Source organism: Narcine bancroftii, chromosome 11 (genome assembly GCF_036971445.1).
Source record: "Narcine bancroftii isolate sNarBan1 chromosome 11, sNarBan1.hap1, whole genome shotgun sequence".
NCBI classification, from domain to species: Eukaryota; Metazoa; Chordata; class Chondrichthyes; order Torpediniformes; family Narcinidae; genus Narcine; species Narcine bancroftii.
In genome coordinates, this window is record NC_091479.1 from 37,227,754 (window position 1) to 37,299,842 (window position 72,089).

Below are 72,089 nucleotides of genomic sequence, written 5' to 3' on the forward strand. Positions count from 1 at the left end.
CCGTACATCACCGATAAACATTCTCCCCACTGTGAAGCTGGTGTCAGAGTATCTGCGTACGTCTATCGTACATCACCATTAAACATTCTCCCAACAGTGAAAACAGTGTCACTTTCTCTGCCACGGTTTATCATACAGAACTGTTAAACGTTCTCCCCACCGTCAATCCCGTCAGTGTCGTAGCATCTGCCTCAGTTTCTCGTACATCATCAGTAAACCTTTTCCCCACTGTGAGGCCGATTTTACTGTACCTACCACAGTTTATCGTACATCACCATTAAACCTTCTCCGCGCTGTGCACCTAGAGCCATGGTATCTACCTCAATTCACCGTATATCATCGTTAAATCTTCTTCCCACTGTGAATACAGTGTCACAGTATTTGCCTCAGTCTACTGTACATCACCGTTAAACTTTATCCCCAATGTAAACCATTTGTTAAAGTTTCTGCGAGCATTTATCATACATTACAGTTAAACCTTCTCTCCATTGTGAACACTGTATCATAGCTTCTGCCTCAGTCTACCATACATCACTTTTAAAACTTATCCCCACTGTGCACCTGGTGACACAGTATCTATCTCAATTTACCATACATCAGCGTTGAACCTTATCCCCCAATGTGAACAATTTGTCAAAGTTTATGCCAGCGTTTATTGTACATCACAGTTAAACCTTCTCCCCACTGTGAACACTGTGTCATAGTATCTTACACAGTTTATTGGACATGAGTACTAAACATTCTCACTACTGTGAAACAGGTATCACTGTATCTGCAACAATGAATCGTGTATCACTGTTTACCCTCCTACCCACTGTGAACCTGGTGTCAAATTATCTGTCTCAGTCTATCGTACATCACCGTTGATTTATCTCTCAACTGTGAATCCATTGTCACAGTATTTGCCACATTATATCATACATCACTGTTAAACCTTCTCCCTAATGTGAACCCACTGTCACAGAAACTACCTAATTCTACCGTACATTAATGTTAAACCATCTACCTACTGTGAAACCGGTATCACTGTATCTGCAACATTGAATTGTGTATCACCGTTAAACCTCTTTCCCACTGTGAACCTGGTGTCACAGTATCTGCCCCAGTTTATCTTACATCACTGATAAACCTTCTTCCGACTGTGAACCCGGTGTCACAATGTCGACCTCAGTTTACCATATATCACCAATAATTCCTCTCCCCACTGTTTACCCAGTTTCACAGTATCTATCTCAGTCAACCATACATCAGCGTTAAACCTTCTCCCCACTGTGAACCCGGTGAAATAGTATCTGCCTCAGTCTCCCGAAAATCACCATTAAAATTTCTCCCCACTGTTAAATCTGTGTCTCTGTATCTGCACCAATGTATCACGTGTCACCTTTACACCTCCTCCACACTGTGAACCCGGTGTCACAGTACCTGCCACAGTTCATTGAACCTCACTATTAAACCATCTCACTAATGTGCACCCGGTTTCACAGTATCCATCACATTCCACCGTACATCTCTGTTAAACCTTCTCACTACTGTGAACTTGTTGTCACAATATCTGCCATGTCTATCGTACATTAAGTTAAATGTTCTCCCCAATGTGAACCATTTGTCACTGCTTCTGCCATAGTTTATCGTACATCACAGTTAAACCTTTTCACTGCTGTAAACCCATTGTCTCAGTATCTATCTCATTATCATTAAACCTTCTCCCGACAGTTTATCGTACATTAGTGTTAAACCTTCTCCCTGCCGTTAACCCAGTGTCACAATGTTTGTGACAGTTTTTCGTACATCTCCGTGAAACATTCTCCCCACTGTGAAGCTGTGGTCAGATTACCTGCCTCAGTCTGCCAGATACAACACCGATTGCACTCAGCCAAAGGTGCTGTAGTTGAGTTCAGGTGGCCAGAGGTGTCTGCTCAAGAAGGCCAGGGGCTGCCATTGCCCTTCAATGAATTGCTCCATTGCGCCCCCTACTGCTGTGCTGGAAGCATCTACTGTGAGAGTGGTGGGTGCATCTGGCCTGGCGTGTACCAGAAGGATGGTGTTGGCCAGTGCGTCCTTGGCCCTCTGGAACACCTCCAAATCCTCATTGTCCCAGGTAATGTCTTTACCTTTCTCCGCATGATGTGGGCCACTACTGGTATGAATTGGTTATAAAAATTAATTGTACTGGTGAATTTATGGTGTGTTTGGGTAAGCACTGAACAGCCTCTACATTTTCAAGCAGGGGCTTAGTTCCGTGCCTGTTGATTTGATGCCCCAGGAAGTCAAACGTTTCCAGCCTGAACTGGCAATAAGTAAGGTTTATAGTAAGTCCAAATTCCTGCAGCCGGGTGCACAGTCGCCTTAGGTGGTCTCTGTTTAGCTTCATTGCCACCAACTTGATATCTTGTGGTTACTGCCACCCTCTGCTGTTGGAGAATATATTCCTTGGTCTCAGCCCCTCAATGTGACTAAGAGCCCCTTAAATGCCCCAAATGTTTTGGCCTTCACTCCTGGCAAGGCATTCCTGGCACCCACAATTCTGGGTAAAAGAAAATACCCCTGATATCTCCCCTAAATCTTCCTCCCTTTGCTTTAGACAGATGTCTTCTAGTGTTTGCTACTCCCATGTGCGTTTCAGGCAAACTGAAGGGCATCTTTCACCGAGTTTCTGGTTTTCCAGCAGTTCTGGATGTCTGTCTCTGGATGCTCAGCTCCGTGGACCACCCCGCAGTATCCCATCTAGTCCTAGAGTCTCTGTGTCAGACATTCTCTGCTGACCACTGCCTGATGGCTTTGTGGTCAAATGTGTTTGTCTATGAAACCGTTCCCAGGAAGGTAAAGGGGCAAAGTCTTGCTGACTGGAACATTGTGCAGCACCAGGGCCAGGCCAATCTTTCGCAACATCTGAGCCAGGTAGAACCTCAGCACATAGCGGCATTTGGTGCCCTTGCACTTTGGTTCCATGGACAGCCACACACAATGATGGCCATGCTGGTTACACCCTTGTCCCCATTGATTGAACATACATGGTCCTTCTCCAGACTCTATCCATTTTGGACCCCCACATGAATAGGAAATCTGTTTTGGGAATTGCCAGGGTGGAGGTGTGGAGACGGGCCACACCTGCCCCACGTGCAGCAGGACTGAGAGTTCCTTGCACCTTGCAACTGATGATCCGATTGACAGAGTTGGGCATCTCTGTGGTTCTCCTTGTCTCCTGGAGCTGGGGGTCTCTGTACTGCTCCCCATCTCCTTGAGTTGGTGCTTTGTTCTCCACCAGCCCCACAAGACAACCAAGACCCTTGGATGGAGAGCAGAGGTGCAGAGAGATCAGTGAGAACATGGGTAGTTTCAACAGGGTGGGGTCCATCCAGGTGCCTGATAACAGGTGGAAACCAAGGGGGAAGGAGAATGCAGGACATTCATTAGCAAGACATTGCGAGAGAGTGGATTCCTCGAACTCTTGAGGGGGGAAGGTGTTGATTGATCCATCGGTTTAGGTGGGGCAGGGTATAGACATGGCAGCTGACTGGAATTGTCAGCGGGATACTGAGACTTGGGAGAGGAGGGGAAGTAGGGTGCAGGAGTGTTCTGACGAGAGAGTGCTGAGGGAGAGGCAACATTGGTGGAACCTCAAGGTAAGGGACCCCTGATTATTTGCAGGGATGGCATTTGTAAATAGGTTTCGAGCACAGAGCCTCTTTGTCCCCCTGCCATCAGGAAGGAGATATGGAGGAATAGAAGCAGGACAGCCAGTTAGCTTCTTCGCACAGGCCTTGAGATTGACAAGGCAACATGAGCTGTCTGGGAGCAAAGAATGAAAAGGGGGAGAGGAATATGGACTGATTACAACAGCTCAGCCAGCAAAAGAGAGGGGCCGAAGGTCCTGTTTCTGTGTTGTCTATCTGGACCAGCCTTTTGAGTTCAAGCTTAAAAAAACCCAACCATTTTTAAATTTAATAATAACGGTACAGAATGAATCAAGAGACAAGATGTCTGTCCAGCAGCGAGCATCGAAGGCACTTCCTGAAACCGAGGCTCTGAAACTACAGGGAGGTTCTGGCCGGAATGAGGCCCCACTTCTGCTAGAAGGAGGAGAGGAGAAGCAGGGATAATGTAGGGGAAGGGGTGGGGAAGGGAGGGTGTAGAGATACCTTCCTCCATTCACCTCCCCTTTCCTCCACCCCGTTCCCTGTCCTGGTTAAACTTGTACCTCTCACTTTGTTCGTTTTAGATTGGTCACAGTGTTCGAGCTACCATAAGAAAATAGATACCCACACCGAGAGCAGTTCAGTTTAAACAAATGTTTATTACAAATTCAAAAGCTGATTTCAAACTAAATTATGCAAGCCCTTCCCAATTATACTTATCAACGCCTGGACTGGTCCCAACTGCCGAAGCAAGGCAATGACTGCACACTTGTAATAGGTTGTCGGTGCGCTGGTTGCAGCTTCTCCACCTCCCTCGACCAGGACGTTAGCTGGACTCTAGAAGTTCTTCTTGCTGAAAGATGTTGCCACCACTCGGAGAGTCTCAAACTTCAGCAGCGGGACCATGGCTTATATTACCCAAAAACTGCTTACCCAAGCATGTATTCCCAGCGCAGTAAGAAAGATAAGCGAGCAAGCTAGCATGTTAGGCTTCTAAGAAATAACGTAATTTTCAGCTTATCACTTTGAATACAATGGTTATTTTGCATCAAGGCTAGGCCTCTGACAGTCTGTGACGAAAACAAGCAGGAAGATTAAATGTTCTTGGTACACAGATGTCCTTTTGTCAGATAACTGCATCTCTGGCCCCTTGGTGGAATTTAGCTTATGTCTGCTGATTGTAAAAAACAAGCAGGTTCTCAGCCTTGCAGAAGCAAAGGTTGCAAAGGTAAAAAAAAAAAAACACGGTTTAAATCTTCTATTACATTCCCTTCCCCATTCCCCTTCCCCTTTCCTTCCCCCGCTCGCCTCCCGGTTCCCCTCCCCCTTCCCATTCCCCTACTCCTAACTCTAACCCCTAACAAACCCTAACCTTAACACTACCGATACCCCCTATCACTACTCCACATCCCCTAACTCTACCCCTACCCCGTCCCCTAACTCTATCTCTACCCCTACGACGTCCCCTAACCCCAACCCTAATTCTGCCCACCTTCCTCTAACCCAAACACTCACCGCACCTCTATCTCCTACTCCTAACCCCTTCCCCTAAACCTAATACAAACCCACTTCCCCGAACTCTCCTAACCCTAAACCTAGACCTAATCCTAGCCCATGTCTCCTAACCCTAACCATGATGTTACCTCAATCCCGGCCCTAACCCTTACTCTCACCCAACCCAAGCCTAAACCCTACCCCTATCCTCTACACCTCTCTCCTTCCCCAAACCATACCCCTTACCCCTATCCCATACCCACACCCCCAAGCCTACCCCTTACTCACCCCGCTTCCATTACCCTCTTTCTCCTACCCCCCTTCCCCTACCACTCCTTCCCCCGGTTAGGGTAGGAAGGGGAAAGGGGGGGAAGGGGAGGTGAAGGGAGGAGGGCTGAGGGAAGGGGAATGTAAGCAGGAGGGGGTTGGGATGGAGGAGGTGCAGGGGAGAAAGGGGGTGTGGGTAAAGGGACATAGAAAATGCAGGGAATGGGGTTGGCAGGGCCAGAGGGAGAAGAAGGGGAGAGATTCAGGCCATCATGATGTTGTCCATCCTCTGTTCAGCTGGGATGCGAGGTTCTTCTGGACTTGTGTCTTGTCTCTGAGATCACTCCTTCTCCTGGGAAGAGAAATACGAGTGATAGAGATGTGGTCTCCGAGGCCTGATCATAATGATTTTGGAGGGTCCCAATTCTTCCCCCATCACCCCCCTCCCTACCCCTTCACACTAGGGCCTTTCCACTTCCTCTGCTTTACCTGAGGAAGTGTGTTTTTGAGAAAAGCACAATCTATCTGTGCAGAGCTCAGAGCACCGTGTCCCCATCAGGCAACACCCTGGTTCACCACTACATGACAGCAAGATGCTGGACAAATCATGGATGGATCAGTCGAGTCCCTTCAGCTGACCCATCTGAACCTACCCCACAACAATATTACCCTTCCCTTCCTCACACCAGTACCCTCTGTTTTTCTTTTATTCCTGTCCCCATATTAAAATCTTTTTTATGCCTTTTTTGGACCAGCCTCCTTTAAATCAAATATTATAACAATTAATATCAAATCACAACGTTACAGTGTTTACAAATATATGTTGATAACATATAAAAAAGAAAAGAAAGGAAAAGAAACTAAGATACGACTGTAGCGGCGGCAACTCTGTTACTGAATGACCTCACAAACAGACGGGTTGAGTTTAGTGAGCAAAAACTCCTTTATTCAGGTCTTATGCTCCGAGCCCGGACCTGGCTGAGAAGCACACCGGGGGCCCTGATGTCACTGGGGGGTCACGTGGGCCGCAGGTTGCGGGCTTCTGAGTCTGGTGCCGAGGTCGGCGAGAAACCCCCGACAGCGCCATTTTGGCTGGCTGCCCCGCCACGTGCGTGACATGAGGGGCTAGATCGCCTGCCTCATGGCTTGCCGCCACACACCCCCCCAGAACCGGCGTCAATGGCCTTTTTTGCCGGGCAGCCTCGCTTCTTGGTTTGAGCCGCAACCACTGCCTCGTTGGGATCGAGGTGTGCTTTCTTTAATCTGTCCACAGTAAACAGTTCCCTCTTACCACTGATGTCTGGTGTGAAGGTGGATCCCGAATGCTGGATGACTCTGTACAGCCCTTCATATAGTCTTTGAGGGAGTGCTGTGGAAGGGCCTCATCTGATAAAAAACATACTCTGTGGAATACAGCTCACTGGGGATTTAAGAGGCCTGTGTGCTATGTCTGGGCGGTGGTGGGGGTGTGAAGGAGTCCAACTGGGCCCGCAGGCAGAGAAGTAAACCGTGCGGTGACTGTTGCAGGTTGTGAGGTGCATTGATAAACTCACCAGGCAGGGCTAGTGGTTTACCGTAGACCAGATCAGCAGATGACATTTGCAGGTCTTCTTTGGGTGTCGAGCGGATTCCCAGGAGTACCCAAGGCAGCTCATCCACCTTGTTGGGGCCGGTGAGGCAGGCCATAAGTGCCGACTTAAGGTGGCGATGCAATCGTTCGACCAGTCCATTGGCAAGTGGGTGATAGGCCATTGTGTGATGCAGCTCAATTCCCAGTCTGTTGGTGAGCTGTGCCCAGAGTGAGGTGGGCCGGGATGCCGAACCAGGTAACCCAACCTGCTTGGGAACAGGAGTCCGTGGAGACATCTGGCATCGGGATCACCTCAGGTCAACGAGTGGTGCAGTCTACCAATGTGAAAGGATAACAGTTACTTCGGGAAACGGGCGCAGAGGGTAGACATGTGGTTCCACCCTTCCCCAGTTAGACTATTAAATGCTCAATTTTAAAAGTTGTAAAATTGATTAAAAATACTGTTTATAGACTTTGGAATAGTCGAGGATCGAAATAGCTGCAAATTTTAAAAAAAGTGAAAACTCAGTTACAGAAGAAATTACCTTACAAAAGTGTTGAAGAATCGAGGCCTAGTTCAAGTTGAAGCAATGGAGTCGTTGACTGGAGTCCCCAAGCCTCAGAAGACTCCTGCCCGGCTTAGTATTACAGCAGCGCCATCTTGTGCAATCGCAAGATGGTGCAGGCTCAGCGATGAGTTTGGCTGGTTTCAACTCATACGCTCGTTAACTCGGGGGCGAGGACGGGCCAACTGCGTGCCTGCAGCATTGCCTGGTGGTCCGGGGGTGCGCAGTGTAGCGTCGGAAGATACACGTGTGCGGTGGGTGGCCCGACCAGGCATGCGCCATGCGTCGAGGGTCCACGAACCTTTGGAGAAGGTGTGGGCTATGGGGGAGCCCGAGTGATGGCCAGCTGACGAGGTAGGCATGCTGTTGTCGGGTGTCCAGACCTGCAGCTGCACTGGAAGAGAACCTACTGCTTTGGAGGAAGAAGAGAGCTCAACTTCATTTGAATTTGAAGAACTGGGGACTGAGGCAAAAGACGGTCGGCCTCAAAGGGAGGTGATGGATCCTGGACTGGATTCTGTGTTTCCAATTCTTGAAGAGATTGCTTAGCTCATGGAAGATATGGCAAATATATCAATGCAGATGACTCATCAGATGACTCAAGGATTTTTGGAAATGAAAACTCAGATGAACACTGTGTGTGAAGAAAGAACTTTTCTGAAGCAAGATATTAATGTAGTTAAGAGTGATGTTACGAGATGGACACGATCAGTGGATACTGTGCAAAATCATTTTAAAAAGATTGAGGAGGCTTTCTTGAATGCAAGAGTCAAGTGGAGAGTAATAGAGAAAAAATGGAAATAGTGGAAGATCCTTTTGTAGATTGGGGGATTCAGAAGAAGGAATTATTGAAGAAGTTGGGCTCATTAGAAAACCAAAGTCGTAGAAATAATGTTATGATAGTAGGTCTTCCGGAAGATATGGAAGGTTTGGATCCGGTGAAGGTTTTGAAGAAATGGATCCCAAAAGTGTAGGGCAGGTAATTCATTCCAGATGGACTGGAATTAGATCGAGCAAACAGAGCGTTAAGGAAGAAACCGTTTCCAGGCCAATTACCACGAGCAGTTTTGATTCGCTGTTTTAAATATCAAGACAGAGAGGTGATCCTCCAATTGGTGGTGCAGAAAACACGGCAAAATCAGGCTCCACTGATGGTTCAAAATAATAGGTTTTTTTTAAAATGCAGATCTGAGTCAAGAAATTATCAGAAGATGCTGAGAATTTAATTCGGCTTAAGAAGTATTGTGGCGAAAGGGATATAAATTTGCTTTTCATTATGCAGCAGTATTGAAAGATTTTTATGGGAATTTTTAATCTCAGTTTTTTGAAAATGACCATGATGCTTTAATATTTGCTAATTCATTGCCAGATGTACGAGGAAATGGGCGATCATCACCATTGTCACCGAAGGGAAGGGTCAATGGGAATGGAAATGGGAAGATTGGAAAATATGGAAAGAATGGGAAAAAAGTTGAATTGAAGCAAAGTCTTCGCAATATTGAAGATCCGGAACAATCATTGGGACTGGAATCACTGGGTTGAATGTTTTTGTTTCAGGACTTTGTGAAAGTCTGACTGGGGGTGGGTGACACTGAGTCCTTTAGTCACCTGCCACTTGTGGACTTTACCACCCCCAGATTTTTAGGGGGCTACTACTTTTGAGTAGATTGTTTTGGGATTGATTTTTCTCTTTTTTTTTGGAACTTTTAAAATAGGTGGGGATTCGAATACAGCGAGACTTAGAAGGGGAGCATTATTTTATAGTAGGATTCACATTTGTGAGAAGGTTTAACAGTGATATACTATGAACTGTGTCAGATACTGTGACACCAGGGTCACAGAGGGATCAGATTTAACGGTGATGTACAGTATGTTGAGGGAGATAATGTGACACCAGATGCACAGTGGGGATAAGTTTTAATGGTGATGTACTGTAGACTGAGGCAGATACAGTGACACCAGGTTCAGAATTGTAGAGGGTTTAACGATGATGTACGGTAGACTGAGACAGATACTGTGACAATGGGTTCACAGCAGTGAGAATGTTGAATAGTAATGTCCGATAAACTGTGTCAGATACAGAAGTTTAACAGTCATGTACGGTAGACTGAGGTAGATATTGTGACACCAGGTTCACATGGGAATAAGGTTTAACGATGATGTATGGTATGTTGAGATAGATAATGTGACACCAGGTGCACAGTGGGGATAAGGTTTAATGGTGATGTACTGTAGACTGAGGCAGATACAGTGACAGCAGGTTCACAGCGGGGATGAGGTTTTATGGTGATGTAAGGTAGACTTTGGCAGATACTGTGACACCGAGTTTACAGAAGTAAGAAGGTTTAACTGTGATGTACAATAAACTGTGTCAGTTAACGAGACACCAGATTCACAGTGGGAATCAGGTTTAACAGTGATGTATGGAAGGCTGTGGCAGAAACTTCGACACATGGTTCACAATGGGGAGAGGTTGATCACTAATGTACGATAAACCATGGAAGATACTGTGACAGCAGGTTCACAGTGGGGATAATGTTTTAAGGTGATGTACGGTAGACTGAGGCAGAAACTGTGAGACAGGATTCACATTTGTGAGAAGTTTAACAGTGATGTACTATAATCTCTGTCAGATACTGTGACGCCAGGTGCACAGTGGGTATAAGGTTTAACGATGATGTACGGTAGACTGAGTCAGATACTGTTACTCCGGGTTTTCAGTAGTGAGAAGGTATAAAAGTTATGTTCAATAAACTGTGGCAGATACTGTGAAAGCAGGTTTACTATGGGAATAAGGTTTAACGTTGATAAAAAAAAATAAAATGTGGCAGATAAAGTGACAGAAGTTTCACTGTAAGAAGAAGGTTTAACGGTGATGTAAAATAAAATGTGACAGATAAAGTGACACCAGGTTCACATTGGGGAGAGGTTTAATGGTGATGTACGGAAAACTGAGGCAGATACTGTGACACCGAATTCACAATGGGGATAAGGTTTATCAGTGATGTATGCTAAACTGTAGAAGATACTGTAATCGCAGGTTCACAGTGGGGAGCAGGTTTAGCGGTGATGTACGATAAACTGTGGAAGATACTGTGACCCCAGGTTCACAGGGGGAATAAGGTTTATCAGTGTTGTACAATAAACTCTGTTAGATACTGTGACCCCAGGTTCAGAGTGGGAAGAATATTGAAGATGATGTACGGTTAACTTTGACAGATATGCTTACGCTGGATTCACTGTAGTGAGAAGGTTTAACAGTGATGTACAATAAATTTTGGCATATACTTTGACATTGTGATGGTACAGATCTATCACCAATGTATATAGTGTATATAGTTACAGTATCTAGACTGTATTTACAGCGATTGGCTGAGAGCTTAGCCACGCCTACTGTCTGGGCCTTAAAGGGTTCTGTCCCTAGCCAGGTTGGATCATTCTGGACTGGTCGGCCACCTGTGAAGAGCTCCTGTCTTTTGCTAATAAAAGCCTTGGTTTGTATCAACAAGTCTTTGATTCTTTTGACGAGCTCTACAATTTTATTAGCAAAAAGAAAAAATATTTTTTTTTGAACAGGATAGAGCGTTTGACTCGGCAAGAAGAACTTGACATCGACCCACAGTCAGGTACAGCCTTCAAAGCCTTTAAGTTCTGGCTAATGAACTTTGAAAACTTCCTGAGATTCATTCGGGTGGAGGAGGATAACCAGCATCTAACATCATTGCTGTCTATGGTGTCCTTGAGAGTCTACGAGAACATCCAGGATGAGACCACTTACACCACAGCCATAAAGGTACTGAAAGAACTGTATGATCAACCGGTGAACAGAGTTCATGCCCGGCTCATGCTTGCGTCGAGGAAGCAACAGCCCAGCGAGTCCAGCAGGGCATATTTACAAGTATTAAAGGGATTGGGCAAGGACTGTAACTGTGTGGACAAAACTGCTGCCGAGATCACTAGCGACCTTGTCCGGGATGCCTATGTGGCCGGGCTCCGATCGAACGAAGTGAGGCTGTGCTTGCTCGAACAAGGGGTAGAAAACTAGAGGACATGGTCTGGATTTCGATCACAATGGAGGATGCAGCCTTAACGCCCAATGAGCTCTCTAGGGACTGGACCACACGTTCTGATGTCGGTAGAGTGCCCTTCTACCTACCACCCCCCGAGATACTGATGGCCTATCGGCTGCTACTACACTGCCCCCTGCGAACCCAAAATGTTATTTCTGCGGGAGGGACAAGCACAGCAGGTCCCAGTCCCCAACAAGAAAAGCCAGGTCCCAGAAGTGCCTTAAAAAGGGCCACTTTGCTGCAGTCTGTAGGTCTAAAATGGCCGCCAGCAAACACAGTGCCTCATGTGAAGCCCAACCACCACTATCCCATTCAAACTCTTCTTCCCCAGAGCTCTCGTCCAATGAGAGCGAGGGTTCCCTGCACGGCAACACCTAACGTCACGGAAATGCCAAACCCGGAAGGGGCAGCCCACCCTCGCAACCATGGTGTTGGCCCGCCTCTCGCCCCCGTGCGGAACACTCGACCCAGCCACGGTCCCGACTGTGGCAACCGCTGCTGCTGCTGTCGCCACAGACACCCCCGGGGCCGACGCTACTGCTGCCCGCTCCCCGTCTGCCGCTGCCGACGCCGCTGCTGATGTGGCCACCACGACCGACTGGGGACCGGCCGCGGCCAACGCTACCACTGTGGAATATACTGTGACCCCAGGTTCACAGGGGTAATAAGGTTTATCAGTGTTGTACGATAAACTCTGTTAGATACTGTGACCCCAGGTTCAGAGTGGGAAGAATGTTGAAGGTGATGTACGGTTAACTTAGACAGATAATGCTGACACCGGATTCACTGGAGTGAGAAGGTTTAACAGTGATGTACAATAAATTCTGGCATATACTTTGACATTGTGATGGTACAGATCTATCACGAATGTATATAGTGTATATAGTTACAGCGATTGGCTGTAACTATATTGGGGAGAAGGTTTAATGGTGATGTATGGTAGTGAGGCAGATATTGTGACACCAGGCTCATTGTATTGTTCATTTATCTTAATTACTATATCTAATTTATTTGCTCCATTTTTTTGTGGTAACTTCCAAACATTCCATAAACTTCAATTCTAGTCAGATTTTGTTAATTTAAATAGGTCACCACTAAAAGCCCAAATTGTTTGGTTACTAAAGTACGCTGCACAAAATTAAATTCTTTACCTGGGTTTGGTTCAACGGCACTTCAGTCTCCTTCATTATTTTTTCAGTCCCATGTTTTGTGCTTTCTGCTTTGCTCAGCCAATTCCCCAAATGGGCATCCAGCCTCTGTCTTCTCAGCTTGACCCAACGTCTCCTCTGTAAACTTAAGCAAACCAAGGAGACCAAAGTTTTCACATCTGCATTTTCAAAAACAAAAATGACGCTGTGACTTGCAGTTTCAACAGATAGCAACCTGAAAGTTAAATACAATAATCTGCATCAGGAAGATTAACGGGCTTTTTAAAAAAAATAATTTCCACTATTGAAAGAAAACTCCTCTGGGAACACCAGGCTCTTGTTGAACAATTCCTGTTGTATTCCTCAAAATGGTTTGAATCTTGATTTCAAGCAAAGTCATTTGGTGAGATTGTTGGTCCAGAACAAACCCTGCCCACACACTCCCTTGAATACCTGTAAAGTCCTGGCTCAGCTCTGCTCGATGCTAAAGCTATCAGAGATTTTCTGATGATATAACGGTTTTCAGATGATGATTCGTTGAGCACAAATAAACACTAATGCTTCCCTGAACAACACACCTCTATCTGAAAACCAACAAGAACCTTCCCGAGTGGTAAACATTCACCTTTTGTGCACCAAAGTCTGGTGAGCTTTTGATATGTTCAATTCTGTGCACAGTATAAGAATGGCCTGCAAACAGTGGACTTGGAGGAATGAGAAGTGAGATTGGACTGTGAATCAAGGAACTTTTCTGAACTTACACATACATTACACACACGTGCACTTAGAATTAGAAGGGGGGGGGGTAAGTTAGGTAAAGTAAGTTAGTAAAATGGTGATAAGTTAAAGAGTAATTCTGTTTTCATGTTTAAAGATAATTAAAATCAACTTTTATTTAAGCAACCTTTTGTCTTGATGAATATCTATTGCTGCTGTGTTTTGGGATCCTCTGGTCTCATAACAAAGCACCAAGCTTCAGAACAACCCGAATTCTTTAGGTTGTGATATTTGTTCATAATTGGGCCCCGGCATCTTTTGAAAGTTATTATTTGACTCTTCAATAATTTTTGGTAAATATCAACAAGACATAATATCATTTCACTGTTGTGTTTGTGTCGTTGGACAATTCCCTTTCCATTCAATCAGAATTAGAGTTTTGGGTGCCGTATTTGAGAAAAGATGTGCTGGTGTTGGAGAAGGTCAGAGATGATTTACTGGAATTATATCAGGAATGAAAGGGTTAGTGTATGAGGAGCAATTGTCGACTCTTCGACTGTACTAGTTGGAGTACAGAAGGATAAGGGGGTCCTCAGAGGCATTTCAAATAATGGAAGGCCTGGACAGAGTACATATGGCAAAGATGTTTCCCATGGTAGGGGATTCTAGGACAGGAGAGCATAATTTCAGGATAAAAGGGTGTCAATTTAAAACAAATGTGGAACAAATTATTTTGTCAGTGGATCGTGAATCTGTGGAATTGAGGTCATTGGGCGTATTTCAGGCAGAGATTGACAGGTATTTGATTAGTCAAGGAATCAAGGGTAATGGGGAGAGAGCTGGGCAGTGGGGCTGAGTGCAAGAATAGTGGAATAGACTCAAAGGGCGTACTTCTACTCCTTTATCTTGTGATCTATATACTGCTGGAGACCTGGACACCCTTCCTGTTGTTTTCCATTCTTAGAAAACAGTCTGCATCATGTGTTTATGTCATGTGAACCCATTTCCGATTGAATCGCATGCTACACGTGACCCACACTCCTCCAGGATATTTGCTCTCATGTTATGCCATTTTAGCCAATTCAATAAGATAACTAAAGACAGCTGCGTTTCTCTCAATGCAAATTCTACATTGACAGGACTACATCTTCCTCATTTTGAAAATTAGTATCGAACAGCTCAAATGAGATTTCTTGCTTCTTTTTTTGAAAGGGAAAAAATTGCCATGGGTTAAATTTGAATCAAATAAAATAGGAGAGAGGAAAAGCAGAAGAATTTATATCCAAGTGGGAATTGAAATTAATGGTTGGTGATAAAGATAAACCATTGTTTAAACATTTGATTAATATATGGAATAAAATAAATTATGAAATTGGTGTAAGTGGATATACAAATCCTCGTCTCTTTTTCGAAGGATCATCAATTTCTGAATAGCTGATTTCGTAAAGGGATTATAAATGTTGAAGATTGTGATGAAAGGGGTAAAATAATGTCATTTGAGCAACTGAGAAATAAATATCGTATAACTCATTGCAATCTTTTTTGCTCTTTCCAACTAAGGAAATATTTGAAGGATAAGTTAGGACCAACCATGTTGTACTGAAATAGAAATTCCTTATAAAGAGGAATTGTTAAAATGTTTACTTCGATAATGTATTCTTTATTGCTAGTAGGAATTTTTAAATGAGGAGTTCATAAGTCTAGACAAATGTGGGAAATGGATTTGAATGTTGTAGTAATGTATGATATAAATTAGTTCAGTATAATTGTTTTTACATCAGTCATGTACCAGATGTCAGCAAGGATTTTATCTGAAAGCTACACCTAGAATCAGGTGACTCACGCAGTTGGATATGAAAAGCACTGCAGGAAGCTGATTTGGCAATAGGGATCACGTGATCCAGGGGAGTTGTATTAATTCACTTCAACTCAGCAGTCTGGAATTATTGACCAGAGTTCCACACTACAGCAGTGAGGAAGGAATTTACAACTAGTTTTTCTTCTACAGTTACTTCTTACACTAGAGAAATTGATTAGAATAAAATCAGAATTATCAGATCAATGTTTTAAGTGTGGTGAAGATGTAGCAACTTTCTTGCATTCAACTTATCTTTGTCCTAATGTAAGATCTTTTTAGGGAGAATTATAAATTTTTTGAAACAAGCTACAGGAGATGTTTTTCCGCAAAATCAAACTTTATTTTTATTAGGAAATATTGAATGAACAAGGCCCAAATTAAAACTATTAATATATCAATTGAAATTTGTTAAATTAGCCTTAGTGGTGATGAGGAAATGTATTTCATTAGTTGGAAATCAGATATATTTTTAGGGATGCCAAGATGACATGCAAACATTCAAAGTTGTATTCTTTTGGAAAAAATTACATATAGCTTGAGAAATATATACTCTATGCTTTTCCAAATTTGGCACATGAATATTCAAATATTAGGCTTCAATTTGTAATAATGCCCTTTCCATCCCTCTAGACATGGGAGATTCTCCTCTAAGTTGTAAAATTTTAATTTAGATGTGTTAAATTTCCTCGGCACCGCGAACTCTAGGGAAGCGCAGGACTAGCGCAGGGCACCAGAAAACAAGAAGACCAAACCCCATCAACATCTTAGAAGCAGAGGATTCAATCCACAGGTCAGTGACAATGGAAGCAGACCAGTGAGGGGTTCTGCAGCTGAAGGACCCACACAGGTGACAGGCTGTTGGTGACTTGAGGAGAGGAACCCACGCAGGCTGTGGGCTTCCGGATAAAGCAGTCAAGGAACTCACACCAGGCCGTGGATTCCTAGAGACTGGTTGAAAACTGGCTAAAAGGGTGTCAGACCTGGGATATGAGTGGGTGCTGAAGGATTCCTAATCGTGTCAGAGGTTCAAAACTGGAGCTCGCATTACCAATGGCTTGGATTGGTCTGTGAGCACTGAAAGAGAATCCACAGACCCTCAGTGACTTGACCCAGGATTCGGGATGGTGGGGGTGGGGGAGAGTGACTCTCTTTTCCTTCCTTCTCTGGCTGCAAGAGGCATTTCAGCCAATTTCTGCCAATGGCGAATCTGTCTGTCTTTCACCAAGAAAAAAACAATTTTGTGTGATATGACACATTTTAAATACATGAGAGTAAATTGTCTCCTGAAATAGAGAGAGAGGTTCAAGTTTCAAACGATTATAAACTCCACTCACCAGAGCTACCTGGATTATACCTCTTCCCACTTATTTTTTTGCAAGGACACCATTAATTTTATCACAACTCCTCTGCTGCATCTGTCCTGTGACAGATGATATATTTTACATTGTATATAGAGATGTTTTTGAAGGATAGATTGTAGGAGTTGTATAGGTCACAAACAAATACAAACACTTTGCAAAACAGCTCTTACTTAAAATGCAAGAGCTTTGCCGAGAGTGAGTCATGCAGGCGCCGAGAGCCGCCGAGAGCCTTTGCAAAGACTGTCTAGCTAAATAATTTTAAAAGCAGGTGCAAAATGGAATATTGTTTTTAAAACAACATATTATTGGACTCAGAAGTTAACTGTTCTAAGAAGGTCATGTGCTTTTGCAAGCAGAGAGGAGACACCAAATAGGCTTTTTGCTAAAAGAGAGAGAGATGGCAAGCTGGCATCTTGTTGAAACCCCATTTTGAAGACGGTTTGTGAGTTCTCAGTTCAGCCTGTTGAAAAACCTTGTTCTACATACAAGAGAAAATGGCTGGCTAGAAATGGTGTTTCACCTGAAATAAGTGAAACAAAAGGAACTCAATGGTGACCTGCAGAGGAGGTTATCATTTGGAAAACTCTGATGGTGAAAGTTTCTTTGGCAAGACACCAAAGTGGCTGATCAGAGGGAATCAGTTTTTGTGTGTCCAATGAGCAAGAAATCCCTCTCTGAAACCAACAAGAGCCTTCGTGGAGGGTAAACATTTACTTTTAAGCACCAGAGCTTGGTGAAAAGTCATAAATGTTGAATTCTGTGCACAGTATAAGAATTGATAGATACCGGTGAACTTGTAAGAGTGTCAAAGAACTTTATACACATTAAATACACCTGTGCTTAGAATTATAAAGGGTTAATGTTAGGCAGTTACATTAATAATGATAGTTTAAAGTTTGATCCTGTTTTTTTGTTTCAAGGAAATTAAAAAGACATTTGTTGAAGTATCCGTTTGTCTTGGTGATTTTCTATTGCTGCTAGGTTTTGGGGTCCTCTGGGCCTGTAACAACCCCAAGTTTAGGTCTTCATACCTGGATACCCAAAATGTCTTATTTCTTCAATAATTGCCGATTCCCCCATACATTCATTGATAAAGCCTGCAACCATATCTCCAATTATCTTTCTGCCTTTACCCCATCTCCTTTCTGGCAAAACACGGACAGAATCCCGCAGATTTCTCACTTACCACCCATCAGCTGCCACATCTGACACGTTATCCTTGGACACTTCCAACATCAGCACCATCCTCTAACCTGCTACATCTAACCCGCTCCACTCATATCCTTTTTTCATAGGTGCACGTCTTTCTGTGACTCCCTCGAAGGCACTTCCCTCTCCACCCACCACCACCTGATGCACTCCCCATTGGAACTGCAGAAATTGCCAAACTTGTCCCTACATCTCCTCTCACCTCCATCCAAGGCCACAATCAGGCCTTCCAGGTGAGGCAGTGTTTCACATGCATCCAATCCAACCTAATCTAATACATTTGGTAGACTCAGCTGACCTCAATATCAGCAAGACCAAATACAGACTGGGTGGCCATTTTGCTGAACACATGCGCTCTGTGGATCTAAACTTGAGCTTCCTGTGACCTACCATATCAATTCTCGAACCCTTCCAGCAACATGTCTGTTGGCCCCATCCTTCGCCAGGATGAGGGCAAACAATCTTAAAGAAAACACATTATATTCCTCCTGGGCAGCCTTAAACTCTATAGCATGAACACGAATGTTTCTAATTTAAGCAGCCACTCACCTCTGTCTGATTTCACTGTTTCCATCTCTTGATCTACTGCCCATTTGAATATAATTACTCCTTTAAGGCAGAAGACTTGACAGTGGTGTTTTCCCCATATAGCTTACATAGATACATAGAAGATAGGAGCAGGAGTGGGTCATTCGACCCTTCGAGCCCGCTCCGCCATCCAAAGAGATCATGGCTGATCTTAAAGTGCAGTACCCCGTCCCCGCCTTCTCTCCGTAACCCCTAATTCCCTTATACTGAAGAAATATATCTAATTCCCTCTTAAATATATTCAATGAACCTGCCTCTACTGCCCTCTGTGGCAATGAATTCCACAGATTCACCACCCTCTTGGTAAATAAATTCCTCCTCATCTCAGTCATAAATGGTTTGCCTATTATCCTCGAACCATGGCCCCGGGTTCTGGACTCCCCCACCATTTGAAACATCCCTTCCGCATCCATTCTGTCCAGTCCTGCCAGAATTTTATATGTCTCTATGAGATCCCCTCTCAATCTTCTCAACTCCAGTGAGTTCAATCCCAATTTGCGCAATCTTTCCTCATAAGTCATTCCTGCCATTCCAGTTATCAGCCTGGTGAATCGCCTCTGCACTCCCTCCATTGCAAGAACATTCTTCCTCAGATAAGGTGACCAAAACTGCACACAATACTCCAGGTGTTGTCTCACCAAGGCTCTGTACAGCTGCAGTAAGATATCCTTATTCCTATACTCAAACCCTCTTGATATGAAGGCCAACATACCATTTGCCTTTTTAACCGCCTGCTGTACCTGCATGCTCACCTTCAGTGACTGGTGCTCAAGAACCCCCTAGGTCTCTCTGCACTTCCCCATCTTCCAATCTATTGCCATTCAAATAGTAATCTGCCCTCTGGTTTGTATTACCAAAGTGGATAACCTCACATTTATCCACATTGTAGTGCATTTGCCTGTATCTGCCCAGTCCCCCAATTTATCCAAATCACACTGGAGCTTCCTGACCCCCTCTTCAGTGCACACTAGCTTAGTGTCGTCTGCAAATTTGGAGATATTACATCCAATCCCCTCATCTAGATCATTAAAGTAAATTGTGAACAGTTGGGGTCCCAATACAGATCCCTGTGTCAACCCACTGGTCACCGCCTGCCACTCAGAAAACGAGCCATTTATCCCAACTCTCTGTCTTCTATCTGCCAGCCAGTTCTCAATCCACATCAATACCTTGCCCCTAATCCCATGAGCCTTGATTTTGCATGCCAGACATTTATGTGGGACCTTATCGAAGGCCTTTCGGAAGTCCAGGTACACCACATCCACTGGCTCTCCCCCATCTATATTACCTGTTACCATCTCAAAGAATTCCAATACATTTGTCAAGCACGATTTTCCTTTTGTAAATCCATGTTGACTCTGTCCGATCCCTTCTCTGCTAGTCATAGGCTCCGCTATTACATCCTTAATAATGGATTCCATCATTTTGCCCACTACTGATGTAAGCCTCACCGGCCTATAATTCCCCGCTTTTTCTCTACCCCCCTTTTTAAATAGTGGGGTAACATTAGCTACCCTCCAATCCATGGGCACTGATCCTGAGTCTATTGAGTTCTGGAAAATAATTCAGAATGTCTACTTCCTTAAGTACACTAGGATGTAGATTATCAGGCCCTTGGGATTTATCGGCCTTCAATCCCTTCAATTTCCCCAAGACCATGTCCTTAGAGATACTGATTTCATTCACCTCCTCCCTTACATTAGTCTCTATGTTTCCCAACATCCTTGGGAGGTTATTTGTATCGTCTCTTGTGAAAACAGAACTAAAGTAAGAATTTAATTGGTCTGCCATTTCCTTATTCCCCATTATATATTCCCCTGATTCTGACCGCAAGGGACTGTGAGAGATGAGAAAAACTGACATTGCAATATGAACATGAAGAAATGAAGAAAATAAAATTGATACATAAGTAAATGAATGAAGCCAGTGCAAACAACATGAGACATGGATATTGGAAGGCAGGAAGCTGACACTGTCTGAGTAAGGTAAGAATCTCTTACACCAGCAAGTTCACTGAATGAAGGAGAGAAGGACAGACAATTGAGAATAGAAGTAGAGTTAGTCTGAACGAGATAAGGGTCGCCAAGCCCCAGATAGAATTAGCAAGGCTTGCATAAATAATTAGAAGACCTTAGACAGTATTAGCAAGTTATACATATATAATTAGTAAGTCATACAACAGATTTTTCAAGTATGCGTATTTAACTAGTAAACCCTAGACAAGATTAACGAACCCTGCAGATGAAGGGACTGTAGCCCTGAGAGTCGGGAAGGTGTGAATGGGGACAAGGGCTAGGATGTGAATAAGGACAATGGGAATAATGGCAAAAGAAGACACCGACAGGATACCCCCTGGTCCTCCAAGTATACTGAAACTGCACGTAGGCAGGAAGGATTGCCTCTGCCAAACCCATCCAGGGGGCAGAAGAATGTAAGGGGGAGGGTATTCTGATACTGAAATTTACTGTATAAAAGTTGGGTGAGCCCCAGTGTATGTGTGTATTCCCAGGGTAAGGGGAAGCACCCAACTTTGCATTGTTGTTGTAATAAATGTTCTTTGTTCTCAATATTTGTCTCGAGCAATTTCTTTAAAGGTACTTCTATTTCTAACAAATGGGGGCTCGTCCAGGATAACACTCCCTCCACTGACAGAGTGCCCGACGACGAGAGTAGGTGCATCCCGGCTGATTCAGCTGGACTCACGGACGACGGATGGCTGGTCAGTGGAAGAAGCGAGTGATATCCGAGAAGAGGCATTGAGAACAAACGACGGAAGAACGTTAAGGAAGCGCGCTAGAGCCTTGCTACTGGAACCCGGTAAGAGGAATTTTACTTGCCTATCAGTATGGGAAATATGGGTAGCAAGGAAGAGAGTCCTGGTAAAGGATGTGAGGATCAGATAACTACACACAGCCCGCTTGGGTTGATGTTATCTGACTGGGGCACGGGAAGGACCCGTGAAAAGGACAAACTGACCATGGTCAGGTATTGTTGTAGGGACTGGGTTAAATACCCGATAAAAGGGAGCTCCGTGTACTGGCCAAAACTCGGATCCGAGGATGACTGGATGTGTCAAGCTTTGAACATCTGGCTCTATCAAAACCAGAGAGAGAACCTAGAGAGCAAGGAATATGCAGCCTGCTGGCTTAGGGGATCGTGTGATCAATTGGTTTTGAAAGAAAAAGAGTACAGGGACAAGAGAGAGGAGGAACCTTTTGTCCCTGAAACACAAGGGTGGGATGTGCTACATTCCCTCCCTCCACCTTATGTTCCTCCTATGCCGGCTCCTATCTTTCCTCCCCCTCCTATAACCTACCCTTCTGCACCTTCCCCACCTCCCCCATCACTAGAGAAGAAAGAAGAGAGCAGGAGTGGTATGATGACTCGCTCACAAAGCACTCGATTACCACCCCCGTTGACAGGAGAGAGAGGAAACTTTAATTCAGAACAGTGTGAGACTCTTCAGGAAGAAAGGGCAGAGCCCCCCAATCCATCTCCCAGGGGGCAGGAACCCAGACCTAATAAGCCAGAAACCAACTGGATGCGACCCCTGCGGGAAGTTCCCGTAGGAGAGGGTCTCGGTTTCGTAAATGTGCCCCTGACCAGTACTGAAGTGCGTAACTTTAAGAAAGAACTCACTTCCCTGATAGAAGATCCCCAGGGATGTGCCGAACAGTTAGACCAATTTTTGGGACCAAATCTATATACTTGGGAGGAGTTAACATCTATCTTTAGGACCCTGTTTACTTTGGATGAGCGTGGAATGATCCGCCAGGCAGGGATTAAAGTCTGCGATAGGGATCACCAAGGGGGACTAGATGCGGTACCAGGAGAAACTAAATTCCCCTTGGCAAGACCTAATTGGGATAAAAATACCAATGACGGTCGGGTATTGATGGAAGAGTACAGGGTTAATTTGATAAGAGGAATCAAGGAATCTGTCCCAAAGAGACAGAATTTCAAGAAAGCCTTTGAGGTTCCCCAAGGTCCCGACGAGACCCCCTCCGCATTTCTGAATAGATTGCGCACGGCAATACAGCAATATGGGGGTCTCGACATAGAATCCCCAGCAGGGCAACAATTGGTACTAACTGGTTTTGTTACCAACTCAGCCCCAGACATTAGAAGAAAATTACAAAAAACAGAATACTGGCATGAGCAAGGAATTACCCAGCTACTACAGATTGCACAGAAAGCATTTGTCCAGAGGTCTGAAGATAAGCAAATAGGGAAGGCAAAAACATTAATCCAAGCAGTCAGAGAGGTAGTAGATGAGCGACATAAAAAGGATAGGGACTGTGTGCCAGCTCCTGTATGCGGTGAGGGAAGCCACGGGTGGGGAAGTGCAGACCCCAGTGGATGGAGGAGTAGAGGAGGATTCCGGGGATGAAGACCCTTCCCGGGGCACCTTAGAAACCCAGGTAGAGATTGGGAAATGGGAACATTTGTCTGTTTCCATTGTAAAAAGGAAGGACACTTTAAAAAGGATTGCCCACTGCGAGCCAGGGACACACGATCCTATGCCCCGATGGAAGCAGATTATGAATAGGGGGGTCACGGTTCTCAGTCAATACACACTGTGGGGCTGCACGGAGAACCATTAGTTAATTTATGCATAGGACCCCACAGTGACAACATGATATTTTTAGTTGATTCTGGAGCAGCCCGATCTAGTATTTTACACCAACCAAAGGGGGTTAAAATAGAAGGGACAATGATAGTTTCGGGGGTGGGAGGAAGAGACTTCACAGTCCCTGTATTAAGAGAGGTCAGAATCCAAATGGGAAATAAGGTAATAGTAGAGGATCTTCTACTACTTCCCCAGGCTGGAGTATGCTTATTAGGACGAGACTTACAGCACCAATTGGCTATCGGTACCAGACCACTAGAATCAGGCATTGGGGTTCAATTTTATATTTTAAGCGAGGAAGATCGAGAACTTATCAATCCAAGAGTATGGTCAGAAAAAGGCAATAGAGGAGTTTTAGACATTCCTCCCCTCCAAGTTACTTTAAAAGACTCGCAACAAACAATTAGAAGAAAACAGTACCCAATTCCTATGGCTGGCCGCAAAGGTCTGCAGCCCGTAATTGACCAGCTGCTTAAGGATGGTATACTCGAACCTTGTATGTCACCCTTTAATACCCCGATTTTACCTGTCCAGAAACCAGACGGTACCTATCGATTAGTACAGGACTTAAGGGAGTTGAACAAAATCATTCTCACCCGTCACCCTGTTGTACCTAATCCCTATACGATCATGAGTAAAATCGATCCCCATAGTAAATGGTTTAGTGTGATTGACCTCAAAGATGCTTTCTGGACCTGTCCGTTAGCAACAGAAAGCAGAGACATGTTTGCCTTTGAATGGGAAAACCCTTTTACTGGACGTAAAAATCAATACCGGTGGACTGTCCTTCCTCAGGGCTTTACAGAATCTCCAAATTTATTCGGTCAGGTCCTGGAACAGATACTAGATGAGGCTCCTCGAAGAGACAATTGTCAGCTAATACAATACGTAGACGACTTGTTAATTACTGGAAGAATATATGAATTGGCTAAAGAATTTACTGTTGCACTTTTAAATTTTTTAGAAAAAAAAGATCTTAGAGTGAGCGAATCCAAATTACAATTTGTTCAATCAGAAGTTAAATACTTAGGTCATCTGGTAAGTCAGGGAACTAGGAAAATAAGTCCAGAGAGGATACGTGGTATTCTGCAGATTCCCCCTCCCAAAAATGCCAAGGAACTTAGGAAATTCCTTGGCTTAGTGGGATTCTGTAGAATCTGGATGGAAAATTATTCTAGCCTTGTCAAATTTCTTTACGATAAACTCACGATTATAGAGACCGAAGCTCTAGTCTGGACAGATGATGAGATTAAAGATTTTGACTTCGTTAAACATAGCCTTACGCGTGCCCCAGTCTTGGCACTACCCGACTTAAATAAGCCTTTTGATTTATATACTAATGCCAAAGGAGGTGTAGCCACCGGAGTACTAACCCAGGACAGGGCAGGCTATAGACAACCAGTGGTTTTTCTATCAAAGATTTTAGACCCCGTTTGTCGTGGCTGGCCAGAATGTGTACAAGCCATCGCAGCCACTGCTGTTTTAGTTGAGGAAGGAAGGAAAATTACTTTCGGCGCCCCTATGATAGTTCACACCCCTCACACAGTCCGCAATATTCTCTTACAACGTGCTGGGAGATGGCTCACGGACCCTAGAATTTTAAAATATGAAACGATCCTAATGGATAGGGATGATTTGACCTTGCTCACGACTAAAACCCTTAACCCAGCAGCCTTCCTCGTTGCTCCAAATTCGGACAATTCCACAAATGAATTAGAACATGAGTGCTTAGAAGTCATAGATCTACAAACCAAAATTAGGGAAGATCTAACTGATGTCCCTTTAAAAGAAGGTGAAAGGTGGTTTATTGACGGCTCTTCACGATGCATTGCAGGAACTCGCTATAGTGGGTACAGTGTAGTGGATGGGAAGCAAGGACTGGTGATTGAAGCCGGTCGACTCCCTGGTCATTGGTCAGCACAATCCCGTGAATTATACGCCCTATGTAGAGCACTCCACGGCTTAGAGAACAAAATAGACACTATCTACACTGACTCTAAGTACACTTTTGGTGTAGTCCACACCTTTGGGAAGATCTGGAAAGAACGGGGAATGATAACTGGTAAAGGACAGAAGTTAGCCCATGAACAGTTAATTGTCCAATCCCTAGATTCTCTGACTCTCCCGACTGAAATAGCCGTAGTACATGTCCGAGGACATCAAAGTGGTGACAGTCCTGAAGCGAACGGCAACAGACAAGCTGATGCAGCTGCCAAACAGGCTGAACTTGCGGAAAAGATTCACATCCACCTATTACTGCCCACACCACTAGAGATTTAAAAAAAACCCATCTTTTCACGGGAAGAAGAGGTCTCAATGAAAGATCAGGGATTTCGCCAAACTGCCGACGGGTTGTGGTGGACAGCAGACGGACGTCAAGTCCTTAACAAAGCATTAGCCCGCCAAGTGGTAGATCAGCTACACCAACAGACACATTGGGGAACTCAGGCGCTTGTTGATGCCTTTCAACGATCTTTATACTGCTCCGGTATATATACAATTGCTAAACTTACTACTCGCAGCTGTCCGATCTGTCAGAGAATCAATAAAAAATCTATGCGGCCTGGCGGTCGCGACATAGCAGTTCGCCCGTTTCAACGCATACAAGTTGACTTTACAGAACTTCCTAAAATTGGTATTTACAAATACATTCTAGTCATGGTAGATCATTTTACACGATGGGTTGAAGCTTTCCCCACCCCGAATGATCGAGCTATCACTGTAATCGGAATACTTATTGAATCTGTGATTCCAAGATATGGTCTGATTCAAACCATTGATTCAGACCGAGGAACACATTTTACCTCTCAGGTTCTCCAGGGTGTCTGCAAGAAACTGGGAATAGACTGGCAACTACATACCCCATGGCACCCCCAAAGTTCAGGTCGAGTTGAAAGAATGAATCAAACTTTGAAAAATCAACTCACTCGACTTCATGAAGAGACTGGCCTCTCCTGGATTAAATCTTTACCATTAGCCCTGCTTAGAATTCGCACAGCCCCTCGTAAAGACCTTGCAGTCTCACCATACGAAATGATGTTTGGACTTCCATTTATGGGATTCCACACTGATACCCCTATCCCTGAGGCTAATGATCAATACATTTCAAAATTTCTACAGGGTCTTTCTACTTCTATACATGACCTGAAACAGAAGGGATTATTAGCCCAAACTCCACCCCTGGAATTTCCTATCCATTCTATTAAACCTGGTGATTGGGTTTATGTCAAAGCATGGCAAGATAACCAACTGAAACCTGCCTGGGATAGTCCCTACTGTGTCCTTTTGATTTCAGACGCTGCCGTGCAAACAAGAGAAAAAGGCTGGACCCACATCCAACGGATTAAACCAGCTACCAAACCACAGGATCAAGACACTCAAACTCAACCCTCCACCTGGCGTGCAGTGCCTCATCCTTCTGACCTGAAACTTACACTACGCCGTGAAAAAGTGCCGTAATGTTGTTTTTATTCTTTATTGTATTGTTTAATTGTTGCTTCTCCATTTCTGGGACATCACTTAATTACTCACAATGTATTAAGTCCTCCTGGAATAGGGGCAGCAGAGGTCACAATTTTTTTCCTTTAGAGTTTAGACAAGGTGTAGATTTAGTTTTTAGCCATAGTAAGATATGTTTTAATAAGGGATTCCAATACGGACCAGGGGACCAGAACAGCTGTAGAGACCGTCACTTAACTTCCCACATAGATATTAAAGGTATGAGTTCTAAACCTGTAGCACAAAGAGAGCGATATGACACAGACACACTGAATGTTAGTAACCAATGCACCTGTCAGAGAAAGAGAGAGAAGACGTTCGCTAATGTACACAGACAGGCTTCGACTCACAACTTCAATTCTACTCAGACTGTTAAACACATCTCTAATCGTAATGCACAATCCTCCCCAGACTGGTCTTTTCTCAAACATCCTTTGGGTTCCGCCGGCATTTACAATCCTTACTACTGCATCGTTAAGGGAAGTTCCAGTTATAAACGGCAACAGCGGCTACAGATCGCTAACGCTCCTTGCCACCAGAAACATCTAATCAGACTCCATGCAGCCTTGGGCATTATCATCCAACACAACACAATGGCCCTGAGGTTACGGGCTGAAGATAAACAACGTTTACCAGACACACTTCAACAACACCGCCTGCCTCTCGATTACAGCTTCGCTGCTGAACGCAGCACTTGTGAAAGACTCCTTAAAGACACTACTCACAACGGGCAGGCGGTTAAGAACACTTCTTCAGGACGTCAAAAAACTTCCCATGCCCAGGGACAGACTTTGCCACCTCGGTCCTCTGCAGGATCGACTGGACTTTTCACCGGTTACTGGAATCTGATACTCGCAACCCTTTTAACAGCTGGACTCATTACTCTCACCATCTTACTGCTTCCCTACATACAGACTGGTACACATCGTTTAACTCATCAACCCTTTCGTCAGAACACTTACACCCAAAGGATGTACAATTCCCAACATCTTTCTGAGGACATAGAAACTGCTATCCGTTTATTTACCAGCTGGGAAAACCAACAAGTTCCACTTTACCGCATCAGTAATACTGATCTAAAAGAAAACGGAGGATTGTGAGAGACCAGTAACACTGAGATCAGTAACACTGATCATTGTGTGAGATCAGTATTACTGATCTAAAAGAAAAGTGAGGATTGTGAGAGATGAGAAAAACTGACATTGTAATATGAACATGAAGAAATGAAGAAAATAAAATTGATACATAAGTAAATGAATGAAGCCAGTGCAAACAACATGAGACATGGATATTGGAAGGCAGGAAGCCGACACTGTCTGAGTAAGGTAAGAATCTCTTACACCAGCAAGTTCACTGAATGAAGGAGAGAAGGACAGACAATTGAGAATAGAAGTAGAGTTAGTCTGAACGAGATAAGGGTCGCCAAGCCCCAGATAGAATTAGCAAGGCTTGCATAAATAATTAGAAGACCTTAGACAGTATTAGCAAGTTATACATATATAATTAGTAAGTCATACAACAGATTTTTCAAGTATGCGTATTTAACTAGTAAACCCTAGACAAGATTAACGAACCCTGCAGATGAAGGGACTGTAGCCCTGAGAGTCGGGAAGGTGTGAATGGGGACAAGGGCTAGGATGTGAATAAGGACAATGGGAATAATGGCGAAAGAAGACACCGACAGGATACCCCCTGGTCCTCCAAGTATACTGAAACTGCACGTAGGCAGGAAGGATTGCCTCTGCCAAACCCATCCAGGGGGCAGAAGAATGTAAGGGGGAGGGTATTCTGATACTGAAATTTACTGTATAAAAGTTGGGTGAGCCCCAGTGTATGTGTGTATTCCCAGGGTAAGGGGAAGCACCCAACTTTGCATTGTTGTTGTAATAAATGTTCTTTGTTCTCAATATTTGTCTCGAGCAATTTCTTTAAAGGTACTTCTATTTCTAACAAATGGGGGCTCGTCCAGGATAACACTCCCTCCACTGACAGAGTGCCCGACGACGAGAGTAGGTGCATCCCGGCTGATTCAGCTGGACTCACGGACGACGTCAGTGGAAGAAGCGAGTGATATCCGAGAAGAGGCATTGAGAACAAACGACGGAAGAACGTTAAGGAAGCGCGCTAGAGCCTTGCTACTGGAACCCGGTAAGAGGAATTTTACTTGCCTATCAGTATGGGAAATATGGGTAGCAAGGAAGAGAGTCCTGGTAAAGGATGTGAGGATCAGATAACTACACACAGCCCGCTTGGGTTGATGTTATCTGACTGGGGCACGGGAAGGACCCGTGGAAAGGACAAACTGACCATGGTCAGGTATTGTTGTAGGGACTGGGTTAAATACCCGATAAAAGGGAGCTCCGTGTACTGGCCAAAACTCGGATCCGAGGATGACTGGATGTGTCAAGCTTTGAACATCTGGCTCTATCAAAACCAGAGAGAGAACCTAGAGAGCAAGGAATATGCAGCCTGCTGGCTTAGGGGATCGTGTGATCAATTGGTTTTGAAAGAAAAAGAGTACAGGGACAAGAGAGAGGAGGAACCTTTTGTCCCTGAAACACAAGGGTGGGATGTGCTACATTCCCTCCCTCCACCTTATGTTCCTCCTATGCCGGCTCCTATCTTTCCTCCCCCTCCTATAACCTACCCTTCTGCACCTTCCCCACCTCCCCCATCACTAGAGAAGAAAGAAGAGAGCAGGAGTGGTATGATGACTCGCTCACAAAGCACTCGATTACCACCCCCGTTGACAGGAGAGAGAGGAAACTTTAATTCAGAACAGTGTGAGACTCTTCAGGAAGAAAGGGCAGAGCCCCCCAATCCATCTCCCAGGGGGCAGGAACCCAGACCTAATAAGCCAGAAACCAACTGGATGCGACCCCTGCGGGAAGTTCCCGTAGGAGAGGGTCTCGGTTTCGTAAATGTGCCCCTGACCAGTACTGAAGTGCGTAACTTTAAGAAAGAACTCACTTCCCTGATAGAAGATCCCCAGGGATGTGCCGAACAGTTAGACCAATTTTTGGGACCAAATCTATATACTTGGGAGGAGTTAACATCTATCTTTAGGACCCTGTTTACTTTGGATGAGCGTGGAATGATCCGCCAGGCAGGGATTAAAGTCTGCGATAGGGATCACCAAGGGGGACTAGATGCGGTACCAGGAGAAACTAAATTCCCCTTGGCAAGACCTAATTGGGATAAAAATACCAATGACGGTCGGGTATTGATGGAAGAGTACAGGGTTAATTTGATAAGAGGAATCAAGGAATCTGTCCCAAAGAGACAGAATTTCAAGAAAGCCTTTGAGGTTCCCCAAGGTCCCGACGAGACCCCCTCCGCATTTCTGAATAGATTGCGCACGGCAATACAGCAATATGGGGGTCTCGACATAGAATCCCCAGCAGGGCAACAATTGGTACTAACTGGTTTTGTTACCAACTCAGCCCCAGACATTAGAAGAAAATTACAAAAAACAGAAAACTGGCATGAGCAAGGAATTACCCAGCTACTACAGATTGCACTGAAAGCATTTGTCCAGAGGTCTGAAGATAAGCAAATAGGGAAGGCAAAAACATTAATCCAAGCAGTCAGAGAGGTAGTAGATGAGCGACATAAAAAGGATAGGGACTGTGTGCCAGCTCCTGTATGCGGTGAGGGAAGCCACGGGTGGGGAAGTGCAGACCCCAGTGGATGGAGGAGTAGAGGAGGATTCCGGGGATGAAGACCCTTCCCGGGGCACCTTAGAAACCCAGGTAGAGATTGGGAAATGGGAACATTTGTCTGTTTCCATTGTAAAAAGGAAGGACACTTTAAAAAGGATTGCCCACTGCGAGCCAGGGACACACGATCCTATGCCCCGATGGAAGCAGATTATGAATAGGGGGGTCACGGTTCTCAGTCAATACACACTGTGGGGCTGCACGGAGAACCATTAGTTAATTTATGCATAGGACCCCACAGTGACAACATGATATTTTTAGTTGATTCTGGAGCAGCCCGATCTAGTATTTTACACCAACCAAAGGGGGTTAAAATAGAAGGGACAATGATAGTTTCGGGGGTGGGAGGAAGAGACTTCACAGTCCCTGTATTAAGAGAGGTCAGAATCCAAATGGGAAATAAGGTAATAGTAGAGGATCTTCTACTACTTCCCCAGGCTGGAGTATGCTTATTAGGACGAGACTTACAGCACCAATTGGCTATCGGTACCAGACCACTAGAATCAGGCATTGGGGTTCAATTTTATATTTTAAGCGAGGAAGATCGAGAACTTATCAATCCAAGAGTATGGTCAGAAAAAGGCAATAGAGGAGTTTTAGACATTCCTCCCCTCCAAGTTACTTTAAAAGACTCGCAACAAACAATTAGAAGAAAACAGTACCCAATTCCTATGGCTGGCCGCAAAGGTCTGCAGCCCGTAATTGACCAGCTGCTTAAGGATGGTATACTCGAACCTTGTATGTCACCCTTTAATACCCCGATTTTACCTGTCCAGAAACCAGACGGTACCTATCGATTAGTACAGGACTTAAGGGAGTTGAACAAAATCATTCTCACCCGTCACCCTGTTGTACCTAATCCCTATACGATCATGAGTAAAATCGATCCCCATAGTAAATGGTTTAGTGTGATTGACCTCAAAGATGCTTTCTGGACCTGTCCGTTAGCAACAGAAAGCAGAGACATGTTTGCCTTTGAATGGGAAAACCCTTTTACTGGACGTAAAAATCAATACCGGTGGACTGTCCTTCCTCAGGGCTTTACAGAATCTCCAAATTTATTCGGTCAGGTCCTGGAACAGATACTAGATGAGGCTCCTCGAAGAGACAATTGTCAGCTAATACAATACGTAGACGACTTGTTAATTACTGGAAGAATATATGAATTGGCTAAAGAATTTACTGTTGCACTTTTAAATTTTTTAGAAAAAAAAGATCTTAGAGTGAGCGAATCCAAATTACAATTTGTTCAATCAGAAGTTAAATACTTAGGTCATCTGGTAAGTCAGGGAACTAGGAAAATAAGTCCAGAGAGGATACGTGGTATTCTGCAGATTCCCCCTCCCAAAAATGCCAAGGAACTTAGGAAATTCCTTGGCTTAGTGGGATTCTGTAGAATCTGGATGGAAAATTATTCTAGCCTTGTCAAATTTCTTTACGATAAACTCACGATTATAGAGACCGAAGCTCTAGTCTGGACAGATGATGAGATTAAAGATTTTGACTTCGTTAAACATAGCCTTACGCGTGCCCCAGTCTTGGCACTACCCGACTTAAATAAGCCTTTTGATTTATATACTAATGCCAAAGGAGGTGTAGCCACCGGAGTACTAACCCAGGACAGGGCAGGCTATAGACAACCAGTGGTTTTTCTATCAAAGATTTTAGACCCCGTTTGTCGTGGCTGGCCAGAATGTGTACAAGCCATCGCAGCCACTGCTGTTTTAGTTGAGGAAGGAAGGAAAATTACTTTCGGCGCCCCTATGATAGTTCACACCCCTCACACAGTCCGCAATATTCTCTTACAACGTGCTGGGAGATGGCTCACGGACCCTAGAATTTTAAAATATGAAACGATCCTAATGGATAGGGATGATTTGACCTTGCTCACGACTAAAACCCTTAACCCAGCAGCCTTCCTCGTTGCTCCAAATTCGGACAATTCCACAAATGAATTAGAACATGAGTGCTTAGAAGTCATAGATCTACAAACCAAAATTAGGGAAGATCTAACTGATGTCCCTTTAAAAGAAGGTGAAAGGTGGTTTATTGACGGCTCTTCACGATGCATTGCAGGAACTCGCTATAGTGGGTACAGTGTAGTGGATGGGAAGCAAGGACTGGTGATTGAAGCCGGTCGACTCCCTGGTCATTGGTCAGCACAATCCCGTGAATTATACGCCCTATGTAGAGCACTCCACGGCTTAGAGAACAAAATAGACACTATCTACACTGACTCTAAGTACACTTTTGGTGTAGTCCACACCTTTGGGAAGATCTGGAAAGAACGGGGAATGATAACTGGTAAAGGACAGAAGTTAGCCCATGAACAGTTAATTGTCCAATCCCTAGATTCTCTGACTCTCCCGACTGAAATAGCCGTAGTACATGTCCGAGGACATCAAAGTGGTGACAGTCCTGAAGCGAACGGCAACAGACAAGCTGATGCAGCTGCCAAACAGGCTGAACTTGCGGAAAAGATTCACATCCACCTATTACTGCCCACACCACTAGAGATTTAAAAAAAACCCATCTTTTCACGGGAAGAAGAGGTCTCAATGAAAGATCAGGGATTTCGCCAAACTGCCGACGGGTTGTGGTGGACAGCAGACGGACGTCAAGTCCTTAACAAAGCATTAGCCCGCCAAGTGGTAGATCAGCTACACCAACAGACACATTGGGGAACTCAGGCGCTTGTTGATGCCTTTCAACGATCTTTATACTGCTCCGGTATATATACAATTGCTAAACTTACTACTCGCAGCTGTCCGATCTGTCATAGAATCAATAAAAAATCTATGCGGCCTGGCGGTCGCGACATAGCAGTTCGCCCGTTTCAACGCATACAAGTTGATTTTACAGAACTTCCTAAAATTGGTATTTACAAATACATTCTAGTCATGGTAGATCATTTTACACGATGGGTTGAAGCTTTCCCCACCCCGAATGATCGAGCTATCACTGTAATCGGAATACTTATTGAATCTGTGATTCCAAGATATGGTCTGATTCAAACCATTGATTCAGACCGAGGAACACATTTTACCTCTCAGGTTCTCCAGGGTGTCTGCAAGAAACTGGGAATAGACTGGCAACTACATACCCCATGGCACCCCCAAAGTTCAGGTCGAGTTGAAAGAATGAATCAAACTTTGAAAAATCAACTCACTCGACTTCATGAAGAGACTGGCCTCTCCTGGATTAAATCTTTACCATTAGCCCTGCTTAGAATTCGCACAGCCCCTCGTAAAGACCTTGCAGTCTCACCATACGAAATGATGTTTGGACTTCCATTTATGGGATTCCACACTGATACCCCTATCACTGAGGCTAATGATCAATACATTTCAAAATTTCTACAGGGTCTTTCTACTTCTATACATGACCTGAAACAGAAGGGATTATTAGCCCAAACTCCACCCCTGGAATTTCCTATCCATTCTATTAAACCTGGTGATTGGGTTTATGTCAAAGCATGGCAAGATAACCAACTGAAACCTGCCTGGGATAGTCCCTACTGTGTCCTTTTGATTTCAGACGCTGCCGTGCGAACAAGAGAAAAAGGCTGGACCCACATCCAACGGATTAAACCAGCTACCAAACCACAGGATTAAGACACTCAAACTCAACCCTCCACCTGGCGTGCAGTGCCTCATCCTTCTGACCTGAAACTTACACTACGCCGTGAAAAAGTGCCGTAATGTTGTTTTTATTCTTTATTGTATTGTTTAATTGTTGCTTCTCCATTTCTGGGACATCACTTAATTACTCACAATGTATTAAGTCCTCCTGGAATAGGGGCAGCAGAGGTCACAATTTTTTTCCTTTAGAGTTTAGACAAGGTGTAGATTTAGTTTTTAGCCATAGTAAGATATGTTTTAATAAGGGATTCCAATACGGACCAGGGGACCAGAACAGCTGTAGAGACCGTCACTTAACTTCCCACATAGATATTAAAGGTATGAGTTCTATACCTGTAGCACAAAGAGAGCGATATGACACAGACACACTGAATGTTAGTAACCAATGCACCTGTCAGAGAAAGAGAGAGAAGACGTTTGCTAATGTACACAGACAGGCTTCGACTCACAACTTCAATTCTACTCAGACTGTTAAACACATCTCTAATCGTAATGCACAATCCTCCCCAGACTGGTCTTTTCTCAAACATCCTTTGGGTTCCGCCGGCATTTACAATCCTTACTACTGCATCGTTAAGGGAAGTTCCAGTTATAAACGGCAACAGCGGCTACAGATCGCTAACGCTCCTTGCCACCGGAAACATCTAATCAGACTCCATGCAGCCTTGGGCATTATCATCCAACACAACACAATGGCCCTGAGGTTACGGGCTGAAGATAAACAACGTTTACCAGACACACTTCAACAACACCGCCTGCCTCTCGATTACAGCTTCGCTGCTGAACGCAGCACTTGTGAAAGACTCCTTAAAGACACTACTCACAACGGGCAGGCGGTTAAGAACACTTCTTCAGGACGTCAAAAAACTTCCCATGCCCAGGTACAGACTTTGCCACCTCGGTCCTCTGCAGGATCGACTGGACTTTTCACCGGTTACTGGAATCTGATACTCGCAACCCTTTTAACAGCTGGACTCATTACTCTCACCATCTTACTGCTTCCCTACATACAGACTGGTACACATCGTTTAACTCATCAACCCTTTCGTCAGAACACTTACACCCAAAGGATGTACAATTCCCAACATCTTTCTGAGGACATAGAAACTGCTATCCGTTTATTTACCAGCTGGGAAAACCAACAAGTTCCACTTTACCGCATCAGTAATACTGATCTAAAAGAAAACGGAGGATTGTGAGAGACCAGTAACACTGAGATCAGTAACACTGATCATTGTGTGAGATCAGTATTACTGATCTAAAAGAAAAGTGAGGATTGTGAGAGATGAGAAAAACTGACATTGTAATATGAACATGAAGAAATGAAGAAAATAAAATTGATACATAAGTAAATGAATGAAGCCAGTGCAAACAACATGAGACATGGATATTAGAAGGCAGGAAGCCGACACTGTCTGAGTAAGATAAGAATCTCTTACACCAGCAAGTTCACTGAATGAAGGAGAGAAGGACAGACAATTGAGAATAGAAGTAGAGTTAGTCTGAACGAGATAAGGGTCGCCAAGCCCCAGATAGAATTAGCAAGGCTTGCATAAATAATTAGAAGACCTTAGACAGTATTAGCAAGTTATACATCTATAATTAGTAAGCCATACAACAGATTTTTCAAGTATGCATATTTAACTAGTAAACCCTAGACAAGATTAACGAACCCTGCAGATGAAGGGACTGAAGCCCTGGGAGTCGGGAAGGTGTGAATGGGGACAAGGGCTATGATGTGAATAAGTACAATGGGAATAATGGCATAAGAAGACACCGACAGGATACCCCATGGTCCTCCAAGTATACTGAAACTGCATGTAGGCAGGAAGGATTGGCTCTGCCAAACCCATCCAGGGGGCAGAAGAATGTAAGGGGGAGGGTATTCTGATACTGAAATTTACTGTATAAATGTTGGGTGAGCCCCAGTGTATGTGTGTATTCGCAGGGTAAGGGGAAGCACCCAACTTTGCATTGTTGTTGTAATAAATGTTCTTTGTTCTCAATATTTGTCTCGAGCAATTTCTTTAAAGGTACTTCTATTTCGAACAGGACCTACTCTGGATTTCACCAATCTTTTCCTCTTGACATATCTATAAAAGCTTTTGCAGTTGGTTTTTATGTTTGCCGCAAGCTTACTCTCGTAATTTATTTTTACCCTCTTGATTAATCCCTTTCTCCTCCTTTGCTGCATCTTGAACTGTTCCCAGTCTTCGGATTTGGTACTTTTTTGGCCAATTGATATTCTCTCTCTTTGGACCTAATGCTGTCTCTAATTTCCCATGTTATATACGGTTGAGTCACCTTTTTTGGTTTATTTTTATGCCAAACTGGTATAAACGATTTCTGCAATTCTTCCATTAGATCTGTGAATGCTTTCCATTGTCTATCCACTGTCAACCCCCCCCCCCCCCCCCATAAACACCACCCAATCAATTTTACTCAACTCCCATCACATACCATCATAATTCCCTTTATTTAAATTCTGGACCTTAGTCTCGGTTTTAATTTCTTCACTCTCCATGTCGAGTGTGAATTCGATCATATTGTGATCGCTCCTACCCAAAGGACCTCGTACAACAAGATTGCTGATTAGCCCCTTTTCATTGCATACTACCCAGCCTAAAATGGCCTGCTCCCGAGCTGGTTCCTCGACATATTGGTCTAGATAACCGTCCCGTAAACATTCAAGGAACTCCTCCTCCTCAGTATTTTTAGAAATTTGGCTAGTCCAATCAATATGTAAATTAAAGTCTCCGACAGCTGTTCCCTTATCTAATTTCTTTTTAAGCCTTCCCTCACCTCTACATTACTATTTGGAGGCCTATATACCACCCCCACTAACGTTTTCCGCCCCTTGCTATTCCTCAGTTCTACCCATATAGATTCGGTATCTTCCGAGTTAATATCCTTTCTGTCAATCGTGTCGGTCCCTTCTCTCACCATCAATGCTACCCCACCCCCTTTTCTTTCTTGCCGATCCCTCCTAAATATCGTATACCCCGGGATGTTAAGTTTCCAGGCTTGCCCACCTTGCAGTCATGTTTCTGTAATCCCAATCAAATCGTATTTGTTTGTCTCAATGTCCACAGCCAATTCATCTACCTTGTTCCGAATGCTTCTTACATTAAGATATAAAGCATTCAAATGAGCTTTTTTTTACCTTCCCTGCTCTTTCTGATTTTTTTACTTTCGCTGCCCAACCTAACTTTTCCTATTTTATCTTTCCTGTCCTTTGCCCTATCATACAGGTTCCCATCCCCCTGCCAAATTAGTTTAAACCGCATCCGACGGCTGTACCAAACCTAGCTGCCAATATATTGACGCCTTTTGGGTCTAGGTGTAACCCATCCTTCTTGTAAAGGTCATGACTTCCCCAAAAGAGATCCCAATGATTCAAGAAGCCAAAACCCTGTCTTTTACACCAGCCCCTGAGCCACACATTCATTTGTCTTAACCTTCCATTTTTGTCCTCAGTTGCACTTGGCACAGGTAGCAATCTAGAGATCACCACCCTGGCGGTCCTTTTTCTTAGCTTCTGTCCCAGCTCTCTGTAATCCTTTTTTAGTACCTCCTCCCTCTTTTTATCTATGTCATTGGTACCCAATAAGGCATGTACCAAGACATCAGGCTGCTCACAGTCTCCTTTCAGAATACTCTGGACCCGATTTGAGATATTCCCGTACCCTTGCACCAGGGAGGCAGCACGCCATGCGGGTATACCTATCTGGCTCACAGAATCTCTTGTCTGTACCTCTGACAATGACCACTGCATTCCTCCTCACCTTTTATCACCTTGATCCTAAATGTTGAATGTGTATGTTCATGTAATTTCCCCGTCTCTGTCGGTTTCTCCCTCCTAATTAGAAGTGTAGAGGCTTGCCTAACATATCAACCCTGTTCTGTTTCCATCCCCGAAATAAATGTGTGCTTTGTACCTCCGCTTTGGTCTGGTTCTTAATCTGTCGGACCCACACGAATGTGACAACAATGGAGGAGGGGAAGCAAAGTATGTCAAAATGTGTTATTGCCTATGAACAGAGGCAATAGAATATTAAATTTATGTTATGACAGAGTATAAGATATTTTGAAGACGCTACATGGAAGAAATTCTTCAAACAATTAAACACAAATACGGAGAGGCAAGTGGGACCTTCTGTTTTCTCCCGCTTAGATCATTCTTAAGAGAAAGATAGGGACCAACATTGACTCCACCTAAAATTAGTGAAATGGAACAAAGAATTGGATGGGAAATACACCCAAAGTTATCAATGAAATGTACGATGCTCTCCAGAGAGAAAATCCAAAACCAGGATAGCAGAGGTCAGGAGAAAGATGGGAGACGGGCTTGGATGTGACGATTTCAGAAAGAAGCTGTTCAGAGTGGTGTGAAGATTGAAATATACAAATTCAAGAAGAAATAGGGTCAGGATTGTGTCAAGAGTGTTACAAATATGATTAATGCCAGATATAAAAATAAAAATCTCCACATCAATTCTGCTATACTACATATAAATGATGGCAGAGGTCGACAGCATCGAGTCCACGCTGCTGAAGATCCAGCTGCGCTGGATGGGTCACGTCTCCAGAATGGAGGACCATCGCCTTCCCAAGATCGTATTATATGGCGAGCTCTCCACTGGCCACCGTGACAGAGGTGCACCAAAGAAAAGGTACAAGGACTGCCTAAAGAAATCTCTTGGTGCCTGCCACATTGACCACCGCCAGTGGGCTGATAACGCCTCAAACCGTGCATCGTGGCGCCTCACAGTTTGGCGGGCAGCAGCCTCCTTTGAAGAAGACCGCAGAGCCCACCTCACTGACAAAAGGCAAAGGAGGAAAAACCCAACACCCAACCCCAACCAACCAATTTTCCCTTGCAACCGCTGCAATCGTGTCTGCCTGTCCCGCATCGGACTGGTCAGCCACAAACGAGCCTGCAGCTGACGTGGACTTTTTACCCCCTCCATAAATCTTCGTCCGCGAAGCCAAGCCAAAGACATATAAATTAAATGGACTTATCTCCAATTATTCCGAGAAATGTTTTCAATGTAATCAGGTGATTGAGACTTTTCTTTCCATTCGGTTTGGACCTGTGCAAAAGTGGAAGGATTTCAGTCTATTATTAGGACAAATTATGAAGATTAAAATACAAAAGGATGTGAGAATATTTGTGCTTGGTCAGAGATATGAAGCAGATACAAAACTGAAGTTGAATAAATATCAAAAACATTTTCTGAGTCCAGCCATAACAGCAGTGAAGAAATGTGCAGCATGAACGTGGAGAGCAGAGAGTTGTGTAATGAGAGACGGGACATTGAAATGAAAACTGTGTCACTATGTAACCATATAACCATTTACAGAGCAGAAACAGGCCATGTTGGCCTTTTGAGACTGCACCGGTTCACTAGAACAACTCCACTAGCTCAATCCTCCCGATTTCCGCCAATATCCCTCCAACCCCCTCACCTCCATTTACACATCCAACCTTCTCTTAAATGACAGAAGGGACCCTGCCGCAACTATCTCATTCGGAAGATCATTCCATTCTGCCTCCACTCCCTGAGTGAAGAAGCATCCTCTAAAATTTCTCCAGAAGTTTTGCCTCCTTACCTTTAACTCATGGCCTCTTGTTCCAACCTTCCCTTCCCTCACGGGAAGGTATCTGTCTATGTCTCGTCTATCTATTCCTTTCATAATTTTAAATAGCTATATTGTCCCCTCTCATTCGTCTACGTCCCAATGAATAAAGTCCCAGTCTCCTTAATCTCTCCCTGTAATCCAGATGCTGTAAGCCAGGCAACATTCTTATAAATCTCTGTACCTTCTCCACCTTATCTATATTCTTCGTATAATTTGGAGACCAGAACAGAACACAATTCTCCAAACATGGCCTCACCAATGCCTTAAACAGCTGCACTCTAGCCTATGCTATGATTTATGAAGGCCAGCATGTCATATGCCTTCTTAACCACCCTGTCTACCTGGGAACCCACCTTCAGTGAACTCTGTTCCATAACTCCAAGATCCCTCTGTTCCTCTTCATTCCTCTACCCCCTCCCCTTAACTGCATATGTTCTATTTGTATTTTTTTTTCCGGAATGCAGCACCTCACACTTGTCAACATTAAATTCCATCTGCCATCTTTTCCAAACAAACCAAATCCTTTATTCAAAGAAAATCTACCTCACTGTCCACCACTCCCCCTATTTTCGTATTGTCTGCATATTTGCTTACCCAGTTAACCACACCCTCCTCTAAATCATTAATATTAATGATAAACAACAAGGGACCCAGCATCGATCCCTGAGGCACACCACTTGTCACAGGCTTCCAACATGACATATAGTTGTCCACCATGACTCTCTGCTGTCTATCTCCCAGCCACTTCTGAACCCATCCCACTATCTATTAATCCCTAATGACTGAACCTTCCTAAATAACCTTACATGCAGAACCTTATCAAAAGCCTTACTAAAATTCAAATAGATCTCATCAACCACCCAACCTTCGTCCAATATTCTTGTCAACTCTTCAAAAAAATTCAACAAGATTCATCAAACATGACTTTCCTTTCACAAACCCATGCTGGGTGCCCCTGATCTATCCCTGCCTATCCAGATATTTGTACATACTATCTCGAAGTATACCATCCATAATCTTCCCCACTCGGAAGTCAAACTTACTGGCCGATAATTACTTGGACTCCACCTACTGCCTTTTTTGAACAACAGAACTATATTTGCAACCCTCCAATCCCGCGGCACCACACCCTCCTCCAGTGATCTTTGAAAAATCGTTGTCAGTGCCCCCGCTATTTGTTCCCTGACCTCCCTTAAAGTCCTGGGAAAAATCCCATCAGGACCAGGAGACTTATCCACTTGAATTGACCCAAGAAGCTCCAAACCTCTCACTTTACTAATCCTTATCCTTTCCACAACTAACCCCTTTGCCTCTCTTATCTTGTATTGCCCATTGTCCGTTTCCCTCATGAATACAGATGAGAAAAATTTGTTCAATATTTCTCCATCTCATACGGTTCCTGAAATAGTTCACTGGTCCCATCATCCAGTCGACCTATTCTATGTTTAACCCTCCGTTTACTGTTCACATATCAGTAAAAACCCTGAGGATTCACCTTCGCCTTATTAGCTATGGACACCTCATCCCTTCTTTTTGCCTCTCTAATTTCCATTTTAAGGTTCTTAAGAGTATGTCAAAATGATCACTGGATCCGAAGTTCTCCCTAACGCTCACCTCTGTCACCTGCCCCATTGCATTCCCAAACAACAGATCGAACACTGCTCCCACTCTAGTTGGCGTCTCAACATATTGCTGCAAAAAGCAATCCTGAACAAAATGCATAAATACTAAGCCATCCTGCCCTTTTACTGACTGCATTTCCCAATCAATATTTGGAAAATTGAAATCCCCAACCAACACCACCCTATTTCACTTGCATATCTTACCTATTTGCACATTTGCTCTCCTAGTTCCCTTTCCCCATTTGGAGGCCTTTAATAATCCCCATAATAATAACCTCACCCTTCTTATTTTTCAGCTCTACCCACACTGCCTCTCTTGACGAGCCCTCCAGTCTATCTTGCCTCAGCACTGCTGTAATATCCTCCCTGACATGTAATGCCCACCTCCCCCTCTTAATCCACCAACTCTGTCACATCTAAAGCAGCGAAATCCTGGAACATTCAACTGCCAGTCACAACCTTCTTTCAACCATGTCTCGCTAATGGCCTCACATCATAATGCCACATGTCAATCCACATTAATCCTCGCATTAAAATAAATACAACTCAGGGATCTCCAACATCCTACCTTCTGCATATCTTCCTATCTACCATTCTCACAATTTTCACTGCAGTATCTGTTTACTACTTCCTGCTTTTCCTCCCTCAAATTATTTAAACTTGTCTCTTTCCTTACCCTACTAACCCTCACCCTACTGTCCTGGCTAACCTGAAACCCTGTCCCTAACCATACTCGTTTAAACACCTCGTGACAGCCCTAGCAAATGCCCCCGCCAGGAGACTGGTCCCTCTGGGATTAAGATGTCACCCATCATTATGGTATAGGTCCCAGCTTCCCCAAAAAAGGTCCCAGTTGTCCAAGAATTGAAACCCAGTCTCTGACTCCACCCCTTGAGCCACATGTTTAACCTCCACCTAATCCTAGGTGCTCGCTGGAAGTGCTAGCTGCCTGATGTTACTCTCGGAATAAATGAAACAGGAAGGACCACAGTGCTAGCCTGAAAGAAAGAAGTTATCATCTGGAGAACCCTGATGGGCCAAGTTTTATCAGCGAGACATTGAGGTGACTAATGGTGGTAGCTCAGTTGTGGAAATCCTGGAACAACAAAACTCTCTCTGCAAACCTACGGAACTTTCTTGAGTGGAAAAGCCTGATGAACTTTATACGTGTTCAATTCTGTGCACAGTATCAGAATTGCCTAGAACCAATGAACTTAGAAGAATGAGAAGTGAGATTGAACTGTGAACCAAATAACTTTTCTTAAATTTACACACACATCATACACATGCACTTTGACTTAGAAGGGGATTAAGGTTAGTTAAGTTAATAGAGATAAGTTAAAGTTTGATTCTGTTTTCATGTTTAAAGATAATTAAAAACAACTTATCTTTAAATAACTACTTGTCTTGGTGAATGTCTATTGCTGCTGTGTTTTAGGGACCTTTGGGCTCATAACACCATAGTCTGGCGACGTACATTGACCTCCTTCCCAATCCATCCATTTTGGATCCCCACATGAAGAGGGAAACTGCTCTGGTAATAGGCAGGGCAGAGGTGTGTGGGATGGGCCACGCCTGCATCACACGCAGCAGTACCGAGAGCACCTTGCACCTGATGACCAGGTTTTTCCCCATTACTGAGAGGGAATGTCATTCCCACAGACCCAGTTTCTGGTGGACTTTTACAATCGGCTCTGACCATTTTTTTGTTGCATGCCTCGGCCTCTCCAAGCCAGATCCCCGACACCTTCAGGTAGTCAGATCTGACTGTGAAGAGGACAGCGGACTAATTTACCAAAGTGCATTGCCTCGTGTTTGTTCCAGTTTACCCTGGAAAATAGCATTGTATACTTCTGGACCCAGCCACTTCCAGACTTGTGTACAACTCAGCCGTTCTCCCAGAACTGGGGGTCTCTGTGCTAGTCCCTGTCTCCTGGAGTTGGGAGTCTCTGCAATGTTCCCCATCTTGCAGATCTGGGGGTTTCTACACTGCTCCCTGTCTCCTGATATTGTTGTTTTATTCTCCACCAGTCCCACAGCACAACCCTGACCCCTGTACAGAGGGATCAGTGAAAATATGGGTAGTTTTGCCAGGGTGGGGTCCATCCAGGAGCCTGATAACAGCAGGGAACCCGTGGAAGGGGATGGAGGGCATTCGATGGTGCACCAGCAGGACACTGCTGAGGGTGCGGATTCCCTCGGGCTCTCGAGGGTAGAAGGCGCAGGTTATTCCAATGGTTTAGGTGAGGCCAGGGTCCAAATTAGAGCTGGCGCAGGTCATCAAGGGTCGACATAACAGGTGCCTGGAACTGTCATGAGGATACTAAGGGCTGGTAGAGGTAGGTAAGGAGGGGGTAGTTGTATTCCGACGAGGGATTGATGAGTGAGGGGCCACATGGATGGGACTTCGAGACAAGGGGCCTCTGATTGTCCAGGGATGGGGCCTGTAAATAGACCCGCAGACATCCAGCACACAGCATCTTTGACCCACTACCATCAGGAAGGAGATACGGAGGAACAAAATCAGGCTGCCAGACAGGGAAATAACTTCTTCCAACAGGCCATGAGATTGACAATGCAATGCGAGTTGAATGGGTCCGTGGAATGAAAAGGATGAGAGGGATATGGACTGTTTGCAAGGAGCTTGGCCATCAGAAAAGAAGGGCCAAAAGGATGGTTTCGGAGTTGTCTATCTTGTCCACACTTTTGAGTTGAATACTTAAATAATTCATGACAGGCAGGACTATCATTTTAGATGAAGATTTAAGATTGACACATGCAGCCCGGGAACAGGCCCTTTCAGCCTCTGAGCCACAACCACTCAATTACACCAATGACTTACAAACCCCGGTACGTTTTAAATGGTGGAAGGACCAGGAGCAACTGGTGGAAATGCACGCAGACACAGGAAGAATGTACAACTCCCCAGAGACAGTGTCAAATTTGAACCCGGCTCGCTGGCCCCTTATCAGCGTTTTTCTAACCGCGGCACTAACCTCGCCACTCTCAAATATTCCCAGGGTTCTTCCTCCTACTTTCCATGAGCTGTGATTGCTTCCAATTCCAGTGCCCTTGTTTCCCTGAGACTCTGACCCCTGCCCAGTGACTCTGTCCCTAATGCCTCTCCCTGGCCAGATGATCACCATTCTCTCCTGGCTAGCACCCAAATTTTCTTACCCAATTCCAGCACCTACAACCCCCTCGTCATGGCCCACCCACTCGCCCACAGGGCCAAGGGTAGCAAGGTGGGGGAAGGTCCAGCCTGTAGTCACAAAGCTTGTCGAAGGACAAGTGAGAGCAGGAGTCCTGGGGCAAGAGGTGAAGGGCAATGTGTACTGTAGCAGCCAGCTACACAGGGTCACAGCCTCCAGGGTGGGGGGAGAGAGAGAACTGGCTCAGATGGGACAGATGTCCCGGTGCCATGGGTCAGGGAATTCCCCAGCTCGGTGAAGGTCTGGGACACTGCCACCGGCAAGGAGACTGGACCACTGCTCTCCCCACATCTCCACCATCTGGGGGTCCCAGGAGCAGCTCAGGTTCCAAGGCCTGTCAGTGGGGGAAGGGGGAGGTTCGGGAATTGGGGTGGGGTAGTTCTGAATGGTGATCGAGAGGATCGGTCCAGTGGGAGGACAGACATGACAGACATGAGGGCTGGGGCTTCAGGACAGATCCCGTGGGGAGGCAGGAGCTTTGGGGACCAGCCGGTGGGGGACAATGGCTTTGGAAATGGACCTGGTGGGGGTCAGGGGCTTTGGGGAGAGACCAGTGGGTTTGTGGGAGGACCTGTCGGGCAAAAGAATTAGTGACAGACCAAGTTGGGAATGGCATTGGGGATTGGCTCAGCAGGAGATGGGATGTTGATGAACCCGGCGGGGATGCGTTTGGGAATGGATCCGGTGGGGGATGTTATTGGGATGGATCAGGTGGGGGACGGTATTGGGGTTGGACCCAGTGGGGGACAAGATTGGGGATGGATCCAGCGGGGGGTGGGATTGGGGATGGACTCGGAGGGAGACGGGATTTTGGATGGACCCGGCGTGCACAGAATTGGGGATGGACGCGGCGTGCACAGAATTGGGGATGGACCCGGCGGGGGACGGTATTGGGGACAGATTCAGCGGGGGACAGTTTTGGGGTTGGACCCAGCAGGGGACGGGATTGTGGATGGACCCGGCAGGGGATGATATTGAGGATGGACCTGGCGGGGTCAGTTTTGGAGATAGACATGCTGGGGGATGGACCCGGCAGGGGACTGCCCATTGACTCCGTCTTCAATGCCTCACACCGGCCGGATGATCACCGTTCTCTTTGCCAGGTCTCACCCAAACTTTCTTACCCCAATTCCACCACCTACAAACCCTTGTCATGTCCCACCCACTCACACACAGGGTCAAGGGTAACTAGGAGGGGGAAGCTCCTGGCTGTGGGCACACAGCTCGTTGAAGGACAAGTGGGAGCAGGAGTCCTGGGGAAGAGGTGAAGGGCAGTGTGTACTGTAGCAGCTAGCTGAACTGGGCCACATTCTCCAGGATGGTGGGGGGAGAGAGAGAGAGAGAGAGGACTGGCTCAGATGGGATAGATATCTGTGTGCCAAGGGTCAGGGGATTCCCCAGCTTTGTGAAGGTATGGGACACTGTCAACGGGAATGAGATGGACCACTGCCCTCCCCACATCTCCACTGTCTGGGGGTCCTAGGAGCAGCTCAGATACCAAGGCCTGTGGGTGGGGGAAGGGGAAGGTTAAAGAATTTTGGTGGGGTAGTGTGATGGGGAATCGATTGGAGAGGGTCCCAGTGATGGAACTGGTCTGGTGGGAGGACAGACCTGATGTTGGGCCTTTGGATACAGGCGAATTGGCATGGGGGACGGCGACAGGGACTTTTGGCTGGGCATGTTGTGGGACAGGGGCTTGTTGAAAGCCCTGGTGGGAGACAGGAGCTCTGGAGACGGTCCAAGCAATGGGTGGAGCTTTGGGGATGGTCCCAGTGGGGAATAGGGGCTTTGTTGACAGGCCTGACAGTATTTTGGGGATGATCTCAGCAGGGGGAGGGGTTTGGGGACAGGCCTGGTGGGAGATGAGGGCTTTGGGGAAGGGCCAGGTGGGTGACAGGGGACAGTATTAGGGAAGGACCCAGAGGACAAAACCACACCAGGAGCTCTGGTTCACCTCGGGTCACTCACCTTGGCCCACGGACGTGCTTTGATCTGCGGGAAGCTGAATTCGTTGCAGTTTGGGTTCATCTCCCGGATCTGCTCCCTGGATGAGGTCCGCAACACCTGTTGGGACAGAAACCACCTTCACTACTGGCTCGGGGTGGGGGGAGCAGGAGGGTGACAAGGGGAGGGAATGCAGTGTATGTGTACCAGGTCATGGACATGGGATGAGCCCTAGAACTGAGGTGGTGGTGAAGGCTGAAACCTTAGGGGTATTTAAGAGGCTCTGAGTCACGTGGATGAAAGAAAAATGGAGGGTTATGAGGGAGGAAGGGGTTAGTTATTTTTATTTTGGTATGAATACATCGGTCGGCACAACATCGCGGGCTGAAGTGCTTGTACTGTGCTCTCATGTTCTATGTTAAACATGTCCTGTCAGTCTTTCAGCAAGCGGATATGTCGGGGAGGGACCGCTGCCGACTGGCACATTCCAGGCTGCAGGGGTACATGCTGAGGGATGCACGGAGGCTTGGCGTAGCCAACACGAAGGCACTATGGGGATGGATCATAATCCTTCCATAACCGTGCACTGAGTGGCTGAGACCAAGGGGAACTCCTCCAACAGCAGAGGGGGGCAGGAACCACACGGTATCAAAGTGGTGGCAATGAAGGTAAACAGAGATGTATACAGCAATGTGTAGTGAAGGGAATATCTGGATACAACAGGAGGAGGAGAAAAGACTTGGAATGGTCTTCCTCTTTGGAAATAATTTGTAAATAAAGTCAATTTTGCGGGGTTGGGGGGAGGGGAAGAGAAAAGCCCTACTCAGTCAACTTTGCTTCATGAGATACATTCTCCGATCCAGAAAATCTATTCTGCACCCGCTCCAGAGTACAAGATCAAATTTATTACCCTTGGATAGCACAAGTACGACCTGATAAAACAGCGTTCTTGGGATAAACATACGCAAACACACAACCAAGCCCTCACACAACAGACAAATGATACATGTGCAGCACGTCCAGAAAATTACTTGATATTATTGAATAAATAGCAGAGTCGAGGAGTATTTGTATGAGCAGCTCATCAATCGTTCCACGTTCTCCCTGCTTGGAGGAAGAGGCTGTTCCTGGGCTTGGAGGTACTGGCTCTGAAATTCCTGGATCTCTTTCCCGACGGGAATAGCTGGATGATGCTGTTGGCCGGGTGAAGGGTGCCTCGATGATTTTGTCAATGATCATAGTGGATCACATTGATATTTGGGGAGGTGGGGAGCAGGAGGGTGTCCCCAGTGTTGCTCTAGGCCACTTTACGTCCTGTGGATTGACCTCTGATTATTTTTTAAAAATATTATTTATAAATAAAATCCACAAAGAATTCACACAATTAATAATAACACAAATAAAATATAAATACACTTGTCATAGTTAAAAGAAAGAATAAAGAAATCCCCCCCCCCCATTAAACCACCCCATCTCCCCTCCATCCCCTTGCTAAAAGAAAAAGAAGAAAAATGAGGACAAGGGACCCCCAACAGGAGAACCAAGTACTTTAACGTTCCTTTTCAAAAACTGAGGCCTTAAGGAGAAAGGGAATGTTAGAGCCACCCTTTGTAAATATGGGGTCCATATTCTTCCACAATATATGGTTGAGGCGGCCTGCTCACCAGGACGAAAGCCAGTACACAAGATGGATGACGAACGCGGTGACTACACAGATCCTGCGGGAACCAATCATCTTCGTCCCAGGTGACATCCCGCACAGTGGGAAGCAATGAGCAATGGCGAGAACACCCACCAATCCGAGGCTGGCTTTGCCGTCTCGAAAGACCTGTCATCAGTAGCAGGAGAGTATATAAGCAGAGCTGCCAGTTCAACGAACCAGTCTTCGACTTCGACTTCACGGGTGTGTATCATTCATTCCACACATTATGGTGAGTGTGCTGGATATCGGTGCGAAGGAAGAGATTTTCACCATTGACCACCTCAAACCAGCACATCTGGACATTAGCAAATTCAGCCCCCACGACCCAGATATAGGCGACCGAAAGCAGTGAACAGCGCTGGTTCTAGGGAGGTGGGGCATCATGCTAACTGGGATGCCACCCAGTACACAAGATGGCCGACGAATGTGGCAACTGTTCAGAGTCCACGGGGACCAACAACTTTCATACCAGGGGACAACGCGCACGGCAGGAATCAACAAAGAAGGGAACACCGAACAATTGGAGGCCGGCATGGATGTGACATCACTCCAGTCGACAGCAGCAGGGAGAGAATAGAAGCAGAGCTGCGAGTCTTTGACTTTGATTTTTTGGGCGTGTGTCCGCCTTTCCACCCATCACAGTAGCGCGCACGCTCCAATTTCACATTGAATGGTCTTGCTCATCTTACATCGGGAGTCACGTGTACAGTTTCCTTACCTGAAGCATGAGAATTGCACAAAGATCGTAAGATTTGTTTCTGGGGTGTTTTAAGCAGGCGATAGAAGGAAAGTTTGAATGTGGATCTCTTGGTCGTTGGTAAAAAGGAAGATGACCTTACAACATTGTGAGAGGACACAGCAGCACGGATCGAGAGAGGATAATGCAAAGGAGCCGAACACCAAGTGTCACAAGTTCCCAATAACCGATCAGCTGCTTAGACTTTAAGAAATGTCTTCAATGAAAATGTAATATCCTTGGAATTCTTTCCGCTTTTGAAGGTGCATTTGAAATTGGGATCCATGTGTCAGAAATAAAACTTCTCACACATTAGTCTCTTTAAAACTGATGACACGACAAGCTTTATTTACAAGTCTGCAGAGTTGGACTCAACTGGCTTCTCACCAGTTAAGGCCCGATACATACAGTGCATTGATTTTTATACCCTTGTTGTTTGCCCTTCCCCTTCTTATTAATACTGTTTTAATTGGTTAGTATTGCAAAAGCATTCTAAGTACAACTGCATTTTTAATTATCACGTTCGTTACGTACGCTGCGAACTCTACATACACTAAATTCTGTTTCACACCCTTCTTATCAATCTTTTGTCTCCTGCATGTCTCTCACTATGACCATGAAAAGATATGTTTAAAAAAACATATCCAGCTGAACTTTTTGTCCTTGGCTGCTAGTAAGCTCCCTGTCCGTTCTGGCTTCCCTTTTTATGATTAATCATCACATTTTAACTTAAGCCATTTTAACCTAAATTCTCTATCTCTAACAATCCACCCCTTTCTCTCTTTAAAATGTGTGTATTATATATATATATGAATGGGGATTTTAACTCGGGGAAGAGAAACGTCTCATGATAAATTAATTTCGTGCTGAAGTAAAATTCTAACGGGGTCTCCCAGTTCCCCTGGTTGCATAGCCTGTTGGACCATGGAAATCACCAGGCTGCGTAGACAGGGAATAATACAGGGCAAAACAAGTAGGAGGAATAAAATACCTCCGATGACCCACAATAAGGTACGCCACCAGGTTCCTCCAAACCATTTGTCTATCTAATTTAATTTTGCAAAAGGATGTCAGGTTTGAACCGGTACATGGGACAAAGTACGAATATTATCAGCGATTTTTCGAATGGCTTGGCCATTATCATCAATCTGTAAGCAGCAGTTAGTCAAATTAAGCTTTCCACATACACCTCCTTCCGTGGCTAGGAGATAGTCTAGGGCTAGACGGTTCTGATATATAGCAGAGCGCATTTGACCTTGCTGGGATGCAAGTAATTGCAGGGCTATAGCTGTTTGATTTGTAACAATTTCAAGGACTGCTTGCAAGCGAATAATGCGATTTAACATATAAATAGGAGTACGATAACCCCAGGATCCATCTTGAGCCCATGTAGCGGGACCATAATATTGAATTATGCGTTCTGGAGGCCAATCATCTCCCCATTGTCCCAAATGTACCGTGCTAGAGTGGGGCTGACGGTGTAATGTATCAAAAATCTTCACTCCTAATTTATGACCGTGATCGTGGGGTAGAACGAAAAATTCTGGGCGGATTATTCCTAGGAAACAAGTTCCACTCCACTGTAAGGGGAGACGAGTATAAGCTTTATTACCACATACCCAGAATAATCCATTTGGGGATACTCCATATCCCCGTTCCCAAACTCTTTTAAGAGTGGGGTTTGATGGGTATGGTCCTGTGATGGTGGAACTGGTACAATTCCAAAGCTGAATATTGCTATTAGACAGGGGTAGGCAATTAGTTTTAAAAACAGTGGATAAGAACCAAGTCAGGGGTTTAGGAAACCAAGTGAAAATACCAGGCGAAATGCGAATCCATACAGCCTTGCAGGGACTTTTTCCTACTGGGTATTTGCCGGTTCGTGAGAGACAATAAAAACCAGAGGGGACGTTAGAGAGAGACCAAGTTTCTCTTGATCTCGTTCGGTTAGTTGTCCATATTCGGGAAATCATGGTCAATGAATTGAGGGACTCCCCCCACCAAGGCCATTGCTCTGACATCCGTGGACCCCCGCAGACCCAACAATTGGTTACATTAAAAGTTCCTGCAATTTTAGTTGCCAGATCTACAAAAAGGTTATCTCCCCCAACTGCATGACCGAAACTTTCATGGTTATTTGGATGGACTCGAACTAAGTCCGGCTGTCTTAAAGGGGCAGGCACTTTCGAGTGTGGAGTGGAACTTTTCATTGGAATAGTACGCTGGTGTATGCAAAACCAGAGTCCATCAGGGCATGGTGGGCCTGAGTCACCCTTCCAACCGTTAAGAGGGAAAGGAGTGGTATTAGGAATCTGTATATAATGACCCATATTATTTCCTTCTTTTTCCACACAAGGGGTATATGGATGTTGGGTGGTATTTTCTGCCCAGCATTTCTCAGGAACTGAGGTATGGGAAATAAAATTACCCTCCTTTCTTCCCCAAATGTGGTCCTGAAACAGGACCACTGTGTCTCTGCATTTCTTACATTTCACACCTGATAAAGACATAGGCAAACTAAGAAAAATCAAAGAACATAACAATAACATTGTGAATCAAGTCTTTCTGCAAAATCGCAAGGTAAGAGGTTTTTCTCCAGGAACACAAGTCCAATCTGAGTTCGTATCAGGGTCCTGAGGCGCCTCTACAGGTCCCTTAAATCTGGATGCGTGCGTCCACCCCTTCTCTCTTGTTCGTGCTGCAGCCTCTGTAGTTACGAGAACTTGGTATGGACCTTCCCACTGGGGCTGGAGTTTTTCAGTTTTCCAGGTCTTGATGAGAATCCAATCTCCTGGTTCCACTTTGTGTAAAGAAAAGTCTAGAGGCGGTGTTTGTGCCAATAGTCCTCTCTTTCGTAAATCTGTAAGAGAGCGTGACAGTGCCTGTAAATAGTTCCTAACAAATATATCCCCTTCCCCCAAGGTGGGACACCCCTCAACTGTACTCCAGAAGGGAAGCCCAAACATCATTTCATAAGGGGACAATCCTACATCTTTTCGTGGGGCAGTACGAATTCTCAATAAAGCCAGGGGCAGACACTTTATCCAAAGCATTTTAGTTTCCACCATTAATTTTGTCAATTGCATTTTTAGGGTTCCATTCATACATTCAACACTCCCTGAGCTTTGTGGATGCCAAGGGGTATGCAATTTCCAAGAGACCTGTAATGCATTACAAATCAATTGCTGGATTTTTGAAGAAAAATGTGGACCCCTGTCTGAGTCTATAGAATCCATTATACCATATCTGGGGATTATCTGCTCTAGGAGGAGGTGAGCTACTGTAGAGGCTGTAGCATTTACTGTTGGGAAGGCTTCCACCCATCGGGTAAAGTGATCTATTATCACCAACAGATACTTCCATCTTTGGACTTGAGGTAACTCTGTGAAGTCGATCTGGATACGTTGAAAAGGGCGTATGGCTAATGGTTGACCTCCCATGGTCCCTGTCCTCATTACCTTCTTATTAATTTTTGTGCATAGGTGACAGTTCTGCACCTCCTGTTGGGCCAAGGTGTAGATTCCCTTACACACATATTCTCGAAGCACTGTGTCACATAAGGCTTAGGTGCCCCAGTGGCTCTGATGATGCAGGTGTTTTAAAATATTGCGAGTTATTTCTTTATTTAGAACCATTCTTCCATCTGGTGTCTTCCATGTTCCATCAGGCAGTTGGCTTGCGCCCAGCTGAGCCATGTCCTTTTCTTCCTTAGCAGTGAAAATGGGAGCCTTCTTTATGCCTTGCCTTATTGGGATTAAGGTCAGCAAACGGACTTCTCGTTGCATGGCTGCCCTTTTGGCTTCTTCATCAGCCAGTCTGTTTCCAATTGCTGTCGGGGTATCTCCCCTCTGATGACCTGGTATGTAGACCACTGCTATTTCCTGGGGTAATGTCAAGGCTTCTAAAGTTAGAGTAATCATCTGTTCGTGTGCCAATTCCTTTCCTCTTGATGTAATTAGACCACGCTCCTTCCAGATCTTACCAAAGGTATGCACTACCCCGTATGCGTATTTGGAATCAGTGTAAATCGTTCCAGTTTTCACTGCCAGTATTCTGAGGGCTCTCTGCAAGGCATATAGTTCACAGGACTGTGCTGACCAGCTTCCGGGTAGTCTCGTGGATTCTACTACTTTCCAAGTATTTCCTTCTATTATAGCATACCCACTTCTTCTCATTCCGTCAACACATCTGGCGGAGCCGTCAATGTAGAATTCATATCCTTCTCCCAGCGGAGTATCGCAAAGGTCTTCTCGGGTCTTGGTCTGAAGATCTGTCAACTCGACACAGTCGTGCTCCACCTCTCTCTCTGTTTCACTGCCGTATAAAAACTGAGCTGGGTTGCAGCTATTAATCTTTGCAAACTGTAGATCTTCTCCGACCATTAAAATGGTTTCATACTTTAATATGCGAGAATCAGTCAGCCATCGATGGGCAGTTTGTGTTAATAAAACACTCACAGAATGGGAGGTGTACACAGTCATCTTTCCTCCAAAAGTAAGTTTACGTGCTTCCTCTACCAACAGAGCAGCAGCCGCTACTCCGTGGATACACGTCGGCCATCCGCGAGACACTGGGTCCATCATTTTGGAAAGGAAAGCCACTGGGTGTCACTGACCGCCTTTTTCCTGTGTTAAAACTCCCACAGCTGTTCCTTGGTTATGAGTGACAAATAGCTGGAAGGGCTGTTTTAAAGAGGGCAGAGTGAGTACTGGGGCTCGTGTCAGGCGATGCTTCAAGTCCTCGAACCATCCCTCCTCCTCCTGGGTCCATTTCAATGGATATTCATTTTCATTTGTCAGTTTTTCATACATAAACTTCACCAAAGCTGAGTAGTCCTCTATCCATAACCTACAGTAACCTAAGAGTCCCAGGAATTGTCTTATTTCCTTCTTATTACGGGGTAAAGGCATTCTAGTGATTCCCGCAATCCGTTCAGGGGTAATCCGTTTCTGTCCTTTACTTATCTGGTGTCCCAGATATATCACAGTTCTCTCAACAAACTGTAACTTGTTCCTGGACACCCGTAGACCCTTTTTCCCCAGATAATTCAAGAGTCTAATTGTATCTCCCCTCATTTCTTGTTCCTTGGGTCCTGATAATAGTAAATCGTCCACATACTGCATTAGTTGGGAATCATCAGATTGTGGATAGTCCACCAGGATTTGTTCTAGCATTTGTCCAAACAGGTTTGGAGATTCAGTGAATCCTTGGGGCAATACAGTCCACCGAAACTGTCTCCGTCTACCTGTCCATGGATTTTCCCATTCAAACGCAAACATATCTCTACTTTCCTCTTCTAATGGACACGTCCAGAAGGCATCCTTCAAGTCGATAACACTAAACCACTCATGGTCTGGGGGAATCCGACTCATAATAGTATAGGGATTAGGCACCACTGGGTGGCGGGTCTGAACAATAGCATTCAAACTTCTTAGATCCTGAACTAAGCGATAGGATCCATCTGACTTTTTCACTGGGAGTATAGGGGTGTTATAAGGTGACATGCATTCTTCTAATAGTCCGTCTCGTATTAAAGTCTCAATTACCGGCTGTAGCCCTTTTCTCCCTTCCAAAGAAATAGGATACTGACGTTTCCTTACCGGCTGATGACCTGGTATTAATGTGACATGTAAAGGTGGGATGTCCAGACCTCCTCGATTTCCCTCCTTATACCAGACTCTCTCGTCAATCTGCCGTTCATCCTCTTCCTTTAAAGCGCAGAGGTGGACTCGCACTTCTCCGTCCACAGGGAGAGCACCCAAACCTAGGAGAGCCTGTAAGTCCCTTCCTAGGAGGTTAAATCCAGCCGACGGTAATAACAAGAGGTCTTGTACCCCTTCTCTTTCTTCCAGTTTCACTGTTACTTGGGGAATTATTGATACCATTCTGGGAGCCCCTTCTATCCCAGAAATTGTCAAATTACTTTTTACAGGCTCAGTTCCGATTGGCACAGTTATTACACTACTTTGTTCCGCTCCTGTGTCCACCATAAAAACCACCTCTTCTCCCTTGGGACCAATTTTTAGTTTTACCAGGGGTTCCCTCTTATATTTGGTCCCTAACATTTGGAACCCCTGACACCCCTAATCTTCTTCCATAAGTTCGAGGGCACGCAATTCCCTCTTGTATCGGGGGCATTCCCTCTTAAAGTGTCCTTCCTCATTGCAGTAATAGCACTTAACGAACCTCCGGGGTCTTCCCTCTCTTGGATATCTTGGGTTGTTTAGAGGAAGGTTTTGTTTTCTTTCCCCTCTGGATTCAGCATTCATCTGTCGGATAGTCTGTACCATAACCTTTGTCGCCCTCTTTTGATCTTCTTCTTCTCTCTGCACATATACTTTTTGCGCCTTTTTTAACAGGTCACTTAGGGGTTTTTCGCTCCAGTCCTCCTCCTTTTCTAGTTTCTTTCTAATGTCCTGCCATGATTTGGAAACAAATTCAATTCGAATAAGCTGTTCACCCATTGGTGTACTAGGGTCCACGCCCGCATACTGTTGGACATTCTTTCTCACCCTCTCCAAAAAATCAGTAGGGGACTCGTCTTTCCCCTGGTGGTTCCCAAATGCCTTGGTGAAATTGTGACCCTTTGGCACAGCCTCCCGTATCCCTTTAATTGTCCACTCTCTATATTGTCTCATACTTGCCAATCCCTCGGGTGTTCGTTTGTCCCACCTGGGTTCATTTAAGGGATATTTTTGTTCATGGAGTCTGGGGTCCCCAGGTTGTTCATATTCCCACATGAGGAGGGCAGCCCGTCAAATCATCTGCCTCTCCTGGGGTGAGAATAATGTTCCCATTATTGCCTGCATCTCTTCCCACGTATATGTGTTTGGTCCCAGGAATTGGTCGAGCTGTTCGGCCAGTCCTATAGGATCTTCCAATAACTTTTTCATTTCTTTCTTAAATCCCCGCACCTCTGTACTAGTTAGGGGAACATTCACATATCCCGTTCCCCCTCCCGGTCCTCCCATAGGAACTTCCGTCAGGGGATTTAGGCTTATTGAAAACTTTGATGGTCCTGGACCAGTCTGGGATCTTGTCCAGGGTCGGTTTACCGGTGGAAGTTTAGGGTCCGACTCCCTTAATTAATTCTTTTTTTCCCGGCCCCTTTCGGGGCAATCAGATTCATCACCTTTCCCCTCCGGTAATGAGCTTTCCTCGGGCGCAGTAGGCACCGGGGGAATATAAGGAGGGGGAAGGTTGTCCAGAGGTTCCCACTTCTTTTCTCCCGCAACCCTCAATTTAAAACATTTTGTTAAGGATCCTGGCCAGGGAACCCAACAAAATGCATACGCTGACTCTTCTTGATTCACCTTTGGTCTCGAATTTACATATATGTTTAATGCTTGTCTAACCCAATCCTCATCAGATCCAAATTTCGGCCACCAGACCGAGGAACCTTTAATAGGTTGTTTCGACCAAAGGAGACAATATTGGACCATCTTTTTCTTGTTTTTGTCTCGATATCTTTTACTATCCCAATTTTCAAACATTCTCCCCAAAGGGATGTCAAGGGGAACTCCCAGGAATTGTCCTGAATTTTCAGACGAGCCCTTAGATTTTGATCCTCCCATTTTCCCACCTAGATCCATTTATCGTTGCTGAGGACCCTCTCATTCTGGACCCTACTCCCTTCTTCTCAGATGCCTCGTCAGAGGTACTGTCCCTCCTTCGGTTACCGCTGAGGTTTCCCTGCGGTCGACCCCTCTCTTCTCGGCACTTCGTCGGAGGTGCTGTCCCTCCTTCGGTTACCGCCGAGGTTTCCCTGGGGTCTATCCTAGAGTCCCACGACAGGGTCCTCACGCCACAACAAAAGCTCTATACCTTATCTATTACGTTAGGTTTTTTTTATCCTAACAGGTGTATCCCGTTAAACCTGTTACCCAATCCCCACACCACAATCGTAAGTCGTCACTTACCGGTGTCTTCTCGGGGATTGAACCGTCACCCTTCTCCTCTCCGTCTTGTCGTGTCACCTTGTCCGGATACCACTCGCTCAAGCCGCCCGAAGCGACGAGCAAGGGACTAGGAGCCGCTGAACTCAGCGGGGTGCACCACCTCCGATGTCCCTCTTCTCGCCTCCCCTCACGGCTGGAGTGTAGATCCCGGACGAGTCCCCATTTGTCAGAAATAAAACTTCTCACACATGAGTCTCTTTAAAACTGATGACACGACAAGCTTTATTTACAAGTCTGCAGAGTTGGACTCAACTGGCTTCTCACCAGTTAAGCCCCGATACATACAGTGCATTGATTTTTATACCCTTGTTGTTTGCCCTTCCCCTACTTATTAATACTGTTTTAATTGGTTAGTATTGCAAAAGCATTCTAAGTATAACTGCATTTTTAATTATCACGTTCGTTACGTACGCTGCGAACTCTACATACACTAAATTCTGTTTCTCACCCTTCTTATCAATCTTTTGTCTCCTGCATGTCTCTCACTATGACCATGGAAAGATATGTTTAAAAAAACATATCCAGCTGAACCTTTTGTCCTTGGCTGCTAGTAAGCTCCCTGTCCGTTCTGGCTTCCCTTTTTATGATTAATCATCACATTTTAACTTAAGCCATTTTAACCTAAATTCTCTATATATAACACATGGGAATCCACCTTCAGTGAACTCTGTACCATAACTCCAAGAATCCTCTGTTCCTCTTCATTCCTCAACCCCCTCCCCTCGACCCCCTCACCTCAACTGCATATGTTCTATTTATATTATTTTTTCTGGAATGCAGCACCTCACACTTGTCAACATTAAATTCCATCTGCCATCTTTTCCAAACAAACCAAATCCTGTAATCTAAGAAAATCTACCTCACTATCCACCAAACCCCCTATTTTTGTATCATCTGCATATTTGTTTACCCAGTTCACCACACCCTACTCTAAATCATTAATTTTAAGGGACCAAGCATCGATCCCTGAGGCACTCCACTTGTCACAGGCTTCCAACATGACATACAGTTGTCCACCATGACTCTCTGCTGTCTATCTCCCAGCCACCTCTGAACCCATCTCAATATCTATTAATCCCTAGTGACTGAACCTTCCTAAATAACCTGACATGCAGAACCTTATCAAAAGCCTTACTAAAATTCAAATAGATCTCTTTTCTTGTCAACTCTTCAAAAAAATCAACAAGTTTCGTCAAACATGACTTTCCCTTCACTAACCCATGCTGGGTGCCCCCAATCAATCCCTGCCTATCCAGATATTTGTACATAGTATCTTGAAGTATACCATCCATAAACTTCTCCACTCGGAAGTCAAACTTACTGGCCGATAATTACTTGGCCTACACCTACTGCCTTTTTTGACCAACAGAACTATATTTGCAACCCTCCAATCCCACGGCACCACACCCTCCTCCAGTGATCTTTGAAAAATTGCTGTCAGTGCCCCCGCTATTTGTTCCCTGACCTCCCTTAAAGTCCTGGGAAAAATCCCATCAGGACCAGGAGACTTATCCACTTGAATTGACCCAAGAAGCTCTAAACCTCTCACTTTACTAATCCTTATCCTTTCCATAACTAACCCCTTTGCCTCTCTTATCTTGTATAGCCCAATGTCTTTTTCCCTCGTGAATACAGACGAGAAAAAAATGTTCAATATTTCTCCCATCTCATACGGTTCCTGACATAGTTCACCGGTCCCATCATCCAGTCGACCTATTCTATGTTTAACCCTCCTTTTACTGTTCCTATATCTGAACAAACCCTGAGGATTCACCTTCGCCTTATTATCTATGGACACCTCATCCCTTCTTTTTGTCTTTCTAATTTCCCTCTTCAATTTCTTAAGAGTATGTCAAAATGATCACTGGATCCAAAGTTCTCCCTAACGCTCACCTCTGTCACCTTCCCCACTGCATTCCCAAACAACAGATCGAACACTGCTCCCACTCTAATTGACGTCTCAACATATTGCTGCAAAAACCAATCCTGAACACAATGCATAAATACTAAGCCATCCTGCCCTTTTACTGACTGCATTTCCCAATCGATGTTTGGAAAATTGAAAACCCCAACCAACACCAACCTATTTCACCTGCATATCCCACCTATTTCCTTGCACATTTGCTCTCCTAGTTCCCTTTCCCCATTTGGAGGCCTATAATATACCCCATAATAGTAACCTCACCCTTCTTATTTTTCAGCTCTACCCACACTGACTCTCTTGACGAGCCCTCCAGTCTATCTTGCCTCAGCATTGCTATAATATCCTCCCTGACATTTAATGCCACACCTCCCCCTCTTAATCCACCAACTCTGTCACATCTAAAGCAGTGAAATCCTGGAACATTCAACTGCCAGTCACAACCTTCTTTCAACCATGTCTCGCTAATGGCCACACATCATAATGCCACATGTCAATCCACACCTTTAGCTCATCCAGCTTTCTTACTACGCTCCTCGCGTTAAAATAAATACAACTCAGGGATCTCCTACATCCTACCTTCTGCATATCTTCCTCTCTTCCATTCTCACAATTTTCACTGCAACATCTGTTTACTACTTCCTGCTTTTCCTCCCTCAAATTATTTAAACTTGTCTCTTTCCTTATCCAACTAACCCTCACCCTACTGTCCTGGCTGACCTGAAACTCTGTCCCCAACCATACCAGTTTAAAACCCTCCTGACAGCCCTAACAAATGCCCCCACCAGGAGACTGGTCCCTCTGGGATTAAGATTTCACCCATCATTATGGTATAGGTCCCAGCTTCCCCAAAAAAGTTCCCAGTAGTCCAAGAACTTTCTCTCGAAATAAGTGGAACAGGAAGGAAAACTGTGCTAGCCTGAAAGGAGGAGGTTATTATCTGGAGAACCCTGATGGGCCAAGTTTTATCAGCGAAACATTGAGGTGACTAATGGTTGTAGCTCAGTTGTGGAAATTCTGGAACAACAAATCTCTCTCTGAAAAACCAACGGAACTTTCCTGAGTGGCAAAGCCTGATGAACTTTATACATGTTCAATTCTGTGCACAGTATCAGAATTGCCTACAACCAGTGAATTTAGAAGAATGAGAAGTGAGATTGAACTGTGAACCAAATAACTTTTCTTAAATTTACAAACACATCATACACGTGCGCTTAGACTTAGAAGGGGATTAAGGTTAGTTAATAGAGATAAGTTAAAGTTTGATTTTCTTTTCATGTTTAAAGATAATTAAAAATAACTTATCTTTATATAACTACTTGTCCTGGTGAATGTCTATTGCTGCTGGGTTTTGGGGTCCTTTGGGCTCATAACACCATAGTCTGGCAACGTACATGGACCTCCTTCCCACTCCATTCATTTTGGACCCCCACATGAAGAGGGAAACTTCTCTGGTAACTGCCAGGGCAGAGGTGTGTGGGATGGGCCACACCTGCATCTCATGCAGCAGTACCGAGAGCACCTTGCACCTGATGACCTTGTTCTTCCCCATTACTGAGAGGGAGTGTCATTCCCACAGACCCAATTTCTGGTGGACATTTACAATTGTCTCTGACCAATTCCTGTAGCATGCCTCAGCCCCTCCAAGCCAGTTTCCCGACACCTTCAGGTAGTCAGATCTGACTGTGAAGAGGACAGCGGATTGATTTACCAAAGTGCATTGCCTCGCTTTGTTCCAGTTTACCCTGGAACATAGCATTGTATTCTTCCAGGCCCAGCCACTTCCAGACGTGTAAAACTCAGCCGTTCTCCCAAAGCTGGGGGTTTCTGTGCTGGTCCCTGTCTCCTGGAGTTGGGATTCTCTACACTGCTCCCTGTCTCCTGATATTGGTGCTTTGTTCTCCACCAGTCCCACAGCACAACACTGATCCCTGGATGGAATGTAGAGGTACAGAGGGATCAGTGAAAATATGGGTAGTTTTGCCAGGGTGGGGTCCATACAGGAGCCTGATAACAGCAGGGAACCCATGGAAGGGGGATGGAGGGCATTCGATGGTGCACCAGCAGGACACTGCTGAGGGTGCGGATTCCCTCGGGTTCTCGAGGGTAGAAGGTGCTGGTTATTCCAATGGTTTAGGTGAGGCAGGGTCCAAATTAGAGCTGGCGCAGGTCATCAAGGGTCGACATAACAGGTGCCTGGAACTGTCATGAAGATACTAAGGGCTGGTTGAGGTTGGTAAGGAGGGGGTAGTTGTGTTCCAATGAGGGATTGCTGAGGGAGAGGCCACATGGATGGGACTTTGAGACAAGGAGCCACTGATTGTCCAAGGATAGGGCCTATAAATAGACCTGCAGATATCCAGCAGACAGCATCTTTGACCCACTACCATCAGGAAGGAGATATGGAGGAACAAAATCAAGCTGCGAGGCAGGGAAATAACTTCTTCCCACAGGCCCACAGATTGACAATGTAATGTGAGTTGAATGCGTCCGTGGAATGAAAAGGTTGAGAGGGATATGGACTGTTTGCAAGCAGCTTGGCCAGCAGAAAAGAAGGGCCGAAAGGACTGCTTCAGAGTTGTCTATCTAGACCAGTCATTTGAGTTGAATCTTTAAAAAATTCATGATAGGCTGGACTATCATTTTAGACGGAGATTTTAGATTGTCACATGCAGCCCGGGAACAGGCCCTTTCAGCCTATGAGCCACAACCACTCAATTACACCAATGATCTACAACCCCCGGTACATTTTAAATGGTGGAAGGACCAAGAGCAACTGATGGAAAACCACGCAGACATGGGAAGAACGAACAACTTCCCACAGACTGTGTCAAATTTGAACCCGGCTCGCTGGCCCCTTAACAGCGTTGTTCTAACCGCGACGCTAATCTCGCCACTCTCAATGATTCCTAGGGTTCTTCCTCTGACTTTCCATGAGCTGTGATTGCTTCCAATTCCAGTGCCCTTGTTTCCCTGAGGCTCTGACACCTGCCCAGTGACTCTGTCCCCAATGCCTCTCCCTGGCCGGATGATCATCGCTCTCTTTCCCGGCACTCACCCAAACTTTCTTACCCCACTTCCACCACCTACAACCCCCCTGTCATGTCCCACCCACTCACCCACAGGGCCAAGGGTAATGAGGTGGGGGAGGGTCCAGGCTGTACTCACACAGCTTGTCGAAGGACAAGTGAGAGCAGGAGTCCTGGAGCAAGAGGTGAAGGGCATAGTTTACTGTAGCAACCAGCTGAACTGGGCTACATTCTCCAGGGTGGGGGTAGAGAGAGGACTGGCTCAGATGGGACAGATATCCCTGTGCCAAGGGTCAGGAGATTTTCCAGCTTGGTGAAGGTATGGGATGCTGCCACTGGCAAGGAGACTGGACCACTGCCCTCCCCACATCTCCACCATCTGGGGGTCCCTGGAGCAGCAGGTTCCAAGGCCTGTCGGTGGGGAAAGGGGGAGGTTCAGTAACTGGGGTGGGGCAGTTCCAATGCATGATCGATTGGAGATGGGCCTAGTGAGAGGATCGGTCCAGTGGGAGGATAGACATGATGGGGAATGGGCCTTTGGGGCAGGCCCAGTGGAGGGCTGGGGCTTCAAGATGGGTCTAGTGGGGAGGCAGGGGCTTTGGGCACCAGCCAGTGGGAGACAATGGCTTTGGGAATGGACCTGGTGGGGGTCAGGGGCTTTGGGGTGGGACCTGTGGGGAATTGCGTTTGTGGGAGGACCTGTCGGGCAAAATAATTAGTGACAGGCTGAGTAGGGAACTGTATTGGGGACAGAATCGCTAGGAGTTGGGAGGACCCGGTGGGGATGCGATTGGGAATGGATCCAGTGGGGGATGGTATTGGGGTGTGATCTGGTGGGGGACGGTATTGGGGTTGGATGCAGTGGGGGAATGGATTGGGGATGGACGCAGCGGGGGATGGGATTGGGACGGATTCGTCTGGAGACGGGATTTTGGATGGAATCGGCAGGGACAGGATTGGGGACAGACCCGGCGGGGGGTGGGATTGGGGACAGACTCGTCGGGAGACAGGATTTTGGATGGAACCGGTGGGGACAGGATTGGGGATGGACCCGGCGGGGTACGGTATTTGGGTTGGACCCAGAGGGGACGTGATTGGAGATGGACCCAGTGAGGGATAATATTGAGGATGGACCTGGCAGAGGAAAGTTTTGGAGATGGACCCAGTGGGGGATGGACCTAGCAGGGGACTGCCCACTGACTCTGTCTTCAATGCCTCACACCATCTTTGCCAGATGATCACAGCCGGATGATCACCGCTCTCTTTCCCAGGTCTCAACCGAACTTTCCTACCCCAATTCCACCACCTACTACCCCGTCGTCATGTCCCACCCACTCACCCACAGGGTAATGAGGAGGGGGAAGCTCCTGGCTGTGGTCACATAGCTCATTGAAGGACAAGTGGGAGCAGGATTCCTGGGGCAAAAGGTGAAGGGCAGTGTGTACTGTAGCAGCCAGCTGAACTGGGCCACATTCTCCAGGGTGGGGGGAGAGAGAGGACTGGCTCAGATGGGACAGATATCCCTGTGCAAAGGGTCAAGGGATTCCCCAGCTTGGTGAAGGTATGGGACGCTGCCACCAGGAAGGTGATGGACCACTCTGCCCTCCCCACATCTCCATTGTCTGGGGGTCCCAGGAACAGCTCAGATTCCAAGGCCTGTGGGTGGCAGAAGGGGGAGGTTCAAGAACTGGGGTGGGGTAGTTGTGATGGGTGATCGATTGGAGAGGGTCCCAGTGAGGGAGGACAGACCTGATGGGGGTTGGGCCTTTGGGTACAGGCAAATAAGGGAGGGGGGTGGGGATGGGGACTTTGGGCTGGGCATGTTGGGGGGACGGGCTGGGTGAAGGCCCTTGTTGGAGTCAGGAGCTCTGGGAACAGTCCAAGCAATGGGTGGAGCATTGGTGACGGGCCCATTGGGGGTCAGAGGCTTTGGAGATGGGACCGGTGGGGGATAGGTGCTTTGTTGACAGGCCCGGAGGTGAACAGGGTTTTGGGGATGATCTCAGCAGGGGGAGGGGTTTGGGGATGGGCGTGGTGGGAAATGGGGGCTTTGGGGATGGGTCTGGTGGGTGACGGGACAGTATTGGGGATGGACCCAGAGGACGGAGACAACCCCTGGAGCTCCGGTTCACCATAGGGTCACTCACCTTGGTCCACGGTCCTGCACTGATCTGCGGGAATGTGAATTCAGAGCAGTTTCGGTTCATCTCCCGGACCTGCTCCCTGGTTGAGATCCCCAATACCTGTTGGGACAGAAACCACCTTCACCACTGCCTCGGGGTGGGGCAGCAGGAGGGTGACAAGGGGAGGGGATGCAGTGTATGTGTACCAGGTCAGGGACATGGGACGAGCCCTAGAACTGGGGTGGTGGTGAAGGCTGAAACCTTAGGGGCCTTTAAGCTGCTCTGAGTCACGTGGATGAAAGAAAAATGGAGGGTTATGAGGGAGGAAGGGGTTAGTTATTTTTATTTTGGTAGGAATACATCAGTCAGCACAATATCGAGGGCCGAAGTGCTTGTACTGTGCTCTCATGTTGTACGTTAAACCTGTCGGTGTTTCAGCAAGTGGAGATGTCAGGGTGGCAACGCTGTCGACTGGCACATTCCAGGCTGCAGGAGTCATGCTGAGGGATGGACAGTGGGTTGGCGCAGCCAACACGAAGGCAACATGGGGATGGATCATAATCCTCCCATTATCGGGCACTGAGAGGCTGAGACCAATGGGAACTCGTCCAACAGCAGAGGAGGGCAGTAATCACACAGTATCAAAGTGGTGGCAATGAAGGTAAACAGAGATGTATGCAGCAATGTGTAGTGAAGGGAATATCTGGATACAACAGGAGGAGGAGAAAAGACTTGGAATGGTCTTCCTCTTTGGAAATAATTTGTAAATAAAGTCAATTTTGTGGGGTTGGGGGAGGGGAAGAGAAAAGCCCTACTCAGTCAACTTTGCTTCATGAGATACATTCTCCGATCCAGGAAATCTCTTCTGCACCTGCTCCAAAGTACAAGGACAAATTTATTACCCTTGGATAGCACAAGTACGACCTGATAAGTGGGGTAAACATACGTAAACACACAACCAAGCCCTAACACCAACAGACAAATGATACATGTGCTGCACGTCCAGAAATATAACTCCATATTGTTGAATAAATAGCAGAGTTGAGGAGTATTTGTATGAGCAGCTCATCAATCATTCCATGTTCTCCGTGCCTGGAGGAAGAGGCTGTTCCTAGGTCTGGTGGTACCGGCTCTAAAGTTCCTGGATCTCTTTCCCAACAGGAATAACTGGATGATGCTGTTGGCCGGGTGAAGGGGTCCTCGATGATTTTGTCAATGATCGTAGTGGATCACATTGATATTTGGGGAGGTGGGGGGCAGGAGAGTGTCCCCAGTGTTGCTCTAGGCCTCTTTAGGTCCCGTGGATTGATCTCTGATCATTTAAAAAATATATTAATTATAAATTAAATGCACAAAAAATTAACACAATTAATAATAATACAAATGAAATACAAATATACGTGGCATTTATAAAAGAAAGAATAAAGAAATCCCCCCATAAACCACCTCATCCCCCCTCCATCTGGACATGAGCAAACTGGCCTCTACTCAGCCCCCACGACACAGATATAGGCAGATATTGAGTTGTTGGGGTAGTATGAAATGGAAGGGCTGAGGGTTCTCCTGCTCTTTCCACTGCCTGTCTTCTGTCTTGCAATGCTGATTGGGTGCGCCTTTGTGTTCGCACGCTCGCTGATTGGTTGCTTCAGTTGTACGAGCCAATGGGCTGATTCGGTGAGGCCGCTATCGGATTGGACGCTGAAGTCGTGTTGGATTGATCGGCGGATTCGCGGGCTGATTGGCTCGTGCTGTGAGGAGGCGGGACGTTGGCGGGGGCCTCGCCTGCTCGGAGTCCGTCGCGTCGCCGCGAGCTCAAAATGGAAGAAGTTAGTGGCGGCGCCGTGACCTTCCTCAGCCGCGCGGTCCGCGGGGTAACTCGCAGATGGAGGGGGCGGGGGCAGGAGATAGGCAAGTCTGGTTGGCGCATGCGTGGTGAGTTCGCGCATATGTTGCAGATACGCATGTGCCGATTGAGGGCCACGAAGCGATACATTTGCGCAAGCGCCAACTGATGACTGGCGCATGCGCACAGAAATTAAGATGGCTGCCCCCATCCAATGGACCCTCAGTCACAAAGTCAATCCGGACATTTTGGGTCTTTTGTGTCCTGTGTCTGTGTTCTCGTTTGTCAAATCATTTGATTTTAAAAATAGGCTTTAAGACTTCAGGGCTCCTCGCACGAGGGCAAAACTCCGACTTGCGACCATTGTGGGATCTGACTCCATTACGGTCGCAAGTCGGGGAGGACCTGTCGGGGTCATTGGGTCGCTTAGGAAGGGATGGAAAACCAATCCATTTTTCTTTGCTTCCCAGTGCTCATAGAATGTGTCTGATTCCATTCCTTTTTCCTGTTGTAGCATCACATTCTTCATAAAGTTAGATGTTACTTTTTAAAGTTGTGTTACTTGAACAATAATGCTCCAATCCTTCTGATCCTGACGTACCATGTGTTTAAAATGCAATGTTTCTCAGTTACTTGTCCGAATGCCTTGAAAAAAATAGGGACTTTGGTGTTAACAATAGAGAGTAAAGATTTCACCAATCCTTTTGAATTTATGATCTCTGGGATTTCTGGTCATATTTTCTATTTAGGTTGGTGTATCTTGCAGACCTGTTTGGTTGCAGCAAGAAGTTATCGATTTGTAGCATCCACTGCAGCAGTGCTACCAAATAAAGAGACGTCCACACAAGGTGAGTGTAAAACAAAGACTGGCTTTACTGGTTTAAATTCCCCACGTGTGCTCACTGGCCCACCCACTTCTGGTGATGTACCCCTGACTTCCAGCAGTGACGTCATTGCATTGTGGCATCACTCTCCAGCTGGCTGGTCGCTACGCGGAAGTGAAGGGCATCTCAGCCTGCACATGGTGCTAGGCCCAGGCTCCTTCTCAGTGGTAAAGGGGTCTCTGTGCCATCTTGGACTGTCCAAGTTTTGCAGTCATTTAGCCTTTTTTGCTTGCCCGGTCACCTGGTGCACTACAATCTCAGCGTTGATAAGGGGGAAATTCTTTCAATGCTTTATTCACTTTTATTACAGAATTCTTCCTTGATTATCTGTGTAACATTGAAAATTATGGGTTTTCATGAACAGGGATCATGATTTTACTCATAATTTGGTGAGCAAATGGATGGGACATTTTTGCTAATGCCCCATGGGAAGCAAAATAAAAATGAAGTGACAAAATTAGGAAGGTTTGTTGACCCTTCCTTTTAAGCAGAATGTTAGGATAACCTTCATGTTACTTGCTGAATTAAAATGTGATTTGTCAGTTCTTAATGGCAGCTGCCATATTGGCATTGCAAGGAGAGATGGGAAATGGGTCAGGTCCTTGGTGGTCCCAGTAATGCAACGTAGAAAGATGTCACAGGGCTGAATGTGGTTTAGGGAGGGAGAGGGTATTAATTTTTAGGAAACGTATGTGGCCAGACACCTATCAATATTTTTTTGTCAAATAGAAACTCCTGCTGGTAGAAGCCATTTCCTACTTTGAACAGGCCCAATGTCATTATCCAAACAGATATTGTTAAGAGCCCAAAAGATCCCAAAACCCAGCAGCAAGAGACATTCACCAAGACAAGTGGTTTTTAAAACAGAAGTTATTTTTAATCAAATTTAATCATGAAAGTAGAATTAAACTTTCACTTAACTCTATACTTAACAAACCCAAATTAACCCCCTTTCAATTCTAAGTGCACATGTTTGTAATGTGTTTAAATTTAAGAAAAGTTATTTGGTTCACAGATCAATGTGTATAAATTTCACCAGGATTTGGTGCTCGAAAGGTAAATGCTTAGCGCTCAGGATCATTCTTGTAGGGTTTTTAGAGAGAGATTTGTTGTTCCAGGATTTCCACATTTGAGGTACCACCATTAGTCACCTCAATGTCTCACTGATGAACCTTGCCCCATTAGGGTTTTCCAGATGGTAACTTATTTCTGCAAGCTACTACAGAGTTCCATTCCTCTTATTCCAAACAACAGGAGTTCTTTCTTCTGCTCAAGCTGTTGTTAGATAAACAAAACCCAGGTGTGACTTTCCTTTAAGCCCCCTGCAGAAAAGTACTTGTAGCCATCCTGGCTCCATTTCCAAACAATGGTCATTCATTTTATGACATCAGTTTGACTAATACCAACTTGTGAATGTGAATAACTTTCTCCAGAGATCTTCAATATTTCTTCAGTCTTTCAAATAATATGTTTTAAAATGTATGTCTGTGTATGTATGTACCCTACTCTAAATCTTACCAAAGTCCCAAATATTACCAAATTCTCCAAATATATTTATCCATTACAATATCACGTAAGGAGCATTTAAGAGACTCTTAGACTGGCATACATGGGTGAAAGAAAAACAGGGTTGTAGCGGATGCACAGCGCGGTATTACAAACCACCACCATCAGTTCACAGACTTACCTGACACGTCGCGGGCTAACAGTGCTGGGTACCAAAGTACAGTGAGTGGATCAGCTGAAGCCCCTGCCTAAAGGCATTGGGCACTAATGGCTCATAGCTTTAACCTGCTGGTCCTGTGGACCAGAAGGTGTTCACTCATATTCTCATTGACAGGCAAGGAATAAAAGGTCTGTGTATGTCTGCAATAAACCAGTCTTGAGTTGACTACCTTTGTATGTGTTTGCCTATATTTAGTACCATCTACCGCAGTAGCTGCTACAGGGTATTCCTTTTTGTTAGAAATATCTAGATCAACACAACATCATGGGCCAAAGGGCTTGTACCGTGCTGTAATATTCTGTTATTTCTGTTATTGCTTGACTTTGAATATCTCTTGTAAGCTCTGTGAGACTTCAATAATGTAGCAAATGTGAACCTCAACATTGCAGTCAGGAGTTTGTATCTCCTGGTTGACTTGAGCTTTTCTCATTTTTACTCAATGCTTTATAGTTCTGGTCAGTAAGAAAATAAATATTGTGCATGTTGAATATGTCATTATGATTGAAAGTAACACTGGAAAAGTGTCAGTTACACCAAGGTAAATAGCACGCTGTAGTGGCTGATGTAGTTTCCTGATGGGCAGAAGTTCTCTCAGTGGCTACAGTGATGTGAAAATGTGGGTAAATTATTTTGTATATGATTTATACATGTTAAAATTAGCTGTTGTTTGTTCCAATTTCAGGTAGGTGTGGTTGTAAAGTGGGTAAGGATAGAAAATACTTGGGGGATCAAAAACTGGGGCTTGCATTTGATGGTGTGAAAGTTAAAATGGAAACTCAGAATAGGCTAATCTGATTAAGCAAGCCACTGGCTCTTATACTTCCACCAGAAGTGAATCTAGAATTGAATTTTGAGTCATTTATGGTAGGTAACTTCAAAGTCTGTTGATTGTAAGTCTAAATTAAGAGCCCTTTTGCCCCTGGCTGTGCTGAAATATTGTTTTGTTCATTAACTAAATCTTTCTGAGAGGGAGAATAGAGTGAAACTGCTTTCCTACTCGTTGGTCATGAATCTTGCAGTAAGATCTTTCAAATAATTACAAATTCCTAATTCCTCCCAGTCCTCGGGCATTTTCCCCTGCAATCTATAACTGTTACCACCATCCAGGGATTCTCATGCAGGGTAAAGTTTCAAATTCACTTCCTCCAACCATGTCCGTGCCCTCTGTGGCAGGAAACCCAATCAAGAGTAAATGACAGATTGACTGAGCACCTCCACTTGGATCACAATGGCCATCTTGGCTCATGGTCACAAGCTGTTTTAAGTTCCATTCCATTCCCACACTGATCTTTGTATTTCACCTCACCCAGACAATGGAGGAGGCAGAAGACAGAGGAACCATCTCTTATTGAATTTGTGAATTGATGGTATGAATATGGAATTTTCCAAGTTCATGTAACCTGCGCACACCCCGCCAAGTTTTTCTCTCTGTCCTGTTGATCCACCCAGTTCCCCTCATATTTTCCCTTCCAGACGAGATGACTTATAAATGTGGGCAGAGAAATGGCGGATGGAGTTTAATCTGGACAAGTGTCTTGCACTTTGTGAGGACTTGTAGTAGTGTTGCAATGAGGGATCTTGGGGTGGAAGCGCGAGCTCCTTGAAAGTGGCAACAAAAGTGTAGGGTGTTAAAGAAAGTATTCTTCATTGAGCAGGGCATGAAGTATAAACGTGGTTAGACCACATTTCAAGTGTTTTCTGCATTTCTAGTTGCTGCATGACAAAAAGTGTTTATCAGGGGGTTGCTTGGGATAGAGCATTGGTTCTGGGGAGAGGTTGGACAAATTTGGATAGTTTTCTCTGGAACATTGGAAGCTGAGTGATGACCTGGTTGAAAGTCTTTTTATCCACAGTCAAATTTCGTTGGAATTCCTTTTCTAACATTGTTATTTCCTTCTCCAAATTTTGCCTCTCTGCCAAATGCTGCGTCTTAATTCTTGTAGAATAATTGATTATCAGACATCTTAAATAGGTTTTTGAAGCATCCCACAAAACAAATTTACTTTGTACTGAATATGTATTAATTGGCAAATAAGACTGAATATGGTCTTTGATATAACTTAGAAATTTTGGTTGCTTCAATAACATCCCATTAAATCTTCAGCGATAATGGGTGTCTACATTATACAAACCAGAACATGTGCAGGTGCACAATCCTTTATCCAGAACCCTTGGGGGGGGGGGGGGGTCACTGTGTTCTGAATTTCAGATTTTTTTCGATTTTGGAAAGCCAGATTTAAGCCCACCCAAATTATGCTGCTGTATCCACCCTCACTCCCTTCCAGTCACGCTGCCATTTTCCCCCCACCCCTCTCCCGCCTTCCTCGCGCTGCCGTCTCTCTCCCCACTTTGGAACTTTCTGGATTTTAGATGTCCAGATAAAGGATTGTGTACTTCTACTTAACAATGAGGAATGATCAGACAAAATCCTACTCTTATACTCTGCATGTATAAATCTACCCTGTAATTGTGCTGACATGAAGCAAAAGTCGATTCTCAAAAAAGAATCATGTCTGGGTGAATAAAAAGAAAATTCTTTTTCTGTCAGTATTAACTTCCTCTAGATTTCCAACAAATTCAAATCTTTCATTGAGTCTAACATCCATTTTGCCATTTTGGTTCTTTGTAAAGTTTTTGGAAATTTATCCAACACACAATTAAAATCCCCACCAACCAAAATATTTTCATTAGCTTGACCCAGATTCCAAAAAGTTTCAGAAATAGCATCTTCATCATTTTCATTGGGTGGATAAACATTCATCAAAGTCCATGCTTCAGCAAAAATTTTACAATTCACCAACAGCTCTCGACCCAATGTGGCAGAGAATGATTCCAACTGAAACGGTATCTTCTTATGAACCAAAGTATCAACACCTCTAGCTTTCGAATTAAATGGAGATGAAAAACATGTCCGACCCAATCTCTCTTCAATTTCATATGTTCTTTCTCAGACAAATGAGTTTCTTGCAAAAAAGCAACATCAACTGTCATTTTCTTTATATATGCCAATATTCCCTTCCTTTTCATTGGATTATTAAGTCATTTAACATTAAAGGTCACAAAATTTAAATGAGCCATAACTTAATTTCCTCCTCAGATTGACACTTCACACAGCAATTACAATTAGATATAAATTTTTTAAAAAACCCAAACCCCCCTTTCAAACAATAAGAAACCTCTGTAAAAAATGTAAAAACCTAAGAGCCTAAGAGTCGGACCCCCCTCTGTGGACCAGGTGCAGTCAATACCGCAAGTGGCAGATGGCTTTAGAAGTAGTAGAGTCAACCACCACCCCCCAACCGAACATTAAAACCCATCAGTCATCCCAGTGATAACACCCACATTGAGCTTGAGCTTCATCTTCAATATCACTCACCTATTCTGATTCCAACTTCTTTTTCCCGTTCCCTTCCCAATCTCATCCTCGGACATTTTCCCCATCGATTCCTTCAAATCTTCAAAGGAATTTGCAAAAGATAATGCACCATAAGGACTCTCAAAACATTGAGACTGATCTCGCCCATAAATCACCTTAAATATCATCGGATACTGAAAAGTAAACTTATACCCTTTCTTCCACAGAACTGCTTTGACCAGATTAAACTCTTTCTATCACTTAATAATCTCCTGACTTAAATTAGCATAAAATAAAACCCTATTGCCTTGATACATCGTAGGGCTTTGATCAAGGCGAGCTTTCTGATCTGCAAGCCGCAATATAATTTCTCTATCCTGATATCACAAACATCTTAAAAGAACCACTCTTGACATTTGA

At 45.1% G+C, this 72,089-nt stretch overlaps 1 protein-coding gene and 1 long non-coding RNA gene across 2 annotated transcripts; both read right to left on the reverse strand.

Moving 5' to 3' along the window:
* Positions 1 to 5,389: 5,389 nt before the first annotated feature.
* On the reverse strand, positions 5,390 to 46,475 carry LOC138745254 (uncharacterized). The gene is made up of 3 exons (XR_011346104.1): positions 46,417 to 46,475; positions 12,754 to 12,895; positions 5,390 to 5,748 (listed from the first exon to the last, which is right to left on the reverse strand). It is a non-coding gene; the product is annotated as an uncharacterized lncRNA (long non-coding RNA).
* A 2,671-nt stretch (positions 46,476 to 49,146) lies between these two features.
* Positions 49,147 to 57,372, reverse strand: LOC138745727 (endogenous retrovirus group 3 member 1 Env polyprotein-like). The gene is made up of 2 exons (XM_069902997.1): positions 56,750 to 57,372; positions 49,147 to 51,690 (listed from the first exon to the last, which is right to left on the reverse strand). The coding sequence occupies exon 2, from the start codon at positions 51,377 to 51,379 to the stop codon at positions 49,901 to 49,903; it is 1,479 nt and encodes a 492-aa protein (XP_069759098.1). The 5' UTR covers positions 51,380 to 51,690; positions 56,750 to 57,372; the 3' UTR covers positions 49,147 to 49,900.
* Between the last annotated feature and the right edge of the window lie 14,717 nt (positions 57,373 to 72,089).

Excerpts from the sequence above, each read along its gene's own strand:
- LOC138745727 (XM_069902997.1), bottom strand. The coding sequence starts at position 51,379 with ATGTTATTGTTATGTTCTTTGATTTTTCTTAGTTTGCCTATGTCTTTA.